We start from the raw sequence: 72,089 nt of genomic DNA, 5'->3' as shown, positions 1-72,089 counted from the left end.
CTGGCAGACCAGTTTTTCTCCCACGTCAATGCAAAGTATCCTGGGTCTGTGCATGATGCCTTTATCCAGAGGAATAGCAGCATCCCAAATGTGATGGCTCAACTCCAGAGGCACAGAGTGTGGCTAATAGGTGAGCCCTGGTTCCCACCCAGTATATGTTGGTGTATGGGTATGGTGTGGGCCCTAAGGGTTAGTGTGTGGCTAACAGTTGTCCCTTGATATTTGCAGGTGACTCTGGTTACCCCAACCTCTCATGGCTACTGACCCAAGTGAGGTATCCCAGGACAAGGGCAGAGGAACGTTACCATGAGGCACATGGGCGAATAGGAAGAATTATAGAGAGGACTTTTGGTCTCCCTGAAGGCCAGGTTTCGTCGCCTCCATCTAACAGGTGGATCCCTGTGCTACTCACCCAAGAAGGTCTGCCAGATCATCGTGGCATGCTGTATGTTGCTCAACCTTGCCTTGCGTCGCCAGGTGCCTTTTCTGCAAGAGGAGGAGGCTGGAGATGGCCTTGTGGCAGCAGTGGACCCTGTGGACAGTGAAGATGAGGAGGCAGAGGATGAGGATGAGGACAACAGAAGTGCAATTATTCGTCAATACTTCCAATGACACACCGGTAAGACAGTGTAACTTCACATTTAATTGACAGTTTTGTGTTTGACATTGTCACTGGCAGGCTGTGATTTCTCACTTCTATGGCCACTCACTGTACCCTTTGACAACTCTTTTTGCAGATGTTGGTGCCCCACTATCGCGCCTGGTGTGTTCACTGCAGCCAACAACAGGTCTTTCCTATGTATACATTACTATACAGTTGAATTGCAATGCTTATACCTGGTTAAACGAATACATACTTAAATCATTTGACATACTCCATACTTACGGGAGTGCTAAGAAGTAGAGGGGGAAGTGCAATGTGCTGGGATGATGATGGAGGAAAGTCCAGGATAGAGTCCAGTCTATTTGTATCACATGTGCATTGTCCAAGGGGGCATAGGAAGGGGAACAATGGCAGTTCATGGTGGACAGGGTGACAGAGTGGGACACAAGGGTGACAATCAGAAGAGTCTTATTTCTTGGCGGGGGTCTTGGCAATAGTCTCTGGCTAATGCCTGGATCACAGGGAACATTTGTGGGGTGGTTCTCCTCCTACAGGGGGAGGGGTGCTTGTGGCCTGTTGTTCCTGTGGTGGGGCCTTTTGTCCAGTAGCGGCAGCGGAGGTGGAGGGCTGTGCAGCGGTTTGGCCAGTGTCAGGGGCCCAGTGGTGTGCCACTGCCTCCCTGATAGTGTTGGCCATGTCTGCCAGCACCCCTGCAATGGAGACCAGGGTGGTGTTGATGTCCTTCAAGTCCTCCCTGATCCCCAAGTATTGTCCCTCCTGCAGCCACATGTTCTCCTGCAACTTGTCCAGTATCTGGCCCAGCGTATCTTGGGAATGTTGGTATGCTCCCAGGATCGTGGTGAGCGCCCCCTGGAGAGTCAGTTCCTTGGGCCTGTCCTCCCCCTGTCGCACAGCAGTCTTCCCAGCTTCCCTGTTGTCCTGTGCCTCTGTCCCCTGCACCGTGTGCCCACTGCCACTGACCCCAGGTCCCTGATCGTCCTGTGTTTGTGGGGTGGCCTGGGGTCCCTGTAGTGGTGGACACACTGCTGATTGATGTGTCCTGGGGACAGAGGTATGGGCCCGCTGGGTGGGTACAGTGGTGGTGTTTCCTGAGGGGGGAGGCTCTGTGGTGGTGTGAGACTGTGCCTGGGTAACCGACTGTTCGGAGATCCCTGATGGGCCAGGTTGGTCATCCAGATCCAGGCGAGCAGAGCTGCTGTCATCACTGTGAACCTCTTCTGTGTGGGGACTGGATGTTGCTGGCACCTCTGCTCTGGTGACATTGGCTGGGATACCTGTGGGGATGTCATTGCAGTGTTATTGTTTCTGCGTGTGACATATTGTGCATGGGTGTGTTGCCCTCTATGGTTGTTATTGCCTTGGCAGAAATGCCTTGTGTGAGTTGTTATTTGGTGGGCTAGGTAATTCTCTCCAGTGTGCATGTAGTGGTGAGAGGTGTCCATGCAGGTCTGTGAGGGGTGTCCATGCATTGGTGTTACATGGAGGGCTTGGTATTGGGATGAGTGGGTTGTGATGGTGGGATATGTGGGAGGTGGTGGTGTAATGGGAGTGAGGGTGAGGGTGGCGGTATGTGATGGCATTCAGGTAGAGGGGGGGGGTTAGTAATAGAGAGTTGACTTACCAGAGTCCAGTCTTCCTCCTACTCCTGCCAGGTCCTCAGGATGCATGATTGCCAAGACTTGCTCCTCCCATGTTGTAAATTGTGCTAGAGGAGATGGGCGTCCACCGCTAGTCCTTCGTACTGCAAGCTAGTGTCTAGCTGCAATGGAACGTACCTTCCCCCATAGGTCGTTCCACCTCTTCCTGATGTCATCCCTTGTTCTGGGGTGCTGTCCCAAAGCGTTGACCCTGTCCACGATTCTCCGCCATAGCTCCATCTTCCTTGCAATGGATATCTGCTGCACCTGTGATCTAAATAGCTGTGGCTCTACCCGGATGATTTCCTCCACCATGACCCTTAGCTCCTCCTCTGAGAACCTGGGGTGTTGTTGTGGTGCCATGGGTATAGTATGAGTGGCGTGGGTGAGGGTGTATGGGGTGATGTGTTGGGGTGTGTGATGTAAGGTGCGTGGGTGGTGTATAGGTGATGGTGGTATGTGGCTCTGGTTGTGTGGATGCTCTTGCTGTATCTCTCTCTGTTAGCAATTGTTTGTAGTCGTAAAGGGTTGTGGGTAATGTGGGTGTGTGTTTTATAGTGGTGTGGGTGTGGTCTGTGTATGGGTGTCAGGTGTGTGTAGTTCAAATTGACCAATGTGGTGTTGTTTTGTATGTGTGTGTGTATTTTGAGCGTGGCGGTATGTACCAGCAATGGTTTACCGCCATTGAATGTCTGCCGCAGAGATTCGTGGGTCATAATGTGATGGGCGTTGTTCTGTTGGCGTAACGGTGTGGGTTTTGATACCGCCAGTTTATCACTGACCTTTGGGCTGGCGGACTTCTGTGTGTGGCTGTATAGTGACGGATTGGTTTGTGTGTGTCATAATATGGTTGGCAGGTATCCGCTGCAGTGGCGTTATGTTGGCAGCAGTCAGCATGGGGGTAAGTGGGATTGATTTACCGCCAATGTCATAATGAGGGCCTATAGCTCATGCTCTAAGGTAACTAATATTAATGTAACATTTGCAGTAAAGTTATTTAGCAGAAAACTGTGCCTGTGTGGGTTTGAGTTATAGTTACCTTGGGCATGAGTTGTAGCTACGTAAGCTAGCCATAAATACATTTAGATGTATATTTCCTAGTGGTGGCAGCCACTATGTAGTTATAGTTAGGACCTGGTTTCTGTAGAAAAAGTAGGGTTTCTTTTGCTAATAACTTTGGTGCCATTTGACGAATCTTCACAAATTTTCTGAAAACACAACAGTGGTCACCTCAGCTGCTGCCTGGAAAGTTTTGGGGTCACCCGTCAAGTGGAGGCCGGGAAAAAGGGGGGTCCCAAAGCGTGCTTTCCCTGTTCATTTTTCCATAGGGATTTTAAACAGCGGTAGTGCTGAAACTACTGGACAGAATTACACCAAATTTGTTATTAAATGAAAAACAAATTTGTACATATAGGGAAGCTGCTACTCCTTGTATCCTCCCTGGATACTCCTTGGAGCCTCCTCGGATCCTCTTCTGATTCAGAGGAAAAGCAAGGCCCTGATTGGCTGGTCACAACCTGACAGAAAAATTGCGTCCGCCATTTTGTTCTCGCATTGCTTGTGGGGTGGTAAAAACACAGTGCAAAAACTTACAAGGGATCAGGACACAGGTATCCTGGCCCCATTGGACACATGGATGAGTCCCTTTGGGACCCCTCATGGGCATAAAATGGGCATAAAATTGCCCTTTTTCTTTCTGGCTGGTCCGAAGATTTTAGGTTCCTCCTTGGATCTTCCTTGGATCCTCCTCTGATCTTCCTCAGATCCTGAGGAAAAGCAAGGCCTTGATTGGCTTGCTGCAACCTGACACAAATATTAACATTTGCTTAAAAAAAACATAGAAATTCACTGAAAATAACAAAAGTTACAGGGACGTTATAGTTAGGTTGAAACTATAACTTGTGCCGGAAAGTAACTTTAGGCCACAAGTTTTAGTTTCTTAACATAAGTATAACTATAAGTATAACTATAACTCATGAATTTCTATGGTTTTGTATGGGTAAAACCTCAACCTAACTATAACGTCCCTGTAACTTTTGTTTTTTTCAGTGAAAATATATATATGTATCTATTTCTATATGTGTGTATATATATATATATATTTTACAAATGTGCAACCGTCATCATAATTGCATGATGTAGGTTAACCCATCACTTTTATGCTCCATTGAAGACAATGGAGTAGCTCCCGGCTTCTAGTGGCTGATAACATTCAAATGCTTGTCGTTCATAACAACAATTAACTAATTATAACATCTTACCCTGAAGGGGTAGATTGTTCTAATAGATTATTAACCCACCGTATCTGTCCTATACTGGCCTTAAAGGCCCGCTCACTTGGTTACTCGCTACGGCGGGCTTTAAAGCTATAGTCAGAGAAGGGTACAATAATGTGTTGTTTGGCTTGAAAATACACAGCTTCAGTCAGAATTGGGTTCCAAAAACCAAGAACCACTAAAGGCAGTGATACAAAAAAATAGAAGAATCACTAAGAACTGATAATATTCCACTCTTGATAACATGTAGATACGCTATGTATGTTACCCAGTACTCATACAATGCTCTGATCTTGATAACACGTAGATTCATTTGCACATATCTCTGTTCTTGATAATACCCAGAAAAAAACAGAGAAGCCTGCCCTTGATACTGCCCCCACTTAGGCAACTTTTTCATGATAGCCCTTTTAACAAGCTCTATTTTCTATAACAGCAAGACTCCCTTCTAGAAGGAATTAAATTACTATTTTTGTGATTTTTTGAGAGCTCTCTTAGTTTATAGTTTGGTTTAATGTGGGATTAGTTGGGCTCATGTGTCAGAAATTCCCAATCATGCTGCCTTTACTTATTTTTGTGTAAAACTCAAAAAATATGGAAGACACCAGCACCGGGTTACTTTATGCTGGTGAAGGGCATTATGAATAAGCCAATCAAGCAGTTGCACAATTGAGATAAACATGATGAAATGTAGTGATACTCCGATACTCCCATGTGGTTGATAAGATGTATGTTGAACATCGATAGGCGACAGTCTTCTAAAAATGGTGTGAGTGGCTTGTTGGTGCTGGGCCCTGGACTGGCCAGACAGAGTGGTGGTATAATGAGCTGAAAATGACTGAGGTTCCAATTGGCATATCTCACGTAGAAGTAGAGATCGTAATAGTTGTACACTGCTTGGAAAATGTGATGCTTCCATCATTCATAGGTCCATTAAGGGACCTTGCAAGGTCACCATTTTTCCCCGCAAATGCAGGAATGACAGTCCAGAGTTTTGGGCAGTGGCTATGATGATATCATCCACCAATTACTTAATATCTTTCGTGGGCCGGGACAGATGCACATCTACATTGTGGCCCTCCCCTAACACTGCTGTTGGCATTCATGACTATTACACAAAGCCCTTAAGTGGCTTATAAGAAATGCTTCTATATGGCTCCTAATAACTGTTTTTTGACATGTCTCTATGCACTGTGAAACACTGTGAAGAACAGTAGTCATTTCACACAATTTAAAAATACTGAACACATTGACCCCTGAATGGTAAAAGGCTGAGTTGGGCCTGCTGGCATTCAAAATCACGATCTAAATATCACACAAATTATAGTGCTGAATGTTTGCAGAACCACATTATTAGCTAGCTGTGAAATTGTATGAAAAATGTTCCATATTTCCCTTGTGTTATCAACTAATAATTTGTAATTTGGGGAACAAGTAAACATTGAAAACTTACGTGGGCTAGCTTTTCTTTCAAGAATAAAGCACTATTTCTGCAATTTCCCAAGCATGAAATAGAAGACAATATTTTGTTTTCATTTGACAGACACTTTGATGGTCATTTTGAACTTGGTGGGCCACACTGCCACATTATGAACCCCTTGAGGGCCGCCATCAGCAGCCCTAACTCACCGCCAGGCTGCCTCCGTCAGGCAGCCCGGCGGCGGTCGGAATCATTATCCGACAGTTCGGATAATGATCCCCAAGCCTCCAGCCTTTCCCTGGCCAGCGGGGATCCGGGGGCGCTGGCGGTCAGTAGTTTGACTGCCAGCATGAACACAGCGGTTTCGACCGCCATGTTCATAATGAGGCCCTTTGTTTCCAACACCTTGTGCCTAACAGAGTACTCTGGTTGTCTGAATTTCAATGGTGGGACTGGAAGGGTTCTCCTAACCAGCAGATCAGAGGCAATTCATTTGTTAAGTATTCGTTTATATCAGCAGTTCATGCACTTCAACCCAGACCACAATGCTTTAAACAGAGCAAAAATACCAATAACGATGAAACATTATAGTAGGCAAAATTCACAAAGTGCTACTAGCAGTGTTATGGTTTAAATTGGCATTGGGTAGCAGGCAGCCTTACTCTTTGTGGTGTAAAGGACCTACTAATACTTTGCTGTTTGCAAAGCGAGATACACACCGCTCATCTCATTAAAATTAACGGGACAGGCATTGACTTTGCGTCTACTTGTGCACAGGAATGAGTGCTAGGGTGGAGGTTTGAAGGGCACATGAGAGTTCCATCTCATAATTCCAATTTGCAATGTGCGATGCAATGCAATGTGTCTTAAAGGAACAGAGGTTACCATATCACAAAAAGTGACCCATTAGGAAATTGATTTCAGGGATAGAGGCAGGAGCATTCATTTGATCTTTAGCCTCCAACCTGCTCTTGGCAATACCTATAGCCAGAAAATGTAAGCTGTACACTCTTTGTATGGTTCCTGCTTGCCACTGCTACTGCTACTGTAACCATTCCGTGCTTTACAACTACCAGACAGATAACAAAGCACTTGTTCATTATCCTGTGAGTCACAATGACTAGTGAGGACTTGCAAAGTGTGCATTGTGACTGGAAAATCCATAAAAAAGAAAGGTGTCTTTAGCTGCATACATGGCAAAGTGTCCGTTGTGGTACACAGAGAGAGTGTCCTTACTGACACAAAAAAAGATTAATTCAATGATTTGGATAACATTTCATTGTCTGATGTAAACAATGATTTGAAGGAATATGTCTTTGGCACATGATGATTTTGATATGGGATACCTGGAAATCAAGGGTTCACCTTCAAGAGGGGTTTAAGGAATCCTCTACGGTAAGAGATGTTTTCTCCTTTTAATATTAGACATACTCATAGTAGTGATTGATGGCCTATGGAACATGTTGGAAAATGTATGATAAAATGGTTAAAGAAGTCCTTAGAAAAGTAAGTGAGAAGGATATTGAAAGCAGAATGTTCAATGCCTGTTATAGATGATGAAGTGTGTATAACACCTAATTTAAATCATTTTTTTTCAGGATGGATAGAGATCCATGTTAAGGGCTGGAGCATTCTCTAAAATAATGCCAAGATAAAATTGGAGAAGTTTTAGGTCCATTAGCTAGAATTTATGACATGGCAGAAGAGGATCAACCAAACTGAGATGGATTTAGAATTACGACAAGGATGGTGCCAAAAAACAGTAATCCTATTGGGCAATGCAAATGCTGGAATAATGAAGGAAGGCTGTTCTAATGAACATAAGTCCTAGGCTGGGTGATATGGCAGACAGGATACCTAGCAAAGAAACCAAAAGTATAGTTCTTGGTGAAGGTTTAGTAAAAGATTTAGGGAAATATGTGTCAACCTTAATGACATTAGACAAAGTTCAAGCGAATATGAGAAAAGACTTCAGCAGAGGTGTTTTTGGAATGGCCAGTATAGGGGGACTTTCTACTGGCCGGGGAATGCAAAGGTCCCAATATAACAGTCATTACAAAGGATACGCTAGAGGTTATCAGGCCTCAGGAGTATTCTATCCAAATAGAGGCAGAGATGGTCACACTGGACGAGCAAGAGATTCCGGACAAGGTCAGAATTACCAAGGAAACAAAGCTGAGTATGAGAACTATAATTGGTTATTTCCAAGAAAGGGTTGGAGGACGGTTAAAAAATTTGTGAAGGAGTGGAAAAAGATAACAATAGATCCTAGAAACAGTTCAAGGTTTCAAAATAAAGTTTTGTGACTCAACAATGGCAGGTGAGAGAACAAAGAGAGATGTGTATGGCAGAGAAGCAAATATTAGTAGTGGATGCAGAAGTAGAGACTATGGTGGTCATTACAACCCTGGCGGACGGTGTTAAAGCGGCGGTAAGCCTGCCAACAGGCCGGCGGTAAAAAATTTGGAATTATGACCGTGGCGGAAACCGCCAACAAAGACAGCCACTTTAAGACTCAGACCACCACGGTGGTACAGACAAACAGCGCGGCGGTCACCGCCAACAGACAGGCAGAGGAAAATGTACCGCCCACAGTATCACAACCTACCAATCCGCCACCTTTTCCGGGGCGGATTCACCACAGAGAAAAACACGGCGGAAACAGGAATTTCGAAGGGAAAACGCTCACCTCTACACAATCCACGAGGAAGGAGGGCACCATGGAGCCGGAACTCCATATTCACCCTGCGATAGTCTTCCTGCTCCTATACGAGGATCATCAACGCCGGCGGCGAACACCACGGTGAGTACTGCACCTATGACATAAGGGAGGCAAAAACACAGGGACACACACAACCAACATCCCAACCCCCACCCCGACCCTCACCCACTACAACACACACACCAATGCATATCTATACATTACCGTAACACCACCCAGCCCCCCCCCGGAAGAATGCAAAGACAATAGAAAATTAGTGGAACCATTGTAATATATTAAAATCAAGTATGCAAAAATATATATATACACCATAAACAAAACATACACCACGATTAGTAGTGCAGGTATTGCACCATTCATAGTCCGTGGACCACTGGGCCCAAACTGCATGGGCGAGACCCACACAAGATACCCGATCAAAATGGAGAGAACACTGCAGGGGCATCAGATCGAAATACAACCGGCACCTCAGGGGGAAAGGAAGGGGGGCACCTCAGCCGGATGAGTGCACCACGCCAGATCCACGAGGGGGCTCCATGCCCATTGATGTATCCTGGGGAGTGCAGAGCCACAGTCTCTCAAGTCTCTGCAGTGGGTGGTTTGCCCACTGTACCATCCGGGGGAGTGCAAAGCCACAGTCTCTCAAGTCTCTGCAGTGGGTGGTTTGCCCACTGTACCATCCTGGGGAGTGCAAAGCCACAGTCTCTCAAGTCTCTGCAGTGGGTGGGTTGCCCACTGTACCATCCTGGGGAGTGCAAAGCCACAGTCTCTCAAGTCTCTGCAGTGGGTGGGTTGCCCACTGTACCATCCTGGGGAGTGCAAAGCCACAGTCTCCCAAGTCTCTGCAGTGGGTGGTTTGGCCACTGTACCATCCTGGGGAGTGCAAAGCCACAGTCTCTCAAGTCTCTGCAGTGGGTGGTATGCCCACTGTACCATCCTGGGGAGTGCAAAGCCACAGTCACTCAAGTCTCTGCAGTGGGTGGTTTGCCCACTGTACCATCCTGGGGAGTACAAAGCCACAGTCTCTCAAGTCTCTGCAGTGGGTGGTTTGCCCACTGTACCATCCTGGGGAGTGCAAAGCCACAGTCTCTTAAGTGGATAACAGTCTCCACTGGTTCTGGAGGGGGCTTTGTGCCCAGAGTGCTTCATCCTGCCAAGGACTGAGGTAGTGAATGTATTTCTCCACTGGTTCTGGAGGGGGCTTTTTGCCCAGAGTGCTTCATCCTGTGCAGGACAGACGGAGTGGATGCCTTTCTCCACTGGTTCTGGAGGGGGCTTTGTGCCCAGAGTGCTTCGTCCTGCCAAGGACTGAGGTTGTGGATGTATCTCTCCACTGGTTATGGAGGGGGCTTTGTGCCCAGAGTGCTTCATCCTGCCAAGGACTGAGGTAGTGGATGCCCTTCTCGACTGGTTCTGGAGGGGGACTGGTGCCCAGAGTGCAGCACACACCCCGTGATGGTCCCAGTAGCATCACTGCCCCTGCCGCAAATGGGCTAGGGGTGCATTCCATGGCGGTCTTTGCCCTCTTCAGCTGTCCCTGGCCTGTTCAGCGGTGCTTGAGTTGCCAGTGTCAGACCTGTTCAGCTGTACATTCCATGGCGGTCTTTGCCTTGTTCAGCGGTCCCTGGCCTGTTCAGCGGTGCTTGAGTTGCCAGTGTCAGACCTGTTCAGCGGTGCATTCAATGGCGGTCTTTGCCCTGTTCAGCGGTCCCTGGCCTGTTCAGCGGTGCTTGAGTTGCCAGTGTCAGACCTGTTCAGCGGTGCATTCAATGGCGGTCTTTGCCCTGTTCAACAGTCCCTGGCCTGTTCAGCGGTGCTTGAGTTGCCAGTGTCAGACCTGTTCAGCGTGCATTCCATGGTGGTCTTTGCCCTGTTCAGCGGTCCCTGGCCTGTTCAGCGGTCCTTGCCAAGGCGGTCCTTCATTGCCCAGCAGGGCTGTGGCTGACGGTGGCCTCCTGGCCAGTGACGATGGGGCTGGCCTCCTGGGCAGTGACTCTGGCGGTGGACTCCTGGCCAGTGATGATGGTCCTGGCGGTGGCCTCCTGGGCAGCGGGGATGATGTCGGTCTTCTCCGCCGTGCTGATCCTCCCAGACTTTGGAGATTTCTTCTGCCCCTTCCCCACCTTGGGAGGAGTCACAGCTGAGTCGACACTGCCTCCGGGACCCTTGTGAGCGGCTTTGCTGGCTGGAGTCTGCCCCCTCTCCCGCCGGGCACTGTCCAACTTCTGGTGCTTCACTGGGGGGGACTGGCTGTGCTGTGGCTCCGTGTCACACTGGCTGTCCTGGTGGCCGGTGCACTCCACATACCTGTAACAACAGGCACCACTGGTCCCGGAGAGTTTTTGGCTGAGGTGCTAGTACGGGACCTATGAGTTGAAATGGGGGGGTGGTGGGAAATAGGTTAAGGGAGGACAGGAAAAGTTGTTTGGAAACACTGGGACAGGTAGCTGGGGGGGGTTTGGGAGTGGAGGAAGAGGTGGTGGTTGTAGGAGGTGTAACTTTTGTGAATTTGGGTGCAGGTGCATGGGCTGGAGGCTGTCGTGAGGTGGATGGCTGTTGGGTGGGTGTGTGCCTGCGTTTGTGTATCTTGGGAGGGGGCGTCACAGACACACTGGGAGAGGACACAGGGGATGTGGAAATGGTAGTGGGGGTGGTGACTGCACATGAGCGGGGTGTGGTGGTGGGTGTGCTGGTGCGGGACGTAGTGGCTGTAGTGGTAGTGCATGCAGGTGTGAGTGTAGACGAGACTGGGAGGGAGGAGGGAGACGAGGAGGAGAGGGACACAGTGGAGCCAGTGGATTTTGGTGTGTCTGTATGTGTGTGATGCTTGCGTGAGTGCCAGTAGGATGTGTGGTGCTTATGTTTGCCTGAGCTTCTCTTGTCTGTTGAGGTGTGTGCAGGCTGGTCTGATGGTGTGCTTGGGATAGGCTGGGGTACAGGGGATTGGGTCTGGGTGGAGGAAGTTGGAAGGGGGAGGCTAGATACAGGGACAATGGCTGCCATCAGTGCTGAGGCCAGAGTTTGCAGGGTTCGATGAAGGGCAGCCTGACCAGAATGAATGCCCTCCAGGAATGCATTTGTGTGTTGCAATTCCCTTTCTACACCCTGGATGGCATTCAAAATGGTAGACTGCCCGACAGTGAGTGACCTGAGGAGGTCAATGGCCTCCTCACTGAGGGCAGCAGAGGTGACAGGGGCAGGGGCTGAGGTGCCTGGGGCGAAAGTGATGCCCACCCTCCTGGGTGAGCGGGCACGGGGTGAAGGCTGAGGGGTTGCTGGGAGGGTGGTGCTGGTAGGGGGGTGGCGGCTGTATCTGTAGAAGTGGGGGGCACAGATTTTGCCACCACCACAAGGGAGCTCCCATCGGAGGACGAGTCCGTGTCGCTGGTTGCAGATCCTGTGACCGCCGTGGTGCTCCCCTCGCCCTCCGTCCCACTGGTGTATTCTGAGTCCGTGGTGTGGCCCTCCATGGCCATGTGGGATGCAGCTCCCTCATGCTCCGGTGCCACTGTACCTCCGCCTGATGATGCTGATGCACACAAGAACAGGGAGACCACAAAAAGGGGGGGCGACAGAAGAAAGACAGGTTGAGTGCATGGCTTACCGCTACCGTTGGCGGACAATACAGACACAGCAGCCCCCTCCACTACGTCGCGCTGTTGGGCTCTACAGATGCAATTCCTGGGATATGGCCTACATGGCTATGGACGACATCTGCACACATAGATGACACAGGGGCATGAATACCTGTACTTGGCACTCTACAGAGTTGGAGTGGGGTGCCACATGGCCTGCATTACGGAGGGGCCTAGCCTACGGAACTCGCCCTGGCCTAGGGAAACCCACAGCCCTCCTCCCCCACCCAGACACCTTCACTGCGCGCAAAGTCCGCTGAATGATGTTGTACTCACCCCCTTGTGTCTGCTGTGATGCCCTCAAGCGCCCATCCAACTCAGGGTAGGCCACCGCCAGGATCCGGAACATCAGGGGGGTCATGGTTCGACGGGCACCCCTCCCACGTTGAGAGGCCATCCCCAGCTGAGCCTCCGCCGTCTTCTTGCTCCAGTGGCAAATGTCCTTCCATCTTTTCCGGCAGTGGGTGCTCCGTCTGTGGTGGACCCCCAGGATCCGGACGTCCTTGGCGATGGCACGCCAAATATCCTTCTTCTGGTGGACGCTGACCTACATGACATGTACAGGGGAAGAAGAGAAGTCATTACCAACTGCACCGTCAAAGTGAGCGGCCCACATCCCTACCCTTGCCATGTGGCACATGCATTCACAGTCCTTCATGCACGCAGAACTGTGCCCCCTTCATTCTTACAACCAGCCCTCTCCACACAGGCATAGCCCATACAACGTGCTCCCTGTGTACTTACCTGTTGGTCTGGAGAACCGTAGAGTAGCGTGTACTGGGGGAGGACCCCATTGAGGTGATTCTCCAACTCCTCTGCAGTGAAGGCAGGGGCCCTTTCCCCAGACGCACGAGCCATAGTCTCTTCCAGACCGAGGTCACAGCAGCACTTGCAGTGTAGGTCCTCTCCTGTCGAAGATCAGGTATCGAGTGATTGAACAGATAGAAAATGGCGGTCACTTCCGCGGCGGTCACGTCCGTGATGGTGCGTACCATTACCGCCGGCGTACATCGTCATTGGCTCCTGGGACCCATAGGGTCCAATGTTAACCAATACAGCATTGCGCTGCGGTCTTCGACCGCCTACCGCGACAGTGTACAACGCCAGCGCAGTTACCTCACATCCCATTGTCACACTTTAGAGGTCAGGCAGCCGCCATTTCAGGGGCCCACATGGCCTAATTACCAACTGCGTCACACATACCTAGGCCCTGTCTCGCAACACAAATACAGGCCACATTTTGTGTATGAATGGTGTTCTGTGTAGACTGTGGGTACATACCTCTGAGTTGTTTCACTCTGTGGTCGCTGTTGTCCTTCCTAGGCATCGTCCGCTGGGACATGTGAGGAGATGGCAGAATCCTCCGGTGTACCGACCACTGGTGGACCTGTCGACAATGGAGGAAAGAAGTTTGATCATCACCTACAGGTTTGACCGTGCCACAATCCAGGAACTGTGTGCCCAGTTGGAGCCAGACCTGATGTCAGCAATCCGCCATCCCACAGGAATCCCCCCTCAAGTGCAGGTGCTATCAGTGCTCTATTTCCTGGCAAGTGGGTCATTTCAAACAACAGTGGCCATTGCATCAGGGATGTCCCAGCCTATGTTTTCTAATGTGTTGTCCAGAGTGTTGTCTGCCCTGCTGAAACACATGCGGAGCTACATCGTTTTCCCTCAGGTGGAGGATCTGCCTACAGTGAAAGGTGACTTCTATGCCCTTGGTCATATCCCCAGCATCATAGGTGCCATTGATGGGACCCATGTAGCTCTGGTCCCCCCCCACAGGAGTGAACAGGTGTACAGAAACCGGAAGAGTTATCATTCGATGAATGTACAGATGGTATGTTTGGCAGACCAGTACATCTCCCAGGTAAATGCTATGTTCCCTGGCTCTGTGCATGACGCCTACATCCTGCGGAATAGCAGCATCCCTTATGTGATGGGTCAATTCCAGAGGCACTGGGTGTGGCTATTAGGGGACTCTGGGTACTCCAACCTGTCATGGCTACTGACCCCAGTGAGGAATCCCAGGACCAGGGCAGAGGAACGCTACAATGAGGCCCATGGGCGGACTAGGAGGGTGATCGAACGCACCTTCGGCCGCCTGAAGGCCAGGTTCAGGTGCCTCCATATGACAGGTGGATCCCTATTCTACTCACCAAAGAAGGCTTCACAACTTGGCTTTGCGACGACAGGTGCCTTTTCTGCAGGAGGATGGTCCAGATGATGGTGTTGTGGCAGCTGTGGAGCCTTTGGCCAGTGATGAGGAGGAAGCAGAGGAAGAAGACATTGACAACAGGGACTCAGTTATCCAGCAATATTTCCAGTGACACACAGGTGAGAATACATTCCTGCCTACTACAAGTACTGTAACACTTCTACCTCTATCCTGTCTGTCGATTTCAACCAGTATATGGTCACTGAGTTGTACATTTCCCTTACGGTTTCACAGGTGTGGTTTCCAACATGTGTCATCTGCTTAGATTCCTCATGGACTTGAGATGTGTGACATAGGTATGTTGACATTACATTTGAAAACGCATTTTGTCACTGTCATTGCTAATACACATTTTCGAAATCACAGACTGACTCCAGATTGTTTTGTGCTTCAAGGGTGTTTATTGAAGTGCTCAATATTGGAGGGGGGGTTGTAAAATGGTAAGGGGTGATGGTGGAGGAATGTCCATGGCAGAGTCCAGTCTATTAGTCTCACATGTGCATTGCCCATATGGGCATTGAAAGTGGAGCTGGGGCAGTTCCAATATGGACAGGGTTACAAAGTGGGACAGTGGTTTGACAATCAGGGTGGTCTCATTTCTTGGCGGGGGTCTTTGCATTGTGCTCTGTCTTGTTCCTGGATCTCAGGGACCACTTGCGGGGTGGTTCTCCGACTGCAGGGGGTGGGGTGCTGTTGTTGTGGTCCTGTGGCGGTGCCTCCTGTCCACTAGCGCCGGCGGAGGTGGTGGGCAGTTCATCGTCCATGCTAGTGTCAGGGGCCCCTTGGAGTGCCACAGTGTCCCTCCTGGTGTTAAGTATTTCCTTCAGCACCCCTACGATGGTGCCCAGGGCGGAGCTGATGGTTCTGAGTTCCTCCCTGAACCCCAAATACTGTTCCTCCTGCATGCGCTGGGTCTCCTGAAACTTGGCCGGGACCGTTGCCATAGTCTCCTGGGAGTGGTGGTATGCTCCCATGATGGAGGAGAGGGCCTCTTGGAGAGTGGGTTCCCTTGGCCTGTCCGCCCCCTGTCGCACGGCAGCCCTCCCAGTTCCCCTGTGTTCCTGTGCCTCCGTCCCCTGGACCGTGTGCCCACTGCCACTGCCCCCAGGTCCCTTTTGTTGTTGGGGTGGTGGGTTATCCTGGGTTCCCTGTAGTGGTGGACACACAGCTGATTGACGTGTCCTGGGGACGGAGGTATGGGCCCGCTGGGTGGGTGCTGTGCTGTTGTTACCAGAGGGTGGAAGGTCTGTGGTGGGCTGTGCCTGTGTGAGGGGAACTGACTGTCCCCGGGCCCACGATGGTCCGGGCTGGTTATCTGGATCCAGTTGGACAGAGCTGCTGTCATCACTGTGGGCCTCTTCTGTGGGTGGGGTGGAGATGTCTGGACCCTCCTGTCTGGTGACGTTGGCTAGTGGTCCTGCAGGGGTGTAAAAGCATGATTATTGCATCTGTGTGTGTCATGGTGTGCAATGAGTGGGTGACCGTGTACCCCAGTGCTAGCATTCCTGTGTGGGGGCTTGTGTGATGATGGTTGAGGGGGGTGTTATGGGTATGTGCAGTGGGCATGCTTTAGTGATGGGTGTCCATGCTTTGTTGTGTCATGCAGGGCTCGGTGTTGGGATGTGTGGTTTGTGATGTTGGGACATTTGTGAGGAGATGGGGTGCTGGGGGTGAGGGTGGGGGTATGTGATAGCATGCAGGTAGGGTGGGGGATATGATAGTTAAGATTTGACTTACCAGAGTCCATTCCTCCACCGACTCCTGCGAGGCCCTCAGGATGCAGAATCGCCAAGACCTGCTCCTCCAATGTTGTTAGTTGTGGGTGAGGAGGTGGGGGTCCGCCGCCAGTCCGCTGTACCGCCAGGTGGTGTCTGGAGACCACGGAAGGCACCTTCCCCCGTAGGTCATTCCACCTCTTCCTGATGTCGTCCCGATTTCTTGGGTGCTGTCCCACTGCGTTGACCCTGTCGACTATTGTTTGCCATAGCTCCATCTTCCTAGCTATGGAGGTTTGCTGCACCTGTGCTCCAAATAGCTGTGGTTCTACCCGTACGATTTCCTCCACCATGACCCTAAGCTCCTCCTCCGAGAACCTGGGGTGTCTATGCCATGGGGTGGTGTGGGTGATGTGTGGGTTGGTGTGTGTTGTGCTGTGTGGGGTGATATTTAGTGGTGTGTTGTGTGAGGTGCGTGGATGTTATGTGGGTGATGGTGTTGTGTGCCTGTGGATGCTAGTTTGTGGATGGTGGTGCCTCTCTCTGGCCTTCTCTCTGTAATATTGGTAGTAGGGGTTTGTGGGTGATGTAGGTGTGTGTTTTATATTGTATTGGGTGTGTGGGAGTGGTGTGTGTATGTGTATCAGGTGTGTGTATTTCAAATTGTCCAATGTGGTGGTGTTTTGGAGATGTGTGTGTATTTTGAGCGTGGCAGTGTGTACCGCCAATGGAATACCGCGGTTGAAAGACCGCTGCGTGGATTCGTGGGTCGTGATAGCATGGGCGTATTTCTGTTGGCGTGAAGGTGGAGGTTTTGTTTTCGCCAGTTTATCACTGACCTTTGGTGTGGCGGACTTGTGTGGGTGTCTGGATTTTGTCGGATTTCGAGATGTGGGTCATAATAGCTGTGGCGGATTTCCACGGCCGCGGCGGTGTGTTGGCGGTCTTCTGCACTGCAGTAAGCGGCTTTTACCGCCAATGTTGTAATGACCCCCTATGTTACTGAAAGGTGCAATAAAACAAGTAGGTTTCATAAGCTCGCTATTTTTGGTACAAAAAAGTAAAAAGGATGCAGACCAATTATAAATCTAAGGGAGTTTAGCAAGTTTTTGACATAGAGACATTTCAAAATGGAGGGAGTCCATTGTTTGAGAGATATGTTATTGAAGGACAATTGGCTAGTGAAGTTGGATTTTAAGGATGTTTACTTCACTATTCCAATGGAGGTTTCTGAAGTTCTGTAGGAGGAAAAGGTTATATCAGTTATTCTGTTTTATTTTTGGGATTGTTGTCGGCCCCATGGTCCTTCACCAAGGTAATGAGAGTAGTGGTGGCCTATTTGAAGGAAAGAGTAAGGTTAATAGTATATCTAGAGGACATTTTGATTATGTCTCAAGACAAAAATCAGTTGAGGAAAGAGTTGAATCTAGTTAAAGATTTATTGTAAAGTCTGGGTTTCTTTATAAATTCAGAAAAGTTGAATTTAGTTCCAGCACAGAGGATGGAATTTTTAGTATTCGAAGTAGACACTGTGAAAGTTATACCTTAACTTCAAGAGAGGGAAATCAAAAATTAGGAAAAGGAAATATTACAATTGATTAAAAAGGATGTGTTTTCTTTGAGAGATTCAGCACGGATGATTGTTTTGTTGTCTCCGTCTATTCCGGTGATTATTCCAGGACTTTTACATTACCATGCATATCAGAGAATAAAAAGAGAGGCATTAAGGAAATGTTTGTGGTATGGAGACAGGGTGTCTTTGAATCAAGAGGCACAAGAGGAATTGAATTGGTGGTTGCCAAGCATGTATGCATGAAATAATCAGGCGATTTTTGGTTGTGCACCAGATTTTGTGTTGGAAACAGGTGCCAGTTTGAAAGGCTGGGGAGCACGTTTGGGAGACAGACTTAGAGGGACCTGGGGTCAGGAGAGGAAAAGAAGAAACATATAAACTCTTTGGAACTGACAGCAGGTTGGCATGCATTGAGGAGTTTCAGAGAGATTCTAGAAGGGCAATCAGTGTTGATGGAAATGGACAATGTCTCAGCTGTAGCATACATCATTCATTTGGGGGGGCAGATTCCATGGCCTATCGGATTTAGCAAAGAAACTTTGGTATTTCTGCATGGAACACAAAATTATGGTAAGGGCGGAGTATTTACCATGTCAAATGAATATGATAGCGGATTGGAATTTGAGGAACATAAACGATTCAGTGACTGGAAACTGAAACCTTAGTATTTCAGCAAGATAAATAACAATTGGGGTCCGCTGGAACTGGATCTTTTTGCAAGCAGACTAACTTCTCAATTATAATAGCATTTCAGTTGGATTCCAGATCCACAAACTTGGGCAGTGGATGTTTTTCAGCAGAAATGGAAGGAAATTAAAGCTTATGCTTTCCTGCTTTGTGCATTGATGTGGTTGCCATCAGTAATGGAATTGCCACGTGAAATTCCTGTCTTGATTCTGTCAGAGGAAGGTTTACTAGAGAGTTTTGCAGGGGAGGAACATCCATTAGTTCTAGACAGGGTATTGAACCTTCTTGTTTGAAAGTGTCAGGAGATTTGAGTGGTTTAAGAGACTTTTGGACAGGGCTGTTAAATTACTCAAAGAGCCTTGGGCACCTGGAACAAGCAGAAGGTATAAGGGAGTTATGGAGAATATGGTCTAGTTGGTGCATGGAGAGGCATATGGATCCCGTGGAGGTACCTATAGTGAATGTGGTGAATTTCTTGGTTAAATAGTTTGAGAAAGGTCTAAGTTACAAGACTCTGAACTGTTATAGATCTGCTATTTCAGCAGGTCTTGTTCATGTGGATGGAAGAACAGTGGGGAGAAATACTATAGTATGTAGAGTTTTGAAAAGCATGAGGTTAAAGAGACCTTTGAGAGAAAGGTATGATGTTTTGTGGGATGTGAATTTGCTCTTAGCATTGTTTCAGTCCTGGCCCAGGAATAGGAATCTGGATTTGAAAAGACTTTCAGTTGAGATGGCTTCTTCACTCTGTTCAATATCCTTCAGAAGCGTATCCGATGTGAAGGCGTTAGAGATAGGTAATAAAATTAATGGGCCAGAGTATATTTTGAAATATGGAAAAGATCGAAGACAATGTGTAATTCTATAGCTTACCCAAAATTTGAGGTATTTAAAAAGTTAGGTGTAATTTTATGCTTGAATGAATACTAAAACAGAATGATGGAATATAGGAAAGGTGGAGAGAATCAACAGTTTATCTTGTATTCAAAACCATATATAGCTGAGAGCAATACTAATATAGAAAGATGGATTAAATAAGCTATTTAGGTATAAGCGGGTATAGATATTCAACAATTTAAGCCACATTCTCTAAGAGGAGCGTTGGCTAGTAAAAACTATTTTCTGGTGGTAGACTGGAGAACATTTTGAAAGCTGCTGACTGATCAAACACAAGTACATTTGCAAAACATTACTTTAGACCACTAAGGCACATGGCAAATGGGGTGTTAAACAGCTTTTAGAATGCATAATGGTAGCCTCTGATCTTGTAATGAAATAGTGATTGTCCAAGTGTAATGAACAGTGAATCTAGATTTCATTAAAGACACAGAGGCTAACATTATCCCTTCCGTCACTTCCCTTGTTTGAAAAAAAAAAAAATATATATATATATATATATATATATATATATATCAATATATAAATAGAAGGGAAGAAGTTAGTTAATACAATTATCCACAGTACATAACATTTGTAGGAGTTAAATGAATATTTTGGATGGTATTAACTTTTAAATTTAAAAAGGTATTGCAGTTACATTATTGTTTATTATGTTCAGAGGTATAATGGAAAAAGATGGATAGAAATATTATTTGGGGAGGAATACTGGAAGAAGAATCGGAAGATTCAAAGTTTTATGAAGTTTGTTGCATTTAAAGAGGGGGAGAGATCTGTGAAGGGACTATTTATGTACTACGGTGTTCTGATTCTCGTTTGGAATTGTTTTGTTTGAAGATTCTTTAAAGGTGCTACAGGAGTGCCAATTAAAAGATAATGCATAATGTTAGCCTCTGTGTCTTTAAACAAAATCTAGATTCTCCGTACATCACACTTGGAGAATCACTATTCCAGACAACACCAGCTAAAAATTATGTGAGATATAAAGGCCCGATTTCAAGTTTTACCACATTGGGCAGGGGAACACAGCATATTATTTCTCATCCCTATCAGCAGAATTCAGAATTGTGGGGCAAATTGTCCAGGGATAAAGCCACAAGGTTTGGTTTTCTAGGGCTGTTTTCTATTCTGATATTTTTAAGCAACTCGAAATGAGGACCAAAATGTATTCCAATTCAGTGGCAAAATACTTTTTCACTTTTCTAGTTTGGCATTGATATTACTGTGTTAATTCTATGCTTAAAAATTCTGTTAGAAAAAATGACATTTGAGGTTGGCAGATTTCAAGTATTGCTGGGGTTGTAGGTGAACTCCAAAAAGAGAAGCTCTTCTCCTAAACTTAGGAACTACCCATAGATCCTAGTCTTGTTTTGCACAATTTATGAAGCACTCTAACTTTGTCAGTGTTTGGTTTTGACCTATACTGGGTGCCCCCTTTTGTCAAGACAAGGCTATACTTCTCTGACGAGCTCTAATGACAATGAAAGATGTGTCGGGAATTGTTTGTATTCATTTTAGGTGGACATGGATAGTATTTTACAACTCCAGAGCTGTATTATTATGCTTACAGTAGTAAAATACGTCTGTCATTTTTCAGCTCAGCATGTATAACACTGGTTGATCCTATGCATAAACACTTTGCAGCAAAAATGGCAAAAAGCTTTTTTGGGTTTTTAGCTCAGCATGGATATCACTATGTTAATCCTATGCTTAAAACCTTTGCTAGAAAAACAGACTTTTGAGGTGGGCACATTAGAGTGACACTGGGGTGAGTGTTGCGAGTCTTGTCAGTGTTTGGCTATATATTATAAAACTATATCTACTGGATAGTTATAGTTAGGACCACGTTTCCATAGGAATAAACATTTTTTGGTTTCTTATAACTTTTGCATAGTTTGATAAATCTTCACAAAACTTTTTTTTTAAACTTTCAACCATTTCAGCACCTTCTTGGAAAGTTTTGGGCTGATCCCTCAAGAGAGGGCAGAGAAAAAGGGGGTCCCAAAATTATATCGCCATTCATTTTTCATGGGAACAATTAGACACATGTACAGACAAGTTGAATGGGATTACACCAAATTTGGCAGAATGCTATTTTTGCCTTTTTTCACTGTACGCCTTGGGCCACATCTTTAAAGCTTAAACTTTATCAGACACGGTTGATATTGCTCCTCACGCATGTTCTCCTGGTCCAATCTCAACTGGTTCAATTTTTTCACTTCTTGGCTGTTCAATCCTTTCTAGAAGCTTCTCATTAAAGCTTTTTGGCACTTAACTGATGCAACCCTCACATTATTGGATACTTTTTAGTGGGTTTCCTGTCTTTATAAGCACTTAGATGCCTTGTCTCATGGGTATTTTGCATCAATACTTTCTTTTGAGGGTATCCTCATCTCCCTTTTTGTCATCAAGCCCTTTAAAGATGCATGTGTTTAATATACATCATTTGCAGCCTTGAAAAAGTCTAAGTGAGGAAACATGTTGGCTGCCTTTTCTAGCTCCTACACATCCTATTCATTTGTATTTCAAGAAGTGATGAACAATGGACACATTTTAAAATAAAAGAGGTTTCAACTACAGTCTGGAACTTATCTTTGGACCTACATCTTACTTGGTTGTCACCTCTATGTGTGCTTCAGTATTAGTATTTATGCATATTATATCCAACCCACCCAACTCCTTTCTAAAATGTAGATAATGTTTGGTCCGCTAGCGAAAGAATAATGCATTTCACCACTATCTAGGGGTTTAAGTGAGATGAAAAAACTGGGGGGGTCTCTCAAAGGGGCATGGATTATGTAATTAAGGGCTTGGCTTAAAAAGCCCAAGCTAAAAATCTTTCCTTAGCATAGTGTGCCACCGACTGATATTTTGCTGCTTCTTTCCGTATTTGCATCCAGATATAAAATACAAGTAACATTAGTCCTACAACAAGCTAGGACTGTTGGCTTTGTCAATGGTTGTTAGATGCATAAGATAAATAAGCAACATCAATGGCTAATTTGTATCAAATATTTAAAATGCTTCAGTTCTGAAATTATGAGACTGTGAAAAAACCATAACAAGTCTCTTTGAAGTTAGATCAAAGGCAGCAAAGCGTGGTATTGGTGCTGAGTTAAACAAAAATCACACTGAGGGTGAGGGCAAATGGACAGCCCGTTAGGGAATATTCTCAACACCTACTTTTTAGGTACCAGCCCACTTAAAGCCCTGCCCCTATCCAAATGTGTATAGTTTCCTCAGTTCTGATTGGACTGGTGTTCCAGTAGTAAATCCCTCCTACTTCATTTACCCACCTTCCTGACTTTTACCAGGACTGGAGTTACAATAGTAAGTCTTTCCCCTGCCCTTATCTATGCACTGTACCCAATGTTTTGGGGCTGGAGTTTCAATAGTGCACTACATCTCCTTTATTTATGCACTGCAACCACTTTTGTTGAACTGTACTTAGAGTATAAAATCTCACTCATCTGATTAATGCACTTTCTCCAAGGTTTGTGAGACAGCAGTTACAGTAGTAAATTTCATCCCCTTTTTAAAAAAAATGTTTGTTGGATTTATGTTATAATAGTAAATCTAAACCTTTATGGGATTTTCAAATTTTAGTCGGATTGGAGTTAGAATAATAAAGCTCACCCCTTTTAATTTGTGAACTTTTGGAAATTACTGTTGAACTGAAGTTACCCATTTTTGTACATTCCCCAATTTTAGTTTTTTTCGTACTTATAATACTAAATCTCACCACATTTTTATGCACTTTCCCCATTGTTTGTCAGATTGTAATTATAATAGAAAATCTTACCCCACATGCTACCCCTCCTATTTATTCTCTTACCCTGGTGTTTGTGTGATGGGAGTTAATATCTAACATCACCCTTCAAAATCTATAATTTAAATTGCTTGTAGGATTGTAATTAATCAAGTATTTTTGTATAATACTTTCTTTGTTTTGGTGATTTTTTGTTGCAGTTTGATTTGTTTTAAAATATATATAGCTGTTCATTTCATCTGGCAGCACCAAACATATAGGCAAATTAAAAAACGCTTTTTATATAGAAACTAGGTCCTAACTGTAGGAAGCTGGCCTGGTGTGTAGTGAGTACCTAAGGTGCTTACACCTTATACAAGGTATACCTATTAGTGTAGTGTAGACAGTGTCTAGAAGCCAGGCTCTCTAGAGGTAGCTGTGGATGAGCTGCCAAGACTTATCTAGGAGACATGCAAAGCTCATGCAATACCACAGTAGTCGCACAGCACTTACACACATGAAAGAAAACACTCAGTGTTACGATAATAAAGGTTCTTTATTACAGTAACACAGTACCAAAACACTAAATAGGCAACCCTCCAATAGGAGGTAAGTAAACACACTGTATATGTACACTTGTTATCAGAAATAGGCATAGAAAGTGATAGAAAACTGTGCAAATGCAAATAGACAATAGTGACCGTACGGGAAGCCCAAACCATTTACTAAAAAAATGGGATGCAAACACAGGCCCCCCGCTTAGGTAAATGGAATGTGTGGAGGGGAGCTAGGGGCACTAGCAAATCCCAAAGGTAATACCACAGTGCCCGCAGTGATCAGGAAGAAAGGAGTAAGTTACTGGATGTACCCTAAACCACCCAAAAGGAAGAAAATGAAGTAAATACAACACCCAGACAAGACTGCATGAAACCAGCAGTGGATTCCTGAAGAGGAAGACCTGTGGAAGAAGGGAACCAAGACCAGAAGTTCCCAGAAGAGTCCAGTTGGAGTAGGAGCTACTACCCACCCAGATGTGGATGCAGGAGTTGGTGAGACGTGAGATGAAGACAGTCAGGAATGCATCTTCGGTGCAGGTGAAGAGTTCCTGGAGGATGCAGTCGACGTCCCATCCTGATGGAAGATTGCAGTCAGTTAGTGGTGTGGAAAAGCCACCAACAAGCCTTTGCAAAGGCAGAAGTCATGGTGAAGCAAAAATGGAGCCTGGGCGTAGTCCAAGGGGGACCCTCATCAGGGCAGGGAGTCCACAGAAGAAGAGGCATTCCTCACAGGACAGGAACCAGGAGTAACATAGGAGTCCACGCATCTCTACTGATGAAGGGTCCCATGCCACAGGAGAACTACACATAGGACTGCCCTTCACAGGAAGGAGTGCTGGGAGCTGGTGCTACACGGAGCATGAAGATCCCTTGGAGGAGATGCAAACAAGCCTTGGCTGCTGCAAGGGATGAAGTGCATGTGTGTACTGTCCTGCGTGGGTAAGCAAGGGCTTATCTTCACCAAAGTTGGACAGCTGGCAGAGAAACCTAGAGGACTACTCTGGACCATCACCTGTGATGCAGGGTTCCATGCAGCTCAGGATGAGAGGAGATCCACGCAGCCGGTCATCGCTTGTTGTAGGTGCCTGCGGATGCAGGGGAGTGACTCCTTCACTCCAAGGGAGGTTCCTTATTCCTTCTCGTGCAGGCTGAAGACTTGCTGCCCTCGGAGGATGCACAGCCAGGAATATGTTGCAGACCCTGGAAGGAGCTGTGGAAACAATGTTGCAAGCAGAGTCCTTGTCATGGATGCAGATTGTTGGTTCCTGGAGGGTCCAGTCACGGTTCCAGTGGCTAGAAGTTGAATTATAGGTAGCAGAGAAGTCCTGCTGGAATCTTGCAAGCCGGATCTGAGGACCCACCCAAGAGAGAGGCCCTAAATAGCCCTGAAAGCAGCAGGAGGGCAGAAACCTGGCTGAGGGTTGGCAGCAGCTTGGGCTGCCCAGAAAACCCCAGAATGCTGGTAGGAGCAATGCTAGGGGTCCTCTGAGGAGCCCCCAGTTTGCATGGAATCATACTTCCAACATTGGCAACAGTATTGGGGTATGATTCCAACATGTTTGATACCAAACATGCCTAGGTTCGGAGTTATCATTACGTAGCTGGATATAGGTAGTGACCTATGTCCGGCACACGCTTAAAATGGCATCCCCTCACTCATGAAGTCCAGGAAATGGAACTGGAGTTCATGGGTGCTCCTCTGCTAGTGCAGGGGTACCCTCACACACAGGTACTTGCACCCTGCCCTCTGGGCTAGGAGGGCCTGCCATTCGAGTGACTTACGGAGACCTGGTGCAGTGATCTGTAGTAAAAAGGATGCATGCACCCTTTCACACAGGCTGCAATGGCAGGCCTGCAGAACACTATGCATGAGCTCCCCCTGGGAGGCATAATACATGCTGCAGCCATGGGGATCACCTGGTACCCCAATGCCCTGGGTTCCTGGGTACCATATACTAGGGACTTACATGGGGGCACCAATATATCACATGTGGGGTCAAAATGGAACAAGTTACCAACTTAGAAAGGAGAGATCATAATCACTGGGGTCCTGGTTAGCAGGATCCCAGTGAACACAGTCAAACACATTGACAAACAGGCACATAAAAAAACTAAAGATTACAGGGACATTATAGTTAGGCTCACAGTTTAAACGTACAAAACCATAGAAATTCACCTGTTATAGTTAGAGTTATATCAAGTAGCTATAACCTGTGCCCTAAGGTAACTATAACTCACACCCTCACCTTGCACTGCTAATTACCTGACAAATTACAGCATTCATGACATCTTTGATAACATCAGTGATAATATCAATGTGATATTTGCAGTAACAATTTTTGCGAAAAAACTGCATGGCAGGGGAGCGATTTATAGTTACCTTAGGGCACGAGTTATAGTTACTTGAAACTACTTTCACGTAACTATAGCTCGTGCCCTGAGGTATCTATAACTCGGCCCTTCGCCATGCACAGCTAATTACTCTACATATTATGTCATTGATGAGATCTTGTATGGCATCTTTAATATCACTGCAACATTTGCAATAACATTATTGATAAGAAAACTGTGCAACGCGAGGGTGTGAGTTATAGTTACTTTAAGGCGCGAGTTATAGTTATTTGAAACCACTATAACTGCTGAATTTCTATGGTTTTGTATGAGTAAATTCAGAACCTAAGTCCCTGTACCCTTTGTTTTTTTCAGTGAATATACAGATATATTGGCAGTACAATTTGTATGCTTAAAAAGAGAATTTTAGAACATATCAGAGCCATCAAACATAATGATTTATCTTATGCTGTCACCAAACATCTAAAAATTAATGGAAACAATGATTGGAAAACCTTAAGGTATTTTGGCTTGGACCATATTCAAGAGCATGAAAGAGTGGGTGACAGGATTAGCAAACTGAGACAATTAGAATTGAGGTACATTATTAAATTAAGAACTAAGATACCGTTTGGGATGAACAATGATGAGGAACTTTTTGTACATCTCTGATAGGTTAAGAGTGATGTCACTTCAGTGATGATTAAAATATTAAAATTGAACAATAAAAATATTAAAATTGAATAATAATAATATACAAAAAATAATTTGTTTATCAAAATTGGTCACAATCTAATTAAATATTGATACTCATCATTAACATTATTTTGTAGAAACTGATTTACCTTCTTCAAGTAAATTGACTGCTCACTTTTACGAATAGATTCATTGTTTTAGTGAGTTGCTTGTTTTTTGTAAAAAATGTGGACATTTTATTAGGTTAATGCATTGAAGTACAATAAGAAATTTGTCACAGTATAGATCTTGTAATTACTATAAAAAGGTATATGAAAAAAGAATAGTGTTGTATTTTGAAAGAAACAATGAACTGCAATATCCAGAATGCATTGCAAAAGCTGACTAACTTTGATAGTATAAATAACAACAGAAAGAAAGGACTTTTAAACTGTGACGAAGACTGTTTAGTCGAAACGTGTTGTTTTGTTTGTTTACTGTACCAGTAAAGTAGGAAGATTCTCTTTAACGGAGTGCGCTACAAACAGTCTTTGTTCTGCATAATTACTGAAAGCACGGCCGGCTTTCCCCGCATCGCACCAACTGTTGAGGGCGTCGCGGCGTGTGGCCGCATTGTGATGAAAAAAAAAAAAATATATATATATATATATATATATATATATATATATATATATATAAAAATGTGCCCACAGTTGCCACCAAGGTGGATCTTTTTCAGGAGGTAGGAAGGCTTGAGGACCGTATTATTAAAAAAGAAGGAAGTATTGTGCTTATCATGGGACACATTTGACACAGGATGATTGTCAAGCACTGAAAGAACTGCTTAATGATAGAGAGATTATCATCAAAGCCTCAGTTAAAGTAGACAATATAGTGATTTTAGATAAGGGCAAATATTAACATGAGGTTAAGAGGCAGCTGCAAAATCCAAAACATTATGGAAGGCTAAAGGAGGATCCAATGAAAAAGATCATGACAGCTTTTCATGCAAATATAAGAGTCTGTCATGAACAAGGACTATGAAGAACCTTTGTACTTGAGAAAGGATCAGCCAATTACACCTACAATCTATGTGCTGCCAAAAATGCAGAAAAGTCTCCAGGTCACCTGATAGTAAGCTCCTGTGATTCAGTAATGGAAAATGCTCCAACGGTTTGTTGATATCTTCCTGTTCCCTTATATGGGCAACCTTCCGTCCTACATAAGGTACTCCATGGATTTTTTAAATCAAATTAACAGCATGCCACGGAAAAAGGAATATACAATGGGAACCATATATGTAGTGTCCCTGTAAACTTCCATAGCAAATGAGGATGGCCACAAAGCCTGAAGGTATCTTCTGCGATTTAGATCATAAAGCATATTGGAACACAGCAAAATGTTGTTGGAAATCATGGAATTCTGTTTGACAAATACTGTGTTCCTATTTGATAGGAATTTCTACATCTAAATACAGGGCACAGCATTGGGTACTTTCTTTGCATCAATGTATGTCAACTTAACCATGGGACATTGGGAAGCAGTGACCATTTGGAAGGAGGCAAACAGCGAAAAGCTGAAGAAGGTGGTCCTGTGGGTCTGCTTTATAGATGATTAGTTTTTAATCCGGGAAGGGGACAAGGAAGAGCTGACCTTATTCTTACAATCTCTGAATAATAATTCCCAGAATTTGCAATTGACTTTTGTGATAAATTACACCAGAATGACCTATTTGGATACTGAAGTGTATATAGAGGAGAGCAAAATGTGCACAAAAATATGTGGGAAACTAACCAGCTGCAATAGTATCCTGTTGGCAAATAGTGCATATCCAAAGGCACTAAAATGGATTTTAAGAATAAAGCGCTTGGGTGGTATCCCAAACTGGTGCTTCAGCCTGTTGTGTTTAAAAGAAGATGGAATGCTTTGCCCTAATGCTGAGGCTGCACAGCAAGGGTCTGGGGCCCCCACACTGAGTGTGTTGTGCAGAAAACATTTTAAATAAATATATGTATACAGTATATGTATGTATATGTGTGTAGACATATATATATAAATATATGTATTTATGTATGTATATGTGTGTAGACATATATATATATATATATATATATATATATATATATATATATATATATATATATATATATCTTTATATACAAACAAAATGGTCCTCCTTATGGCGCGCTATTTCATACTGGTGCAGTCTTGAGGTATGGACCTTTCCTCCAAAGAATTCCAAAACGAACAGTTGATAACAACTGCAACACTGCACTCCAGGAGAACAATTTGATCGTTTCTTTACATTGCAGTCAAAAAAAGTCACCAACCATCAGTTATATATATATATATAAAACCTACTTGTGATCGCCATGAGGTAGTTATAGTTAGGAACAGCATTTTTTGACTTGCCTATATATTGGCGACTTTGACGAAACCTCACAAAATTTTCCCCAAATTTTTTGCCCAGGGCTGAGAAAAAGGAGGGGGGCAAAAAACGTGCATTTCCCATGTGAATTCCCATAGGAGCTTTGAACACGACTAACGTCGGAACCACTGGACAGAATTACACCACAATTTGGCAGAAAGGTAGTCTTCAGTACGCAGATTATGCTTCTGGTTATTTGATGTAAATCAGTTTAGTAGTTTTTGAGATATTAAAGGGAAAATAAATTTGCATATCTAAGGTCGCAAACTCTTTGAAACGACTACGCAAAGAATAAGAGTTCATGCAGGGAAATGCACAGCTGCAAACACTTCAACCAGGAAGTATTGGCAGCCATTTTGGGACTTAGGCTTCAGCCGAGTCCTGACAAAAAAAGAAACAAAAAAAAGAAAAAGTGGCCATGGTAGGGACACCCTGATCCGTTAGCTCTGGTACTGGGGTCCTAGAGAGACCCTTCCAGAGCAAAAAAGCACTTTAAATAAAAAATATTGTCACAAATTTGCGGTAAATCCACAGATTCACTACAAACATTTTTTTAAAACAAGCATTGGCTCCCCTGCTTGTTTTTATGAAGCCCACAGTGGGTGTAGGTCCTGGGGGGATGTTGAAACAAAGAAAGGGGGTGCACAGAGCTCCCCTCCTAGGGCATTTTTTATGCCCTGGGGACCGCCACCTCCCAGGGGCTTTACATATAATGAATGCAGGTGGCTGCTGGGCTACCCGCAACCCCAGGGCCGCCACCTCCCTGGGGCTTTGATCAAAATTAATGCAGGAGGGACGCACCCCCCCAGCCCACCACCAACCTGGAGCACTAATCAAATAGAGCGCGGGGGCTTCATGCCTCACCCAGCTCAGAACACCACCACTTCCCCGGGGCACAAATCAAATAGAGTGTGGGGGAGCCAAGTGGTCCCCCTGAAGCCGTGGGGGCCACCACCTGCCCAGGGCTGAACTAAAAGAATGAAGGGGTCCATTGTGGACCCATAGCATAGCCCCAGGGCCACCACCTCCCCAGGGCTATTTTACATTGAAGGGTGGCCACGCAGCCTCCCTCATGGAGCCAAAAATGGCTCTGGGGACCACCACTCAGAGCCAGCTCCTGCTATGTCCCCGGCGGGCTCCTGCTATGTCCCGGGGTGCCCACTCCCGGGACATAGCGGTTTGCTCTCACTTGGCTGGAGATTTGACAGCTGCTGCCAAATCAGAGCAAACTATTCACTTTCTGCAAGTGGGAGCTGTCAAACAGCTCTCACTTGCAGAAAGTGAAGTTTTGAACGGTTCTTCCCTGCACGCAAATATGAGTGCAGGGGAACAGATGAAAACATTGCTATTTAAACAGCTCCCTGCTTGTGGGAGCAATACTGGCTCCCGCAGGACGTGGGGAGATGTCTAGGACTGCGGGGACCTTGAGGCTCCCCCATGGTCCTGCAGCCAAGCCACAGCAAACACTTTGGGTTTTGACAGTGGGACCTGGAACGCGTACAGGGGACAGAGATGAACTGCTTCAGCAAGCAGAGAGCTGCTGTCAAAGCATGTTAAAGGATGCAGCTGATACAGCTGACTTGCATTAGGAGACTACTGTGTAGATGCTTCATCTCCTCAGTTGTCAGACATCGACTGTTTGTGGTGATTGTATAAGTGCATATTATGCAATATTAGAAGAGTTGCTGTAATTTTCATACAAATGTGACAGTTTACTAAATAGAAATGTGGATAATGTTAAAAAATAAACGGACTAAAGAGAAAGCAAAGTTGGATTCTTTACAAACAGCAGGAATAAAAGAGATCTAATGCATAGGTAAGAAATGAAGGGCCAGATGTATCAAACATTTTTGCGTTGGGCGTTTGCGATCACAAAAATGCGTTTTGGCATGTAACAAGTCCAATTTGCGATTCGGTATTACCGATTCGGTATTAGGAAGGGGTGTGTCAAGGGCATCCCTTCCTAATACCGAATCACAGAGATATGTATGATTGTTTTGTGACCGTGAATGCGGTTGCAAAGCAATCGCAGTTACCACCTACTTCAAGTAGGTGGTAAACCATTTGCAAAGGGGAAGGCCCTTCCCCTTTGTGAATGCATGCAAAAACGTTTTTTAAGAGCAGGCTGTGGTCCCACGGACCTCTGCCTACTCTTAAAAAATGAAAAGAAAACTTTATTTTTCATTTTTAAACACATCTCGTTTTCCTTTAAGGAAAACAGGCTGCATTTAAAAAAAAAAGATTGCTTTATTGAAAAGCAGTCACAGACATAGTGGTCTGCTGAGCCCAGCAGGCCACCATCCCTGTGTTTGAAGCCATTCGCAATGGCTCACAAATTGCGACCTACCTCATGAATATTGATGAGCTAGGTGCATTTGTGAGCCCTTGCGAAAAAACGCTATTGTAAAGATTGATACATCTGGCCCAAAGACCAGTGACTAACTCAATTTCCACTTGGTAATAAGCCTGATGACTTTTAGCGATATTGTAAATTTATTATTTAATTTCACTAACACATCTGACTTTGAGCCACACCATACTGCTAATAAGTTAATATGAAAATTCCAGTTGCCAGCATTCATGCCAAAGTTTGGGACCAAAATTGAGGGAGAGTTATAAAACAATCAAATGACATTAATTTTCTTGTTCACTTGTATTGAAATGGGCAGTTTCTGTGTAAGAAATTGCTATAAATTCATTTTGGCCTACGAAATCTGGCACTTAAATGTTTGCAGTGTAATAAATGACTCACTCAGAAGAACTGGATCATGAAACTTTACTACTTCAAAGACACCCATATCACTAGGTTACCCATGGGTGGGCCATTTTCTGCTTGATAGCTGGGACATGAGACACACTATAGCCCTCCATATTCATTTCTGTAGATGCCCAGGTCTTCTGAAAGCAGCAAATATCATTCTTCTTAGTAAATGTTTGCCACTTTAAGGCCCAGATTTGCAACGTTTTAGCTCTGCCGTAGTGCCACAATTTTTGGCGCAACCGTGGCCAAAAATTAGCGCCATGTTTACGAAGTGGAGCTAGATCTGTCTAGCGCCACTTTCCTGGACCTTGTGGCATTTTTCAGTAGTGCCGCCTAACCCTGAGCCGTTTAACGAACATCATATGCAGGGTAGGCATTCCGTACTAAAAAAGGGAGCTAGCCACCTAACGCCATATTTACAAGCCTGTTGTAAAATCGCAAACAGATCGGAAAAATGGCGCTAATACTCATTAGCGCCAAAATATAACACCTGCTCAGACCAGGCGCCAAAATGGTGCAAAGACACATGTATAAAAGGAAATCACACATTAAGCACCCTGGCAACCACCAGAGAAACATGGACCTGTTACTGCTCCACCTAGGCACGAGGAGAAGAAGCCAGCGATAACGCTAAGCACTGCCAGCCTCTCCACAGGACCCTTCATCACCACTCCACCAACCACAAAGGTAGCACAGGAGGAGAGAGTGAATTTATCAACAACGGATATCCATCCTTGTCCAAAGAGAGGAAACTGTAATCAGATCCTACTGGCTGAAGTGACAGTCCATTGTGCAGCTGCTTCATGACATCGCACCAGCAATCACACTAAGGATACCTAGGTCAACCAACATACCACCCATGACCAAGCCCTGGCTGTGCTGCACATGCTGGCCTCTGGCACTTTCCAGTCAGCTGTGGCGGAAATGGGTGGATTATCCCAGCCCTGCCTCTCAGCCCTACTGCCAAGTGTGTTGGATGTCATCATCCGCCTCACTCCTCACCATATCCTGTTCCCCAACACCCAGCAACTGCAGCAGAAGACCAAACAGGGATTTTATGCAGTTGCCGGATTCCCACATGTGCTGGGTGCCATGGACTGCACACATGTGCTACTTGCCCTATCTGCTGAAACCGAATACCTGTACAAGAACAGGAAGCACATGCATTCAATCAATGTGCATGCCATTGTGGACCACAGGGGACTATTCACCAATGTGCTGGCCAAGTATCCTGAAAGTGTGCATGATGCCTACATCTTCCGGCATTCCACCATCAACCAACACTTGCAGGATGGACAATTTGGAAATTACCTAATAGTAGGTAAGCAAACAGCTATCACTTAACACCTACACATGGTGTAAACTATACACACACACAACACCCCCCACACATGGATAGGGACACATGGATCAACAATCAGCAACACACTGGCAACATGCATCACAGCAAACTTCCAATACACATCTCCAACACGTAAGGACCACTGTACAAGCCCCTAGTGCCACCTGAGTGGCATTTACAATGATGCTCCGGTATAGCAGTGCCTGCTCTGCATTCACATGTTTGTGGTCAGCAACTCATTTAGCTCTTTAAGCAGCTGTGTCAACATAGCCTCTCACATGCACCCCTGAGTGTGGAAGGGCCTTACATTGGGTCATGATCTGGGAGTGCCACCACATGATATATAGCATCTTGGCATTGGCACACATATACAGCAATATTTACACTTGAGGCTACACCACAAATTAAGCCCTCCAACGGGGTGCAAATAGTAGTGTGCAAAAGGGAGAGACACTCTACACTTCAATTGTTTATTATCTCCCAATGTGCACAGAAGTCTACAGCACACTTATAAATAGCACATTTGTATGTCATGTACAGAAAATGAAGAAGTCATACACATAAGCAATCACCCCTACAGTGTAGGCATCATGGTATCAAGGTGCCAGGGTGCCCATGTTGCAACTTGGCAGCTGAACAAGTGTCAGCACATTGGCTGAGGACAGCAATGCTCCACATCTAGTAGTCATGGTATACTGCTGTTATGCCCTAGTGGTGTAGGGTGGGGCCTCAAGACAAGTTCTGCCTGATCCTCTGCCACAGGGGCTACCCCAAAATCCACAAACATGCCAATACATCCCAAGCTAAAATGCCACACTTTGCATGATGCCCCACACACACATGCATGTTAGTCAGGAAATATGGAAAATGGCATTTGGGCAGGGGGAAAGTACCATGCCCAAAGTGGATGTGATCTGCATGCTACACACAGGGCATAACACCTGTCTCATGGCACAGAACACAAAGGGATCAAACTCACACAACATGGATCTTTGGGAGGTCACTTGTTACAACTAAATTAATTTACATGCATCTATATCACACACATCCATAAAGGGTGAACTGTAATGCCATTCAAATAACACAATCCCAATGCCTCTGAGGCTGCACACGCAATTAGAAGGAGTGCCACTGGACACCAAAATAATAATGTATGCAAACAGGTACTGACACAACGTGTGAAGTAAGTCTGATCCTCTAAATCATGCTCCAAACCCGTGCCAGACAGGCGAAATTATACACAAGGGCAATTCTAACACTGTCTCTCCTCTCCCATTGCAGCAGACCAGGGATATATCATTCAACCATGGGTGATGACTCCATTTGCCAGCCTACAAACGGACTCTGCAAAGGCATATCCTGAGGCACACAAAAAGACCAGGAACGTGGGGGGAGAGGACATTTGGCATACTTAATGGGCGGCTTCAAATGCTGTGATTAATCTGGAGGCAAACTGTTATACTCACCACCACTTGGGTGCAATTTCATAGTTGTGTATGCCATATTGCACAATATATGTGTGAGGGCAAATGTCCCCTTGGAGGAACAGGTGGAGGTCCCCATGGAGGTGGATGAGGACAATGATGCCCCACCACATTAAAGAGGACTACTTAATACTGCTGCTGGGGCATGCAGAAGGTAGTATTCCCGCAAATACATTTTCTTGAATGCTGACAATTATAACCACTATGCACCATTGCTGTAAATAAATCACTTTTTTCTCACAAATGTCTTGGAGTAATTTTAGACATAGGTATGCAACACTAAAGCATTCACAAATCTTTAACCATGAGTAGCTCACAAAAGTTGGTAGACAAGGACTCACACACTCTAGAAGTCCCAACTGCACTAAGGAATGGGTAATTGAAAGGTATGCACTGCCATTTGAACATAGTTATCACATTGCAACACTCATACCACACAAGTCTATCAGAATAAAATATGATAGCAGAAAAAATGAAGATCCAAGTGATGAATGCCATCCATAGGTTAGACAAAGATAGGACAGCAGCAGGCATTGTCAGCATCACGGGGGTCACTGTGAGCTATGTGAAAAATCAATGTCACAGGTTACAACTACCAACACACCCCTCAATGGCAACAAGATGTGTGACAAATAGTGACTGAAATACAGAGGACAGTGCACCTCAATGTCTAGCCTTTTCACACTCAAGCCAGCTGTAATCTTGCATGTATTTAAAAGTATGAGATTTCTTGTTCCTAATCCAAGTACAAATGCATGTGTAACACATGCCACAGTCATGTTGCATTCATATCTGTCAGAACTGATCATACCTGCAATCCACACTCATTGTGCATCTGACAAAGGATGTTGGATGCAGATTTGTGGGAGTACACATGTGAAACACACACATTTCGAAAGACATATCAAACACTCCTCTACTCAAGTGGCACAGCCACTTTGTGGCTCACTGACTGCACAAGTGTCGTGGCTGGACTCTGTAAATGTGTGGGGGTCAGCCACCAATCATGTGTACAATGAAAATGCCACAGCAAATAGTGATAGACCTGGATGTGAACCAAATTGTATGAGCAAGTTTTGCGTCAAGCAAAGACTGTAACATGCATGGATGACTGGATAGTGTGGATGGGGAAGATGCGGCACAAGGTAGCTGCAACATCTGGAAAGCATCACAAAATGTCATATTGAGTCTACAAATCACCACTCTAGCCATGTGAGTCCACACACAAGCTTACACAATGTGTATGCAACTTTACATCACACTCCCACTGTTAGGATGTCCCCCAGTGTGATAGTCCAGCACTAACAAGTATGATGAGGCATGTTGGCACTGACACTCTTTTTACCCAAGGGTGCAACACATGTCCCTTCCCCAATGTCTACTAATTAAGTATTACAGCACAGATAGTAGACAAGAAAACCACATATCAAAGTGTCCTATAAGTCCCTAGTAGATAATAGGGTATGGCTAGTAACAATTGACCACTGAGTCCCTGGAGAAAACGGGTACGGCTCACACCTATCGACCTGTAAGTCCCTAGTAGATAATAGGGCATGGCTAACACCAATTGACCACTGAGTCCCCAAAGATGATGGGCATGGCTGACAACCATCGACCAGTAAGTCCCTAGTAGATGATAGGGCATGGCTAACACCAATTGACCACTGAGTCCGAGGAGATAATGAGTCCAGCCGACACCAATTGACCTGTAAGTCCTTAATAGATAATAGGGCAGGGGAGAGTAGACCATGATTTTGTGTCACTGCATATAATTGTGCACCAATGTCTACCCTGCACTTCTTTGCTGACAACAGCCCTGCCATACAGAGTGTGTGCCAAAACTAAGTCAGTGAATTGACACATGAGGAAAACGGCAACTGCCAAAGTTTATGTGTAAGGAACCTTTACACAAATTACTACCTAATTGGACTCCCTTGTTGTCCCTTGCATTGTGTGTATCACTAATTTGTACCTGTACATATGGAAAGATACAGCAACAGACCTGGTGTATGGTCAAACCACCGCTGCACACCTAGGTACAGGAGAGGTATCTCAACATTGGAGAACATGGAATATACCATTAAGAACAAAGATATTGCACAGAAGGACTGCATTGATGCATCATTCAGTTAACCCCTTCGGTGTCATGGACGTAATGGTTACAGCCGGTGGCATGGCGCTCGTGTACCAAGGATATAACCATTACGTCCTGCACCTGGCCAACAGGGGGAGCACTAGAATTCCCCCCTATGGATCACCCACCCATACCCCCCGGCAGGGATGGCAGTGGAATCGCTTCCGCTGCCACCCCGAACACCCCAGTGACATCTGATGACATCAGCGCACGATCGTGCGCTGACCTCATCAGAGGTCACCCCCTCACGCTGGATGCCCGAGGAGAAACTGATTAGTTTCTCCTTGGACGGGGGAAGGAGGAGGTCAGAGAGGCACAAAAAGAAAAGGAATGGCTTTTCCTTTCCTTTCCTTTTCATGTCTCTCTGAGCATTCCTGCAGCACGATCGATACGCATTGTGCTGCAGGAATGCCCAATAGACTCCAGGGAGTTTGTTTATTTTTAGTAAACAAATAAGAGGAGCAGCCCATTGGGCAAGGTTGCTCTCCAAGGGGGGGCATTTTTTTAGGCCATTTCTGCCCTCCTTGGTGGCAGATCGGCCTATTTTAATGTGGGCCATCTGCCCCAAAGGTGGGCAGGAACCACTAGACACCAGTGATTTAAAAAAAAATTTTTTAAATAAGGGGAGCGACCCCTTAGGCAAGGGTCGCTTCCCAGGGGATGCATATCATAAGAGGCAAATTTGTGCCCCCTTGGGCAGGCAGATCGGCCTACTTTTATTAGGCCAATCTGCCCCCAAGTGGGGTAGAAACCACAAGACACCAGGGCTTTTTGAAAAATTATTTTACATAAGGGGAGCGGCACCTTGGGCAAGGGCCGTTCCCTATGTGGTTGTATTATTTTAGGCCATTTCCACCCCCCTGGGGGGTAGGTCAGCCTATTTCTATTAGGCCCGTCTGCCCCCAAGGGGGGGCAGAAACCACTTAGGCACTACGAAGTGTTGTGTGTGTGTGTTTTGTTTGGGGGGCGGCCTCTGGGGCAAGGGTCGCTCCCCATGGGGGCACATTACTGTTGGTCATTTCTGCCTCTCTTGGGGGCAGATTGCCTATTATTATTAGGCCCTTCTGTCCCCAAGCAGGGCAGAAACCACTTAGGCACAGGGGTCATGTGTGTGTTTTGTTTGGGTTGGCAGCCCCGTGGACAAGGGTCACTCCTCAAGGGGGCACAATACTGTCATCATTTCTGCCCCCCTTGGGCAGATCAGCCTATTTTTATTAGGCTCATCTGCCCTGAGGGGGCAGAAACCACTTTGGCACCAGGGATCAGTGTGTGTGTGTGTGTTTTGCGTGTGTTTTGTTTGGGGAAATGGCCCCTTGGGGGCACAATATTGATGGCCATTTCTGCCCCTCCGGAGGCATATCAGCCTATTTTGTAAGGTCCATCAGACCCCTAGTGGGGCAGAAAGCCCACTCGACAACAGGGAAGTTTTTTTAAAAAACAGAGGATGAGGGTATCACCATTACCCCACCCCAAATAAATGGGGACAAAGTTGTTATGCCCACCAGTAGGCAGATTGGGTAATTGGGGGGGGGGGGGGGGCGGGGCAGAAATCCTACTAGATGACAATGAAGCTACTCCCTGAAGCGGGTAACAGTCTTTCAGCCCCCCTCCAAACTAAATGATCTTATCCCAGTGGCAAGCAAGAGGACATCTGAATATTTTGGGTTTTGATTTTACATTTGGGCCAAGAGAGCTTGGCTAACTCCCAATTTCGTCCCACTTAGAATGGTGAGCGGCTGCACTTTTTGGACTTTGGGACACTGCCACCTAGAAAGATCTACCAGACCTAGACACACCTGAAAACTAAACATCTGGGAAAGTCCAGGTGGGGTGTTTCACATGCACCCCACACCATTTTGTTTACCCACAATGCTCTGCAAACCTCCAAATTTGCTTGAAATCACACATTTTCCTTACATTTTTGTGATGGAACCTTCCAGAATTCACAGGAATCTACAACATTCCTACCACCCAGCATTGTTGCATTCATATCGATAAAAATTCTGCCCCACATGTCAGCCTAAAAACATTTTTTTCCCAAACTGCCTTTTTGGACCCGCTTTGGTTCCCTCTCAATTTTGACATGTTTTTGGCCCTTCCCTGTCACAGGCACTTGGCCCAACCACACAATTAAGGTATCAATTTTATCAGGAGACCGAAAGGAGAGTTAGGTGGTAGGAAGTTTTTCCTGGTCGGTGATCCCACACCGAAATGACAGGAAAATTTGATTTTTTTTTAGCTAAATTTGAGGTTTGTTGAGGTGTCTGGGTAAGAAAACCCTGGGGGATCCACGTCACGCCTCCCTGGACTCCCCCGGTGTCTCGTTTTCAGAAATATCTGGGTTTGATAGGTTTCCCTAGGTGGCTGCTGAGCCCAGGACCAAAAACGCAGGTGCCCCCTTGCAAAAACCGGTAATTTTGCAACAGATAATTTTGATGTGTACATGTTGTGTTTCAGACCCTACCCTGTCACGAGCACTGGGCCTACCCACACAAGTGAGGTACCATTTTTATCGGGAGATATAGGAGAATGCTGTGAGGAAGAAACTTTGTGGCTTCCCTTAGATTCTAGAACTTTGCAGCACAGAAATGTGAGGAAAACTTGCTTATTAGCCACATTTTGAGGTTTGCAAAGGATTCTGGGTAATAGAACCCAGTGAGAGCCCCAATAGTCACCCAATCATGGATTCCCCTAGGTGACTAGTTTTAAAAAATGGGCAGGTTTGCTAGGTTTCCCTAGGTGCCGGCTGAGCTAGAGGCTAAAATCCAAAGCTAGGCACTTTTCAAATAACGTGTCAGTTTTCATTAGAAAAATTTGATGTGTTCTCATTGTTTTTTGGGGCATTTACTGTCGCTGGCACTATGCCTACCCACACAAGTGAGGTACCATTTTTATCGAAAGTCTTGGGGGAATGCTGGGTGGAAGGAATATTGTGACTCCTCTCAGATTCCACGACTTTCCATCACCGAAATATGAGGAAAAGGTGTTTTTTTGTCAAATTCTGAGGTTTGTAAAGGATACTGGGTAACAGAACTTGGTAAGTGCACCACAAGTTACCCCAACCTAGGTTCCCCTAGTTGTCTAGTTTTAAAAAATGCACAAGTTTGGTCGGTTTTCCTAGGTGCCGGCTGAGCTAGAGGCCAAAATCCACAACTAGGCCCTTTACAAAAAACACGTCAGTTTTCAATGTAGAAATTTGATGTGTCCATGTTGCGTTTTGGAGTGTTTCCTGTCTCGGACACTAGGCCTACCCACACAAGTGAGGTACCATTTTTATTGAGAGACTTGGGGGAATGCTGGGTGGAAGGAAGTTTGTGACTCTTCTCAGATTCCACAACTTTCCATCACCGAAATATGAGGAAAAGGTGTTTTTTGTCAAATTCTGAGGTTTGTAAAGGATCCTGGGTAACAGAACTTGGTAAGTGCACCACAAGTTACCCCATCCTGGGTTCCCCTAGTTGTCTAGTTTTCAAAAATGTAGAAATTTGATGTGTCCATGTTGCGTTTTGGAGTGTTTCCTGTCTCGGACACTAGGCCTACCCACACAAGTGAGGTACCATTTTTATCGGGCAGCTTTTCCACTTATCGCCAGAAACAAAGTTGCCAACTTTCGGTAATCCGCCACACTCCCACTTTCTTATTGCGTCCAGATCTAACCGAGTGCCTGGTTCAGTTTCCATTTCTGACAAGGGGGTGAAAGTGTTAATATGAGATATTGAGGGCCGTATTTATACTCTGGTTGCGCCGAATTTGCGTCGTTTTTTTCGACGCAAATTCGACGCTAAACTAACGCCAACTAACGCCATATTTATACTATGGCGTTAGACGCTTCGGGCGCCAAAGTGCCCGGAGTGAGCGTCATTTTTTAGCGTGAACCCCTTCCTTGCGTTAATGAGATGCAAGGGAGGCGTTCCCGTCTAAAAAAATGACTCCCAGGCCTTTACGTGGTATTTATACTCCCGGGCAAAAATGACGCCCGGGAGTGGGCGTGGCCAAAAACGGCGCATTTGCGCCGCTTTTTAACGCCTGGGTCAGGGATGGCGTTAAGGGACAAGTGGGCTCAAAATGAGCCCACAGTGCCCTCCCCTGACCCCAGGGACCCCCCCTGCCACCCCTGCCCACCCCAGGAGGACACCCAAGGATGGAGGGACCCATCCCAGTGAAGTACAGGTAAGTTCAGGTAAGTATAATTTTTGTTATTTTTCAAAAAATTTTTGTGGCATAGGGGGGCCTTATTTGTGCCCCCCTACATGCCACTATGCCCAATGACCATGCCCAGGGGACATAAGTCCCCTGGGCATGGCCATTGGGCAAGGGGGCATGACTCCTATCTTTACAATGATAGGAGTCATGTTGATGGGGGATGGGCGTCGAAAAAAAATGGCGCAAGTCGAGTTACGACGATTTTTTCGACGTAACCTGACTTGCCCCATTTTAAGACGCCCATGCGCCATTTTCCCCCTACGCCGGCGCTGCCTGGTGTACGTGGTTTTTCTCGCGCACACCAGGCAGCGCCAGTCTGCTTGCGCCGGCTAACGCCATTCAATAAATACGGCGCCCGCATGGCGCTTCAGAATGGCGTTAGCCGGCGCAAAACTTTTTGACGCTAAACTGCGTTAGCGCAGTTTAGCGTCAAAAAGTATAAATATGGGCCTGAATACCTACAATAGAGATCAGCCCATTTCCTGAACAGCCACCTAAGGATCATATAGTAAACTTTGTTTGGGAATTTTGCTAATTTTACCACGTCCCATACACCATGCTCCTTGCAGATTAATTCCCACAAAGACCTGTGGGAAAAAAGCTCCATGTTGCTGCTTTCCATTGAATCTAGCCATGCAGTGTGCAAAGTATGCAAATTTGTAATTTTTGATATTAGGAAGTGCCAGGTCCCCTTTCTCCGGTTCCATGTACTATTTTTCTAAAAAATTGAACTAGTTAAAACATGGGATAGCTGAGAATAAAAATTTGAATAATGGCGGTATTGACTTTTTACCCAGAGCAACCCTGACTAAAATTGTCAGAGGGCGTGAGCCCCACTGTGATAGCATAGACTGAACTTTTGTGAGGAGACGTGCAAAATTGAGATCATATAAGTTTTCAATTTTTGATGAAAATCTAACCCCCAGGTGTCTATTAGGTCCTGAACTCAAGCACAGAGCCAAATCAGCTAGTAATGTGTCTGACCCACATCTTCATAGAATAATTCCTGTTTTTTACTTATTAATCTTGTACCCTCCCACTTGCTCACACTGTGAAAAGATCTCAAAGGCTTTTTCCTTCGAGCTCCAATTTTTATCCAATTTATTTAGCTCAACTTCAAGAAGGAGAATGGCATGGTCTGAGAAACGATTGGGAAATGTTTTTACTAGGAAAAAGTTGATGCGAGATGAGCTATGAAAACGATTGGAGTAGCATGTAGATTGCACCTTAGATGGGAAAGCCTTCCTCCCTCCAGGGATCGCTAGGTGTCAGTATGTTTAAATAAGTCTGAAAAACTCATGCAACTCTAGTTTTCAGCTGCTTTTTCTCTTTTACTGTGGAGTCTAAACCAGGGTCTTGGAGAATATTAAAATCCCCCCAACAATGATCTCCCCAGGGACTTGTATTAACAATTGAAAATAATCCTCATAAGGTCCTCGACTACCTTCCACCGGGACATAAAAGCTTACAAACGTGAGTCTCTTGGAGTGCACAGAGCAGTGCACCCAACACCATCACCCATTTTTGTTGCAAATAAAATGTAGCACGTGAGACCCAATTCTTTTGGCATAAAATACTGCAGTGCCTCTGTGTGCGACTTTGGCAGTAGAGAAACCTCGATAATCTGCCCAGTTTTTTTAACCTAGAGAATTCCTGGAGCCTCTTGGCTGAAACATGGGTCTCTTGCAACAATACTCCAGAAGGGTTCTCAGCTTTAGCCTGCACTTCTATTGGCCCCCACTTCTTCCTATTATTCAGACCGTTAGCATTCAGAGAGGTAACCTTAACAATACAGTTTAAATCCAACCATTCAGCCATTCCAAAAAATAAGCCCTGAAGTGTCATTATGATATATGGCTATTGCAATGCCCACAAAAGACGAAGTTAGGTGGAAGAGTCAGAAAGCGAATATAACTATGGTGCAAAATATGCTTAAAGTGACTGCTGTAGTGCATACTTCAGAAAGAAAATGCTATTGCCTCTAAAATGGCTAAAGTGCAAATGTGCTGATCTAATCTCAGGGGAACGCAGCTATAAAAGTGCTCAACAGATCTCCTGCACCTCCCCATCATCACCCTCCCAAGCCTGCGACCAATACTATCCATATCCATGTGCACCACACAGCTTTATAGGACCGCTGCCCTGCGTTGAAAAAGATACACTAAGATGTATAAATAGATAGATAAACGCTTTACTCAGTCGTGGAAGACCATCAAAGTGCAAATAACTTACATTACATTCAACGCATGTTTAAAAAGTAGGGTTTCTTTAAAAGTGAGGGTTCCTCTGCTATAGTCTCTTTGATTGTCTTAGTCCTAATAATGTTCAGTGCCTGAACCGGGGCATGGATTTCTCGGTTACCAAAGGTCCCGCAGTAAATGCCCTCAATTATGTTATAAAATCGTCTGGTATCAAAAGTGAAATTTCCCAGGCAAATGTTCGCCTTCCTAGGCTAAAAACGTTTGGCGCCTGCACCAAAATGACAGCAAAAATAAGATGTATGTGTGCCTTGGTTTTTACCACAAGTAACCCATGTGTCCATGGCACATGCAATGAATCAATTTTAGGATCTTGTTTCTTTTTTCTTCCCCTACGAATATCTCCCCTTGTCTATACCCACACACCCCTCTACTCTGTGCAACCGCCTTACCCTTTCCCTCCCTGAACAGCCTGTACCTGAGGCTCCCCATCTAGGGTCTCTAAGATTATTCCCGCCCTCAATCCCACCAAGTGCCAAGGCCTTTCCCAAACTACCCAGCAGCATACCCCAACTCCACAAACCCAACAGCGGTGACTTGACATGGCACCCTTATCGCCTAGGGCAGAGAGGGATCTTCATATCTCATGGGAGTGCAGACATGTCTGAGAATATTTTACACGTATAGTCCCAGGGGACTTTATAAGCTTTTGCCTTGATTGCCAACGTCAGAATACACTCTTTGATACGATAGTCCCCAAAGTTCACAATATTGTCTGAGGATATCTTGCTTTGGGAGGCTGGGCTGCTGGAACTTGATAGAGCGGTCCGTACTAATAATTTTACCTGTTCCGGACGCTCTTTAGGCCGATGAATCTTTTGACTTAGTGGGACTCTCCGTACTCTTAATCGATCAATTTCATCAAATCAATAATCAATAACGAACATAGGCAATACCTTGATCAACATAACACTTAACAATAAATTCAGAATACATTCCGGCGAACCCTGACCTTTCAGTCAGGAATAACCACACCAGTTTATTCAAAGTTAGTGAATTTTATTTCCCTATATTAACAAAGCTAGCACAATGTAGATGTGTCTCAACACTAAATGATAAACATATATGAACATTAATAGCTGTCCATAACGGCGGAACAAGTGCAATCTATGTAGCATTTGAATCACAAGGCATTCGATAATAGCAATGCAAATCACTAATACGATAATCTGTAATGAACTAATTGCATACATTTAGTCAGCATAACAAGATCTCAAATTGCATCGTGCGACAAAAGGAATCCTCATCTAACCTCAAATTAGCATCGGCATGTGGGACTTCATGCAAAAACAATTTAGCAACATTAATTTAGAAAACTCCTAGCTAGGGCTCTTATCAAAATCAGCAGTTGGTTACCTAAAGGAAACACAATGCAATTTTTACAATTTCCTTTCATATTTACCAATTACGATCAGCATACAAGGAAGTCTTCGTCTCACAGGTACCGTTTCTCGATCAGCATGGGTACCGTTTCGATCGGCATAGGACGGGGCAAAGGGGCAAGGGGTGGACGGGGCAATTGCCTCACGGCGGCAAGGTAAAGTTACTACTTCATGCAAGGGATCAAAGTTAAAGTCTCTAGGGCCAGAATCATTAAAGTCTCTTTCTCTCGATTAGAGAAAGCATCAAAGTCTCTTTCAAAATGGCGTCGCAGCAAAGTGGGCCATAATAGCTACGAAGTCTACAAAATGGCGGGTATCGAGCTGGTAATGGCAATAATGGCAATAATGGCAATAATGGCTACCTTCTTCTCGTGCACCTGGTTTAAATAGACAACAGTTCAAATCCAGTAGGGTCTCCCATTGGAGGGTTCATAGGTTAGCTTCAAATTGTCCAATCAAAAACGACAGTTCTCAAGTTTTTACTTAAGCATACATTATCCTTGGAGATGGGTACGCAAGTTGCAACATTTTATACCAATTAACTCACTTTCAGAGCCTCCATTGTCCGCACCTGCAAATCGACCTTGGAGTAAAGAGAAAATATGCCAGGCTGGCACGAAACCTTAAGATAAGCATGTGAACGATCTCAGTGGAAAAGTACAGCTTCAAGCAAAAATACACGTTTATTAGCACATCGGAAAAATACGAGCATCTAAACCGTGAGACCAGGCCACTAGGCCGAAGCCTGCACTAAAGTAATGCTAAGCTAAAACATTTCAAGCAAGCAAATCGTAGCACACGTTTATAATTATGTCGGATTAGTGCAATTCTAATACACCACGTTATATAAAGCACGCTTATAAATGTTGGCAAACTACTCTGAGGGCACATTTTGTCCCCGTACAATCTTTATTAGTTTGGTTAAAGTCACACATGATTATTTCACACTACGTTTACGCGTTAATAAATGTAAAACCTTCATTTTCTGCTTCATCAATCCCTCCTCTGATGACTACTAGTCATCACACCAAACCATGCCCACAAATTTTATTCCATTAAAATTCTGTCAGTTCCCTTTTCCTTTTAATTCCCCTAGTTTGCGCTTTGTATTCTTCTGCCATTCTTTTCATAATTTTCTCTTCTTTTCTTCTCTTAATTCTTTCCATAATCATTATTATTCCCCTTTTTATTCCCCAAATTCCAAATATGCAAATTATAACTATTAAAATTCCTTCTATTATTTTTAACAATATTCCATTCCAAATTCCCCCAATCCAATGTCCCACTGAAGCAAGTCCTTTTCCAACCTTCTCCCACACTCCTGGTTCTTTCAGTTCCTTCAAATCTGCACTCTCTTTTGTTAGATTAGCAAGCATAGTTTTAATTTTCACACTATTGTCTGGAATATAAGTACAACAGTGTCGTGCACCAAGCATTTTGCAAACGCCACCATCCTTTGCTAAAAGAATGTCTAAAGCAAGCCTATTTTGAAGAGTCATAGCTCTTTCCGCTGCAAGTTCAGCATCTATCAGGATTATAGCACCTGAAAACTTTGTCAACATGTTATCCACTATAGTAGACAACTTTCTTATCTTGATGGAATTCAACACAACTCCCAATGAAGGAATCATGGCTCCAAATATATCTCCTACCACAGCAGCTGCGGTCTCTCTTTTCTGGATACGATGGGATCCAGATGTCTTTTGAATCATCGATAGGTCATCCAGTTGATAAACCTTTGGGAACACTATACCTAAATAACATCTCCCCCACCATCCCTTCGGAAGACGATAATAGGCATTATACCCACAAATGTAATATACACCTGGTATGACAGGGTCAAGTCCGTTCATCATGAATGTCCATTTGGCCTTAAAAATAAACGTATGTTTACACTCACTCGCTCCTACAAAAATGTTATCATAATAAGATTCACCTCGATATATACAAAATTTCCCTACATGCCAAGCATCTAAAGCTATTTTCCCTTGTGTCTTTATTGCAGCAAAATCATAATTATCTACTGAAGTCCTCTTATGTAGCTCCTTTTCTAATTTCGCATTCATTTGTGCCCTTCTATCATCTGTGCGATCTAAAAAGCTTATTTCTACTGCAGAGAGCGAGCAGGTAAGGTTTTCCCTATGAGCGTGAGCCGTTTCAAAAGGTTGCATTGGCTCGAAAAATTCCCTCATTATTTTAGCATCCCAATCTTTAGCAATCTGGCTTAACTGCGCTATTATAGGAACATATGCAAAGGTAACATCATAATTTGAGTAAAAATACTGTATGTTAGTTTGACCATAAAACCTAGACATTACTATACTACATGTAATCCCGTATGTAAGAGGCATGTGGTGATAAGTCACCCCTTCCTTCACTGATGTCGGTATCTGTGTACACACATAACAATCCTTCGCATCCATAGTCTCAACATATTCTGTTAGCAAGCGATAGAAAACATTATACGAAAGCTCTTTCTTATCATGCAAGAGCCTCTCATCTAATTCTAATCTTTTTAATGCGGTTAGTTCAGTGACAGTAACAGGAGCAAAAGTAGAAGCGTCAATTTTCTCATTCTCACCCTTTCCATGCATTCCAAGCACTATTGCCATTATTATTAGTACGCATGCAATTATCAAGCCTATACACACATATTTACAATATTTCTTTCTATTGTTTTGCGTCATGATCTGTATAGAATCAGAGAGCTAGAAGCACCTGTAAAAGAAACTATTTAGCAATTCAGTTACAAAGCTGAGCGAGCACAATGTTCACACCGTCTTCTTCAAGAGGCCAGTCACTTATCGGTTAGCAGCATTTGTCTCAATTCGGCAATAACTCAGTCTTTATCAGTTCAGCAAGTCTCATCCGGTTTAGCAATGTCTCAGCTGGTTGTTTGTTTCACGTTATATTGTGGCAAGCAATATCATTTATTGCTCTTTCAATCGACAGAGTCCATAAAACTTTTCTTTTCTATTGGTATCTCTTCTTCTTCTTCGTTCTCGATGCTTAGAGATACAAACTCGTCAGTCCAATCGTCATTGGCTACATATGCCCATTCAGGACCGGAATACCTCCTGTTTGGTATCCTTTTCCTTTTCAATTTTGCTTCTCTTTTTGATTCTGCTTCGCTGGTACTTTCCTCTTTTGTCAAGTCTTTTTCTTCACCTGAGGATTGTTCCACAACAGTCACTTCCTTTCTTTTCTCTTTCACTTTTGGCTTTCTCCGTCGTTCAAACTTTCTTTAGTCCTTTCTTTTATTGGTGATATACTTAGTCTCCTCTTTGCACCGTGTCCATTTGATGGACCTGCGATCTTTCCTGTGGAAGCTTGAACTTTTTCGTTCTGTTCTGCCTTGTCCCCTCCTTCTGGGGAATCAATCACGTTCTCTTTTTCCTTTTCTGTACCGTCTGCTTCTGGGAAAGCCCTCCTCTGATCAGGCTCTCCTGCTTTTTCACCTTTTTCGAGCCCTTCGTCACCGTTACTTTCGTCAGGCTCTTTATCACTTTCAGCTGCTTCAGGTTCTTTGTCACCTTCAGCTGCTTCAGGCTCTTTGCTACCCTCAGCTGCTTCAGGCTCTTTGTCACCTTCAGCTGCTTCGTCACTGTCTGAACTTTCTCCTTGGTCTTCCCCAAGCGAGTTGGTCTCTTCGTCGTCAGAGAATATCTCTCTCTCTCCTGTTTCTGCCTGTTCGCTTTCAGTTCGGTTTTGCTCTGTCTCAGCACTCAGCACTGCTTTGTCAGGCACTGGCAGTTTCAGCGCTTCAACTTCCTCATCTGTGGGACACAACACCTTCTTTGTGTGACTGGCGTGAATCCAGTTGGGAACCCCTGCACACTTCACAGCGGTAGTTGTCGTCAGGATCACTTGGAAAGGGCCTTTCCAACGGGGTTCCAGACACGACTTTCTCACGTGCTTCTTTACCACGACCCAGTCACCTGCTTTCAGTGCGTGTCCTGGACCTTGGATCGGTGGCAAGGTGGTCGCTTCCACCTGGTGAGAGAAAGAGCGAACCACGTCAGCCAGACCCTTGCAGTAGTCTAACACCATATCATCTGTAATATTCAAAAGCGCGTTTGCGGGAACTGCAGGAAGTCTCATAGCCCTGCCCATGAGAATCTCGTGCGGAGACAATCCAGTCTTTCTATCAGGGGTGTTTCTCATTGACATTAGCACCAAGGGCAATGCGTCAGGCCATTTCAAATTTGTCGATGCACATATTTTCGCCATTCTTGATTTCAGTGTACCATTCATTTGCTCCACCAGTCCTGAGGCTTCAGGGCGATAGCTACAATGCAGCTTTTGCTCAATGTTCAGCGCTTCGCAAAGCAACTTTATTACCTCGTTATTGAAGTGACTTCCCCTATCTGATTCTAAAGAGATCGGGAATCCGAAACGTGGTATTAACTCTCTCAACAATAGCTTGGCAACTGTAAGGCTGTCATTTCTACGTGTGGAGTATGCCTCAATCCAGTGACTAAAAATGCACACAATCACCAACACATATTTCAGACCTCCATGCACAGGCATCTCAATGAAGTCCATCTGCATACGACTAAAAGGCCCGCTTGCCCTACCAATGTGGCTCGCGTTCACAACTGTTCCCTTTCCTGGGTTCATCTGCTGGCAAGTGACACATCGATGGCAAACTGCTTCTGCAGCTTGACGAAATCTGGGGTTAAACCAATCAGTTTTGAACAATCTTATCATGGCATCTCTCCCTAGGTGAGCCTGCCCATGATAGAACCGCGCAAGCTGTGATAAGAGACTGTTTGGCAAAACAAATTTTCCCTCGTTTGAAACCCATAACTCATCTGGTCTCTTTATACATTGTGATTTAATCCAGGAATCTCTTTCATCCTCCCTGACATTATTTTGTAATGCTTTTAATTCATCTATTGTGTCTACGACCTTCAAGGCAAATGCTTCAGCTGGTTCGAGTTCTGGCTCACTTATCGAATTCCAATCATCCCTGAGTAATATACAGTTCAAGGCACAAAATCTTGCAACTTGATCCGCATATGCATTTCCCAGAGAAACATAGTCCTGACCTTTCGTGTGAGCACTGCACTTTACCACTGCAACTTCGGCTGGCACTTGAATGGCGTGTAATAATTCCCTTATCCTCTCCCCGTTCTTCACTGGGGATCCTGAAGAAGTCAGGAAACCTCTCTGTGACCATAGTTGTCCAAAGTCATGCACAATCCCAAACCCGTATTGACTATCAGTGTAAATGGTGACTTTCATCAATGCAGACAGTTGACATGCTCTGGTAAGGGCTACAAGTTCTGCTACTTGTGCAGAATAGACTCCGTGAAGCCATCCCGCTTCCAAGACCCCTGTTACAGTACATACAGCATATCCTGCTTTCAAAATCCCCATCCCGTCTCTTAGACATGAACCATCAACAAAAAGAATTTGATCATTTTCATCAAGCTTAGTATCCTTAATGTCCGGTCGAGGTTTTGTGCAAAATTCAGTCACCTGAAGGCAGTCATGCTCGACGTCTTCAGCGTTCTCAATTTCAGCATTCTCTCCAGGGAGCAAGGTTGCTGGATTCAACGTAGTGCACCTTTTCAGCTGCACATTCGGTGAGCCCAGAATTATCGTTTCGTACCTTGTAAGTCTCGCTCCGGTCATGTGTTGCGTTCGGGAGCGGGTCAAAAGTATCTCAACTGAGTGAGGGACCATGACTGTTACTGGGTGTCCCATCACTATTCCTTCACTCTGAGTGAGGCTGATACCAACTGCTGCTACGGCGCGCAAACACCCTGGAAGTGCTGCTGCGACCGGATCCAAAGTAGCTGAAAAATACGCTACTGGTCTGTTTACGCCACCATGGGCTTGAGTCAAGACAGACAAAGAACATGCATCACGTTCATGACAAAACAATGTGAAAGGCTTTGTGTAATCAGGCATACCTAAAGCTGGAGCCCTGCACATGCACTCTTTCAATTCAACAAAAGCATCCATCTCATCTCCTTTCAGCTCAATTTGATCCAAAGCATCCTTCTGGGTCAGTTTCAGTAGAGGCTTCGCTAGAGTCGAGAAGTTGGGAATCCACTGGCGACAATAACCCACCATTCCCAAAAACTTCCTCACCTCCCTCCTTGTCTTTGGTGGACTCATTTGAAGTATACTCGTTATTCTTTCCTTCATTATTCTCCTTGACCCTTTCTCTATCTGGTGACCCAAGTATTTCACTTTCTTCTGACAGAACTGTAATTTGGAAGGAGACACTTTATGTCCATTCCTTCCCAAATGATTCAACAGAGCAATGGTATCGGCTGTGCAGCCACTTTCTGTCTTTGATGCAACCAGTAAGTCATCAATGTACTGTACTAGGGTTGACTCGAATGGCAATTCTAATGCTTCCAAATCTTTCTTTAGAATCTGATTGAAGATTGACGGTGACTCAGAAAACCCTTGAGGAATTCGACACCAACTGTACACTCTGTCTAGGAATTTGAAACAGAAGAGAAATTGGCTGTCCTCATGAAGAGGCACCGAGAAGAACGCTTGTGACAAATCGATGACTGAGAACCACTCAGCATCGCAAGGGACCTGGAACATTATCACAGCTGGATTCGGTACTACTGGGCAGCATTTGACTATGATGTCATTTATTTTCCTCAAGTCTTGCACGAGTCGGACCTTTCCACTCAGCTTTATTAGTCCCATTATTGGTGAATTACATGGACTGCTTAACACTTCTTTCAGTACCCCCTGTTTTACAAATTCGTCAATTAGTTGGGCAACTTTCATGAGGGTGCCTTGTGCCATGTGGTATTGTGGGGTCTGGGGAAAGATTGCATTGGGCTTTACAGTCACTTTCACTGGTTCCACTCCTTTCATCAATCCCACCTCTTTCCCTGTCATGTCCCACACTTCCTTTCCGACTGTTTCCCGTAACTCGGCTGGAATATCTTCTTCAGTTCTCATCGGGAAAAGACAAATCAGAGGATACTCTTCATCTACCGTTTCCATCTCATCCCCCTCTACACTGCCCTCTTCTTCCCCATCACTGCTCGTCTGTATTGTTATTCCTTCGTTCGAACACATGATCGAACAACCCAATTTGCACATTAGGTCTCTCCCTAATAGTGCTATCGGGCTTGAGTCACATACCACAAACTGATGTACCCCTTGATAGTTACCGATGCTGACTGGTACCGGATCTGTAATTGGGTTTGTCAGATGTCTATTTGCTACTCCCACCACTTGAACTGTCCTCCCTGAGAGTGGCAAATTTGGTACTTCACTGCTCTTAACAGTTGAACGTGTGGCTCCCGTGTCAACCAAGAACGAGACACGATGACCCATTACTCTTCCCTCTACGTACGGACCCTTTTGATCAACTTCCAAGGATGCTGCAAGCACACAATCTCCTTCTTCTTCTGAACTTTCACTCTCCCATACATTGTTTATTCCACTCTCACTGTGTAATGGGAACTGTTGCACGGTGCCATTTGTACTCATTACCTGATCCGAGACCTGTGGAGGAACCATCACTTGCTGCTGACTCATTGGTGCCAAGGGTATTTGCATTTGCTGATTAGGTACCATGGGTAACTGCTGTTGCATTGGCTGCATTTGCGTCATCTGCATCCGGGGCATCTGCATCTGCTGCGGCTGCATAGGTTGTAATCCCTGCAATTGATTTATGGTCTGAAAATTTGGGTTTGGACCTCTCATTTTCGGTCCCCTCATTGTCTGAAATGCATTGACATCATTGTTTTGCTGACCAACACCTACACCTGCACCTGCACCTTCCTGCACCACCATCGGGCACTCGCGTTTCCAATGACCGACAATTCCGCACACGTGATACGGCATCACCTTCTTCATTGCCTGCACACCCGTCACAACAGTGTTCAAATCCGGACCATTATTCACAAAACCTCCTCTGCCTCTGCCTCTGGCTTGTGGCTGAAACGCCACGTTTCCCTGCAACTGCGGCTGCGGTTGCGGTACCTGCTGTTGGAACCCTTGCATCCCTTGCAAACCTTGCAAACCTGTCTGAGCTGCTTAAAGCTGCATCATCATCACCTTCTCTTTCAACTTTTTCTGTTTCACTTCAATTTCGTCGCTACAGTATTTCGCATAATTCAAGACTTCGTCAATGGGTTTAGACTGCCAGCAAATCAAATGCGACTTTATCATCTGACTTATCTCTGGCCTCAGCCCTTCCACAAATCTGAACACAAAATGAAGCATGTCCTTCGCCTCTATTGTTTCCGTGCCACTGTAATTCTTGAACGCCTTCAACAACCTCTCATAGTAACTGTGAATCGATTCTTTAGCCTCTTGGGCAGTTCGATCAATCTTCTGCCAATCTACATTTTTCGCGGGTACCTTCGTCTTCAAATGCTCAATCACCTTATAGTACAAGCTCATCACCATAGGCGATGGTGCACCCGTCTCCCTGTCTCTCTCTGGTTCACTTGTCGGCCAACCTACAGCTCTTTTGCAATCCTCCCACAAATCTGCCGGAACCACAATCTCAAAGAGAGTGTTCAGGTCTTCCCAGAGACATTTTGCAAGCTTCACAAACCTGTCAGTCTGCTGATACCATTCAATCGGCTTCTCTCTCAGTTTGGGAAAATCGTCTGTAAAAGACTGAATGTCACTTCTGTGCCATGGTACATGTATTAATTTCCCCCCTGCTGTCTCCCTCATTGGTAACATGGTTACTGTCTCGCTGCTTTGTGGTCTTTTCTCATTATGCTCTGTAGCACTGTCCCTCCTCTTTTCCTTTCTTTTTACCCACCTGCTTTCCCACTTGTCTAAACACCTCCACACTTGTGCACTCTGCAGCAATTCTCTAAGGTGCGCCTTCATGCCTGCTGACCTCATGTGTTCAAAATCTGTGGCCCCAAAATCCAACCTGTAGCTTCTGCTCAAGTGTTTTGTCTTGTCTATGTCAACCCCGTTTTTGTCAGCTATTTCCTGCAAGCTTTTATGTACCTTGTTCACTTCCTTCGTAATCCTGGGACATAGATACCTCAGCTCCTCTTCCGAGTAGGACTCTAATCTATTCACACCCATAGTCCCTTCCACCAATTCTTGTGCTTCCATGTTCAGCCTCATCCTGTTCATATAATCTTCTCCCTTCCCACTGGCTGAGCTTTGTGTGGAATTCAGACTGTTGAACCACTGCGTCAGCTGTTGCGCATTCAACCCCATAAGTGTAGCGTTCACATCGACTGCCATTGATGGTTGCGGCAACTTTTCAGTGTTCGATGTTAGAGGTATTATCAGTGGGGGGCTCGACCTCACCAGTGTTGACTGGGCACATATGGGACTAAACTCCATCAAGGACCCAGATCCATTTGGCTGAGCCGCTATCGGAGTTATCCCTGGAGTGTTTTCTATGCACCTTCTTTCTGTCCCGTTCTGCAGCATTGATCCCTGACCGCTCATACCTAAGTTAGGCTGACTATACAACGGTACCGGTGGACCTACAGTAATGGGTAGTGATATCGCATCTGGGTTTTGTCCATTTCCCATGTTCTGAGGCATGTTCATTCCCACACCATTGGTCATCATTGCCGGCATACCCATCTGGCTCCCTGTCATTTGAGCATGTGCTGTTCCCCCCTGCATCTGCTTTTGGGGCATCAAAAACTGAGTCGATTCAGCTTGTGTCCATGTTGGGTTGTGACCATTCTGTCCTCCCCTTACGGTTGGATCTAGAATCATTCCTGCACTGTTGTCACTGCTGTAGTACCCTGGCATCTGCGGCTGATAATTTTCTGCTGGTTTCAACATGGGCACGTCTGGATATATTCTCCTAACCTGCGGTATCTGCGGGGTGAACAATAAACTCGGATCCTTCGATCCCGATGACGCTCCTGAACTCTGGGTTTCACTGTTCTGTACCGGTGCCGGAGGGGCAGAACTGGTACTTGGACCTTGTCCATTCTCCGCATAAGGTGGTGGACGGTCGTTCAGCAATTGCATTATTAACTCCTCATCCTCTAACTCCTCTTCTCTTCTCAACTTTTCCTCGTCCTCTCTATCCTTGGAACACTTCCTGTCTGTCTTACAGGTAGCTTTCTTACCTGTCTCCTCTTCTTCCTTAGTAATTGCGGGAAACAATTTTATCCCCTGCAATACATCTGACCTCCACACCTTCTGTGCATTATCCCACCTAGCATCCGCTAGTGTCTTCTCTACCTTTCTCATCCTGGTCTCAAACTTCTTCTGCTGTTGCTGTCTGGCCATTAGTTCCCAAATTGCTAGAGCCTCAAACTGGGCTGGCCTTGGAGGCACCTTCATGTCGTACATCGTGAATCTCAAATTCTCTAGGATCCTTATATTGAATGTCCCATGTATCGGGAACGCTACGCTCCCATGCTTCTCTGTCAGTTTGTGCCATTGCTTCAGCCAAAGACACGGAGCTACCCCCTTCTCTTCCATTACAATGTAAGCTGGTGTACCCTCGGGCGGCGTCTCCTCTCCTACGCTCGCTTTAATGTAAGACTCCCCCTTCATCGCGCTCCTGAATGCTTTAAAGAATTTCATTTTCTCGTCTTTTATTTCACAAAGTTTGTAATCAATAGGTGACTTTAATTCCCGGAATACTCTTCGCTTGCCTTTCCCCTTCCAATCGAGTCCCACGGACTGCGTCCAATCCGTGCGCGACCCTTCTCTGCAACCAACCTATCCCAGCGCGGCTCCTAGTGACGTCACACTCACACACACTGCGGCTGACAAAGCCTCGCGGCTAGTCTTCCTTCACTCACCTCCTCTCGTAACAACTTCTTGCATGTATCGCGAGCTACCAAAAAAATAAAACAGATCTGTCGGTTTACTACAGGAAGGGTAACACAATCGCTTCAGGACCTTAGGGACTTTTCTCTAGCCTCGGCAGTTATTCTGTCTTTCTCGGTCCCCACGTTCGCAAGCAAATCTGACCCGCAGACCTACTCTCAACTTGTCAATGATCTGTTCTAGTGCACTTAGAATCTTGTCAGAGCCCGAAGTCGAAGTTTCTTTCACTCCCTAACACACGTACCGACTCGTTGACCACGCCCGATCAACCTACTAAACCGCCCAGACCACAACATAGATCAACATACTCCGGAGTCTCTTGACCTCGCAGGGCCCGTCTCAACAACAACAACCACGTGGACCTTTTTATGCACAAAGCGCCACACGCACATGAAGTTCGACGACTTCCCTACTCTCACACTCGGAGTCGCACCTCCGCTATCTCTATGAAGTTCGACGACTTCTCTACCTCTACACTCGGAGTCGCACCTCCGCTATCCTCTAAAAAGAAAAAAATCCTCGCAACCTTTTCACACACCCTGCGGCAATAAGCTGTGCAAGCGCAAAACCCTAACTTCACCCATACCATCACTAGTACCGCCAACGCCAATTCCACACCTCCATTCTCTCCATTCGCAAGCTCCGAGATCCCGGGAAAGTCGCGGTGGACCTAGCCTATCATCATTCTGTCAATCTGTTTTGCCCAAGCAAAATCTAATTCAACTTCTCGAGTGGGGTCTCAAAATGCGTGCTCGTTAATTCAACACCATGTACTCTAAGAGTACAGGGTCCCAGAAGACGAAACCATCCTCTGCTACCATCTACTGATAGAGCGGTCCGTACTAATAATTTTACCTGTTCCGGACGCTCTTTAGGCCGATGAATCTTTTGACTCAGTGGGACTCTCCGTACTCTTAATCGATCAATTTCATCAAATCAATAATCAATAACGAACATAGGCAATACCTTGATCAACATAACACTTAACAATTAATCCAGAATACATTCCGGCGAACCCTGACCTTTCAGTCAGGAATAACCACACCAGTTTATTCAAAGTTAGTGAATTTTATTTCCCTATATTAACAAAGCTAGCACAATGTAGATGTGTCTCAACACTAAATGATAAACATATATGAACATTAATAGCTGTCCATAACGGCGGAACAAGTGCAATCTATGTAGCATTTGAATCACAAGGCATTCGATAATAGCAATGCAAATCACTAATACGATAATCTGTAATGAACTAATTGCATACATTTAGTCAGCATAACAAGATCTCAAATTGCATCGTGCGACAAAAGGAATCCTCATCTAACCTCAAATTAGCATCGGCATGTGGGACTTCATGCAAAAACAATTTAGCAACATTAATTTAGAAAACTCCTAGCTAGGGCTCTTATCAAAATCAGCAGTTGGTTACCTAAAGGAAACACAATGCAATTTTTACAATTTCCTTTCATATTTACCAATTACGATCAGCATACAAGGAAGTCTTCGTCTCACAGGTACCGTTTCTCGATCAGCATGGGTACCGTTTCGATCGGCATAGGACGGGGCAAAGGGTCAAGGGGTGGACGGGGCAATTGCCTCACGGCGGCAAGGTAAAGTTACTACTTCATGCAAGGGATCAAAGTTAAAGTCTCTAGGGCCAGAATCATTAAAGTCTCTTTCTCTCGATTAGAGAAAGCATCAAAGTCTCTTTCAAAATGGCGTCGCAGCAAAGTGGGCCATAATAGCTACGAAGTCTACAAAATGGCGGGTATCGAGCTGGTAATGGCAATAATGGCAATAATGGCAATAATGGCTACCTTCTTCTCGTGCACCTGGTTTAAATAGACAACAGTTCAAATCCAGTAGGGTCTCCCATTGGAGGGTTCATAGGTTAGCTTCAAATTGTCCAATCAAAAACGACAGTTCTCAAGCTTTTACTTAAGCATACATTATCCTTGGAGATGGGTACGAAAGTTGCAACATTTTATACCAATTAACTCACTTTCAGAGCCTCCATTGTCCGCACCTGCAAATCGACCTTGGAGTAAAGAGAAAATATGCCAGGCTGGCACGAAACCTTAAGATAAGCATGTGAACGATCTCAGTGGAAAAGTACAGCTTCAAGCAAAAATACACGTTTATTAGCACATCGGAAAAATACGAGCATCTAAACCGTGAGACCAGGCCACTAGGCCGAAGCCTGCACTAAAGTAATGCTAAGCTAAAACATTTCAAGCAAGCAAATCGTAGCACACGTTTATAATTATGTCGGATTAGTGCAATTCTAATACACCACGTTATATAAAGCACGCTTATAAATGTTGGCAAACTACTCTGAGGGCACATTTTGTCCCCGTACAATCTTTATTAGTTCGGTTAAAGTCACACATGATTATTTCACACTACGTTTACGCGTTAATAAATGTAAAACCTTCATTTTCTGCTTCATCAAACTCGATGAGCACGCGTAACAGAGCCGTGTTGGGAGCTCCCGTCATACTCCGTGGCTGAACGTAGAAGGCAGCAGAGAGGAAGCGGGTTGCCAGCGAGGGCTCGCTGTGTAGTGAAAAGGCTTCCCGGGAGCCCCGAACTCCGAGCACCGATCACTTTTCCAGACCCGCTGCAGCAGCATAACGCTGTGCGGGCAAGCGCTACGAGTTTCTGGCAACTCGCGTTTTTTGTTTTGTTTTTTGTTCTGCCCGTTACCTCGCTCCCCCTCTTATTCAGTATCGACACCAGCGCAGTGCCTGTTTTGGTTTCCTGACAGTTTTTTTCATAATGTAAGGAATCTCTGAACCTGGCTTCGAATTGGGCATGCTGTACTTGCAAGGAACGGCGGACAAGACTGTTAATCGCCCGAGACCGGGATAAGGAACGGTGGGCAACACTGCTAGTGGGATGGCGCAGCCTGCATGGGCTGAGTGAACATTGTGCCAAATTGGACAAGCGCTTCCCTGGGGAGCTTCCTCTCCTGGCAAAATGATTGACGTTGGGAGGTTAAAAAGAAAGAGGGGTGAGGCATCATTCCTCGCAACATTAAGTTTTCAACCAAGGTACCTTCCCCCCCCACCCCCGAAGGTGCCATTAGGCTCGCTCAGTGGGTTGGTGGAAGCCTGGACTGCTACGGAAGTGGCCCACGCAGGCGCAGGTGCAGTTTGTGGCCTCCAAGCAGCACCGGAATAATGGAAGGAGTTGCAGGGTGCTTGTTATAATTTTTTATTTTTCCGTTTTTTACAATGAAAAGGATTTCACAAGAACCACAGTGTAAAATACTCTCTGCCAGTAAAACTACGAAGCCTGCATGCAATATTAAGAGCAAATTTCCATCTGCACCTGACAAAACTCCAGGCTTAGGAGTAGTTTCTCAGATAGCTTTGCTCCATACCTCCTTCTCTACATCAGCCTCTACATCCACTTCTCATGCAATGGGCCTGGTTACGAAGCATGATTCTGAGCACAGAGGGATGGTGAAGCAAAGCCAAGGGGGTGCAAGTGCAGGGTCCCAGATGAAGTTACCAGCCTACTGCAGAGCATACGTCTCTTTGAGCATAGCCTACAGTTAATGCCTGGCTATGACTTCACGCAGCAGAACGGGAGTGAGCGTCCTCTGGAACCCCTAAAGTCAATTCAGTCAATTGACGACTCATCAGGGGGTTGGTTAGCCAGACGTTATTCAGTACCCATGGCACATTGCTCTCCACTTAATACCCAGCGCTGCTCAGACTCTTATATTTCCTCTGGCAGGCTACAGATGGTGCTTCCTTTTGGCTCAATGGGGACTGAGACAGAGCGGCAGGGAATTGAAAATATGGGTGGGAATATGAGCACCTTTCTTTCACGTCATTTTGAGTAAGCTATTCAAAGTCAGAAGGATGATGATAAGGATGGGAAATGTGCTATTCCAAAAGAGAGCATGCTTCTTCAAATTTCTGGGCAAACTCAACACTTTAAAATTATCACAAGAAGAGGAAAATCGAAACACTGAAGACCAACTAAATTTTATAAGTAACAATATGCAGCAATTGAACACTCGCATTAAGGAGCTGGAGCAGCCCCACTTTTCTTGTGACCAGTAGCGCCCCCGAACGCCACCATGTGTGCACCATATATAAAATACAGTACACCATGGTGGTAGTTCGGAGACTAGCGCTGTTAGACTTGACAGCCTTTGGGTGGTCACCCCTAACTTTTGCCTGCCTCCCTCCACTTTTTGACACTGTTTTTGTTGGTTTTATGTCTCTGCACACTTTACCACTGCTAACCATGGCTAAAGTGCAGATGCTATCTCCCTTTAAACATGGTGACATTGGCTCATAACAAATTGGCTTATTTAATTTACTTATAAGTCCCTAGTAAAGTGCACTACATGTGCCCAGGACCTGTAGAATAAATGCTACTAATGGGCCTGCAGCACTGATTGTGCCACCTACATAGGTAGCCCCTTAACCATGTCTCAGGCCTGCCATTGCAAGGCCTGTGTGTGTAGTTTCACTGCCAATTCGACTTGGCATTTAAAAGTACTTACCAAGCCTTAAAAATCCCCTTTTTCTACATATAAGTCACCCCTAAGGTAGGCCCTAGGTAGCCCATAGGGCAGGGTGCTATATAAGTAAAAGGCAGGTCATGAACATATATGTTCTGTATGTCCTGGTAGTGAAAAACACCTAAATTTGTTTTACACTGCTGTCAGACCTTCTCCTTTCATAGGCTAACACTAAGGCTATCCTCATAAACTGTTTGAGTGGTAGATTCTGATTAGAAAGGGGTAAATAGGTCATATTTAGTATGGCCAGAATGGTAATACAAAATCCTGCTGACTGATGAAGTTGGATTTTGTATTATTATTTTAGAAATGCCACTTTTAGAAAGTGAGCATTTCTCTGCACTTAAAACCTTCTGTGCCTTACAATCCACATCTGGGCTGGGCTGGTTGACAGCTCCCTTGTGCATTTCACCCAGACAACCACAAACACAGGATGCTCAGTCACACTTGCCCACATCTGCATACTGAATGGGTCTTCCTGGGCTGGAAGGGTGGAGGACCTGACACTTACATTTCAAAGAACATTGGCCTGCCCTCACACAATGGACTGCCAAACCTCCTACTGGAACCCTAGCAGACAGCATTGTACTGAAAGGGGACCTTGTGCACTTCTAAGCCACTCGTTGAAGTCTGCCTCTCTTCAAAGGAACATTTGGGTAAAATAAACTGGGTCCCTGACCCCACCAACTCAGGCACTTCTTGACAAGATACCTCCTGGGAAAGAAACTCTGAACCAGAACCAGCAACCTGCCTAGAGAAGCTGCCTGGCTGCCCAGAGGACTCACCTGGACTGCTTTGCTGTAAAGGACTGCTGCCTTGCTGTTGCCCCGCTGCCTTGCTGGCCTCTGGCTCTGCTGAGATGTGCTCTCCAAGGGCTTGGATAGAGCTTGCCTCCTTTTGCTGAAGTCTAAGGGCCAAAAAGACTTTACCCTCTGCAAAGAAATCCTTGTGCGCCAAAAATTTGACGCACAGCCTGCTGGAAACGATGCACAGCCTGCACCGTGATGAGAAAATCGGCGCACAGCCGAACCGGAATGACGCAGCCCGACTTACCTAGTGAAGATCGACACATCGCCTGCATTGTGAGCAGAAATTGGCCACACAGCCCACTGGATCGATGCACAGCCGAGCCGGAACGACGCAGCATGACTCTCGAATGGAGAATCGATGCAGCGCCTGATGTGCGACAGGAAATCTGACATAATGCGCTACTGGAACAACGCAAGTCTGTGACTTCGCCCCGCATGCTCAGGATTTCCACGCATCGTCCCTGGGTGCAATGAAGATCCCCGCACCGCAGTGAGGAACCCAGACTGCACGTCAAAGAAACAACGCAAGTCCTGTGTTGTGGGAAAAGAAACTACGCATCGTCAATGGGAAAAATTCAACGCACACCCTCTCTTTTTCCAAGCAACTTCCTCCTCTGCGACCCCTGTGCATCTAATTTTGATGCACTCCAGGTACTTTGACAAACCAAGCATTCACTGTTTATTTCTATCTAAAGACTATTTTACAACTCTTGAAATTCATATTTCAACTTGTACTTATTGCATCTTGATCGTTTTGTCCTTATTTTAACCAGATCAATATTCTATATTTTTCTAAACCTGTGTGGTGTATTTTTGTAGTGTTTATACTGTGTTATTGCATGATTTATTGCACAAATACTTTACACATTGCCTTCTAAGTTAAGCCTAACTGCTCAGTGCCAAGCTACCAGAGGTTGGGCACAGGATAATTTGGATTGTGTGTGAGTTACCCTGACTAGAGAGAGGGTCCTTGCTTGGACAGGGGGTAACCTGACTGCCAACCAAAGACTCAATTTCTAACAAACATCACATTTTTTACGCTAGACCAGAGCCTTTTAAAACCTGCTTTGAGCAGGCGTTAAAAGTGCCGTAAAAAATGACACAAAGAAATCTCCTAGATTTCTTTGCGCCATTTTTTTAGCCTCCCTAATGGGGGAGTGGCATCTTTGCATACATTATGCCTGGCGCATATTAAGGCATATGCTGAGAACAATGGAATAAAATGTACTTACCTAATGGTACTAAATTTGAACAAGTGATAGTGACACACACTGCAATCCTCATTCTATGTCTCATGTAATAACCTCAACAACAAGCTATTCATTTGGGTAATTTTTTAGACAGTGGTAAAATGAGCATTTAATCGCTATTTTAGCACGGGCACCAATTAAAAGTGAGAAAAAATAATTGTAACTGGTAGCAATTACAAGGGCAAAACTGGAAACATTTGGAAATGTAGTATGCAATGTGGGTGGAAAATTAGTTGCACACTTTATTCCCCATTTTTGCACCAATGTACGAATTGGACACAAAACTTGGAAAACACTCCGTGTAAATACTAACACAAGCTACGTTTCAGACTACCAGTTCCCACGTGTTAATGCATCAAACATATACCCTGAAGATGTACAGAAGCAAAAGCTGGTCTATTGTAGATTAAAAAGAGCAACGACATTTTACAACTATTAAAACTAAAACGACTGCCGTAGCAGCTCAGTAAAGCATATGATATCCTTCCCCCTCGAGCATATTGGACTTTAAGCGTGGAATATGATCCTGAATATTTTTAGACATCTTCCAGTCAATTACTACATCTTGTCATGTGTAAGCCTGTTCTATCCTAAATCCCTGCTGCTTCAGTCATTCTCACATCTGTGCTGGTACTGCAATTTTTTTATCGCCTTGAGGAAACTGGCTTGCAAAAAATGTGAACAGGTGTGGAACGTGCATTAGCTAATAGAGATCTAATTGCTAGAGAATTGAAATTCTGAAGTCCTCTCTGTGAAGTTTGCAAACTACTGGCGATTTACTAAGGCAGGGAACGTCAGCGCGACTTTTTGTTCAAAAAAGCTCCTTTTCTGAAGTCTGGTAAAATGTCGTGTCTCATCCACTCAGACGTTAATACAGATTTCATAACTGATGCATCCTGGGAAGGATTCATTAATGACCTTCTCCACAGTGCTAGCCTAAGTTTAAATGGTGCATTCCTGTAGAAAGCCGGTCCTTCGCACTGCATGCAATTTATTAATTTAGCCGTGATCTAAAGAGTAGTGCCCAGTGAGTAGCACACAGCCTCCCCCATTAATTTTAATGAGTCTGCAGAAAGCTGCGTGCCTGGTTGTGCAAAGCCCTGAATGCAGGAACAGTGACCTGCAGTGGAAAAGGCGTTTGCAATATATTGGTATTGCGATTCATATCTGTTAAAGAAATGCTGGCACGTTGTGCCGGGAAGATAGTCTCCCTGCCTCAGGTTCAGAAACCACAAACGCACTGGGGAGACCAAATCACTAGTCTCACGGTAGAGGTTGACTAGATCTTTGGACTTTGCGAAGAGTGTAGCAGTTAGAATTGTTCAATTACAAATCAATTACATTATACCATAAACATTTCTAGACACCCTGAACAATTCAACACTAAATCAGACTCCACACTGAATAAAGTTTCTAAAGCTTTATTAGTATCCCAAAATCAATGTCACATATATGGTGCACAAAACTAAGTTATAAACATACATGAAAACCATTGACTTACCAAAACGTCTTAATAGATTTAACCTACCAAACATTGATACTTTTAAACACCCCAAAAGAATAATATAGATTAGCAACAACACAACAAGCACATTATTATTAAATTTCGAAGCAGACGATAGTGACATCAGTAAATCATCAAAATACAGTTTTTAACATTCATATTTAAAGTTTCAGGGCTGGGCAATTCCCTATCTCTAACACGAATTCAGACTTGCATGTGTGTAAACGGTCTAACACATGCGGGCAAACATAAAAATAAATGAGAGACAAAAATAATTTGGAAAAATCATCTAACCAGGGAAATTCACTATAAAAATATGCTGGTGTAATCACCTAACTGCAAAGGAAATGAGAAACCACTTTCAGTTATACCTCTCCTCATGGGACAGCTGACAGTAATACTTCATCAGACAGAATGGTCACTTACTTCTGGCATCAGTTGACAGCAATATCAGGACAGTGCAGAACACTGGCTGCACATAGGACGGATCAGCAGTCCAGAATTAGTTGGTCTTATTAGTACTGAACCACATGAAAGAATAGGGCAACAAAAACTGACTGTATTCATCAGAAGGTAGCTATGTGTTAAAGGGATTCAGAAGAAGCAGAGAGAGAGCAGCTGGGCATCTTCAACACATCAGGATCGACTCAAGCTCCCACCCACACACTAACTCTCAGTTTTGAAAGTTCCTCACTAATTAGAAGTATCCATGGTTCATTCATTGACCCTTCAGGTGGGCTCACTTCGGGCGTCAGATTCTGTGTCCAATGATTGTCGATAGCACCATCAAATTTGCAACTATTCCGCATTTTCTTAGCAAAAGTGCATTGTCATCTCAATGATTTCTCACAGTTCTGACAAATATGACATAATCTAATTGTCTGCAACATCACGATCTCCTCTCACAGTACACTTAATGAATTAATACATTTTAATGGGAATCATACGTTTTATGTCTTGTTCGTCAGCTACAACAAATAATGCAACATTTTTTGTGACAAACATGTTCCTTGCCTTTAATGCAATAGGACATTCAACATCACATTAGCAACCTAAGGAAAAGCGTTCAGGTCAGAGGGGACAGACTAAACATGAGATTTTCCATTTCTGCTACAAAATGAATCTCTCAGGCCTAGTCAACCTAAAAAAGCCTTAATTACACTTAATGCATTAATAAACCTATTGTGCATTCTACTATTCAAATTAAGTATGCAAAACAAATTATTTAATTACAAACATTATTTGTAACATGTAATAGCTGATTTAAACATGCACATATGTTTCTGCATACATGTAACTTGTGAAAATAAAATTCTTTGCATCAACTCATTTGTGAAGAAGATTTTTTATAGTGCTTTAGTCATGACTTCCTTTACCCATTCTTTACTCCTCTACTCAAAGTTGTAGATGTTATTGGTGCAAATGTGTTCCTCTAAACTATCAATAACTGAGGTGCAGGAGTCCTCCCCTCCTATCTTGAACGTATTTGGGGGCATATTTATGACCCCCTTGCGCCACCCTGCGCCACATTAACGTCATTTTTGAGGACGTTAATATGGCATTAGGTTGGCAAAAACACGGCACCATGTTTAAAAGTAGCGCAATGAACACATTGCGTGACTTTGGAAACCCTTGCTCCACATTATGCCTGCGCCTGGCATAATGCATGCAAGGGGGGCGTTCTGGCATTAGGAGGCCCAGAAAAATAGCACAGTGGAATCTTAAAGATTCCACTGTGCCATTTTTAGCGTAATTTTTAATGCCTGCCTGAGGCAGGTGTTAAAATGAGGCTTCCATTGTTTTCAATGAGCCTCCTTTTACTTTGCAGGATTAGCGTCAACATTTTTGATACTAATCCTGCAAAGCGCCAAACTAGTGTCATATTTTTTACACTAGTTCCCTAACATGCGCCGTTGTGCACCGTATCATAAATACAGCGCACACATGGTGGCGCTCGGGGGCGCAATGTGGTGCAAGAAAACATGCGCATCATGACATGATGCACCACATTTCAAAACCACATTGGAAAACCTCACTATACAGAGTTTGGGATTTGCAGAAAAAGTCAGGAAAATTCAGGAACGCCACAAAAGAGGATGCATTCTAAGTTCTCCTTGTAATGTGTAAATGAACCCCTACTGGTGTGAATGCATAACAGTACTATATAATGACCTGACATCTGAAACCCTCCTGTAGGAAACTAAACATAGCCAGGTAACCAATTTAGAAGATAAAAGCTTCTTTGTCAAAAGTTCATTATCTTACCAAAATGCAAACAAATGCAATACTAGGTTGACGTCCCACATAGTTGTATACTTTGGCTTCAGTGATTGATGTATCCTAAATCTGTTAACAATCTGCATGTCAAGGGATGTTCCCAAATTGGTTTTCCCTCAAATTTTCAAAGTCCTGCTGATATTGCTTACCTGTATCTGTTAATGGTTCTGGAAAACATCTGCCTTGCCACCAAGGATGCTAAGAAACACGCCCACAACATCTACTGAAAGGGCATCCAAACATCAACTACTCCATAACTCCCAGCCTGATCTGTAGCCTTGGAGAATGTCTGTGACCCATGTAGGCTTTATGTAGTCCAAAGCCTCATCATAAAGCCCCAAGATTCCCAGGCCACCAGAAGCAGTTTGGTCTGCAATACCAATGCATGTGTTTGCCAGTAGAGGTTCTGCAACATTTGTGCAAACTCGGGCAACTGAATTGGACATATTACTAAGAGTTCCAACAGCATGTGATGCAAATGTTAGCTCCTCCATAAGTGTCACCATAATCACTCTTGCTAACTTCTGCATATTTGCACTAAACATCTGCAGATTGTCACAAAGGGGGAAACTGCATAATGTGTCCCTATGACCAATGTTTGAGAAATGCATCAGGCCTAAGGCCTCCGGATCTGGTCTCTAGCTAAAAACTGTCTCCAACTGAGATGTCAGCCTTGATGCAAATAGATCTGTACAAAATAATCCCCATACTTTCTCAGAGTTTTGAACACCTGAAAGTCTAAACTCCAATGGCTGCTGTCTAACATATTCCTTGAATACCAATCTGCAACCATTTTCATTATCCCTGGCAAGTATTCCTCCCCCAATGATATTTCCTGTTTGAGACAAATCTCCTGTAGTGCTTTTGCAAACTCTGCTAATAGGCTTGATCTCATTCCTCCTAATTTGTTGACATATCTGATGGCTGCCAGACTGCCCATATGAAGGAGAATCACACAAGTTACCCTGCCTAGGGGTCGGGGTATCCCTACCCTGCCACCTTTTATGTTATTTGTTTCAGGACATGGGGCATGAGTTCCTGAATCTTACAATGGCTGTCGCAACATCTTTATCAATGTTGATGGCAGCCAAACAGATCTTAGCTTTTGATCTGCTAGTCTTGCAGTACTAAAGGTGCCTGAACTATCTATACATTCGAACATTAATTTCTCAAAAACTACTGAATGGATTTACACCAAATCATAAAAAGCATATTTTTACACAACACTTAGGCCCTCATTACAACCCTGGCAGTCGGTGTTAAAGCGGGGGTAATACCGCCAACAGGCAGGCGAAAAAAAAAATGTAATCACGACCATGGCGGAAACCGCCAACACCGACGGCCACTTTAACACACCGACCGCCACGGCGGTAGAAACAAACACTGCGGCGGTAACCGCCAACAGACAGATGGGAGACAATGTACCGCCCACTGTATTACAAGGCACCAATCCGCCAGCTTTTCCGGGGCAGTACCAACGACATCAAAAGCACGGCGGAAACAGTCTTTGGAACGGAAACCACTCACCTCTCGACACCCAATGAGGAACCAGGATGCCAAGGAGCCCGAACTTCAGGTGTTACCAATGTTGGTTTACCACCTCTTCTACCAGGAACATCAAAGACGGCGACGACGACCACAGTGAGTACTGCACCTAGCACATGGGTGGGGGGAGGAAAAAGAGAGTGACACACACATGCAACACGCAACACCCCCATCCCCACCCTCACCCACATTACCATACACACAAATACATGCAACAACATTACATATACACCCGTAACCCCCTGGCAGAACGCATGGACCAAATTAAATGATTGTAACGAGTGAAATCAGTGAAAATCCACATTGGGCAATATGTCTGTAAGAGATCAATACATATAAATATGTAGAGCAACTACACAAGTCAGGAAAGTGTTCCATTCAATGTCTGTTGACCAGTGGTCCCAAAATGCATTGGTGAAGCCCACACATAACACCTGCCTGAAAACGGAGAAAACACTGTTTGGGCATCATTTCGAAAAAAAACAGGTGCCTCAGGAGGAAGGGGACGGGGGGCACCTCAGCCAGATGTTGGGATGATGCCACTGCTCCACGAGGGGGCTCCATGCCCACTGCTTGCTCCTGGGGAGTGCAATGCCACAGTCTCTCAAGTCTCTCAAGTGGGTGGTTTGCCCACTGCTTGGTCCTGGGGAGTGCACAGCCACAGTCTCTCAAGTAGGTGGTTTGCCCACTGCTTGGTCCTGGGGAGTACAAAGCCACAGTCTCTCAAGTGGGTGGTTGCCCACTGCTTGGTCCTGGGGAGTGCAAAGCCACAGTCTCTCAAGTGGGTCGTTTGCCCACTGCTTGCTCTGGGGAGTACAAAGCCACAGTCTCTCAAGTCTCTCAAGTGGGTGGTTTGCCCACTGCTTGGTCCTAGGGAGTGCAAAGCCACAGTCTCTCAAGTGGGTCATTTGCCCACTGCTTGCTCTTGGGGAGTACAAAGCCACAGTATCTCAAGTCTCTCAAGTGGGTGGTTTGCCCACTGCTTGGTCCTGGGGGTTGCAAAGCCACAGTCTCTCAAGTGGGTGACATGTTCCACTGGTTCTGGAGGGGCCATGGTGGCCAGAGTGCTTCATCCTGCCAAGGACTGGGGAAGTAGATGCTTTTCTGCACTGGTTCTGGAGGGGGCTTAGTGCCCAGAGTGCTTCATCCTGCCAAGGACAGGGGTAGTGGATGTCTTTCTCCACTGTTTCTGGAGGGGGCTTACTGCCCAGAGTGCTTCATCCTGCCAAGGACTAGGGTAGTGGATGCTTTTCTACACTGGTTCTGGAGGGGGCTTAGTGCCCAGAGTGCTTCATCCTGCCAAGGACTGGGGTAGATGATGTCTTTCTCCACTAGTTCTGGAGGGGGCTTAGTGCCCAGAGTGCTTCATCCTGCCAAGGACTGGGGTAGTGGATGCTTTTCTCCACGGGTTCTGGAGGGGGCTTAGTGCCCAGAGTGTTTCATCCGGCCAAGGACTGGGGCAGTGGATGTCTTTCTCCACTGGTTCTGGAGGGGGCTTAGTGCCCAGAGTGCTTCATCCTGCCAAGGATTGGGGTAGTGGATGCTTTTCTCCACTGGTTCTGGAGGGGGCTTAGTGCCCAGAGTGCTTCATCCTGCCAAGGACTGGGGTAGTGGATGTCTTTCTCCACTGGTTCTGGGGGGCCCATGGTGGCCAGAGTGCTGCACATGGTGTGTGACAGTTCCCATTCCCTCACCTGGGTGTCAGAGCCACAAGATATTCTGGGAACAGGTATCATGATACTCCATGGGGGCAGAGACACACTCCACCCTGCAGCGACTTTGCCTGCCAACTGCTGGTACTGCCAGTGCTGGTTGTGGTGCCTCATGTAGTGTGTGCAGGGTCCAGGATGTCTCCTGCAGCCTCGGACGACTGCACACTGGGGATGATGTTGATCTCGGCTGTAGTGGCACTGTCTGAGGACGTCGAGGGGCAGGTAGGGGTGGGTGCGGCGGTGTCTGCGGCAGAGATGCTGCCGGTGGTGCATGTGTCAGCACCTGTGGAGGGAGACAGCAGGACGTCTCCTTCAGCCTCGGGCGGCTGCACACCATTGATTATGCTGGGGACTGTAGCAGAGGCAGCAGACATGCAGGTGGTGGTGCAGGTGGTGGTGGTTGCGGCGGTGGCCACCGCCGTAAAGGTTGCTGTTCTGTCTTGCAGAAGGGGTGACACCAGTCCCTCACCCGGAGGCTCAGTGCCCTGAGGTGACTTCCCTTTAGCCTTGTGTCCCTTCCCCACCTTGGAAGTTGCTGCTGGGACCTTGGCACTGTCCTCTTTTGTCTTGGAGGAGGCCTTGCTGGGTGGTTGGTGCGGCTTTTCCCTACGGCATGTGGGCCCCTGCTTCACCTTGGCAAGTGGTGGAATAGGGTGATCCTTGGCCTCACTAGGTGGCACACTGGAAGCTCTGATGTGTGCCACCCGCAAGTTGACTGTACTTGCAGGGACCACAGTGCTCGATGATTTTGTGGCTGAGGTGCTGGGCTGGGATCTGGACATCCTGTCCCTAGGGGAAGGACGCGGGGATGTAGGGAAGAGGACAATGTTAGCCAGGAAACATTTTTTAGACACACTGGGACGGGAAATGGAGGGGGTTTGGGAGTGGAGGAAGAGGTAGTGGTTGTAGGAGGTGTACTTCTGCTGACTTTGAGTGAAGGTGCTTGGGCTGGAGGCTGTTGTGAGGTGGATGGCTGTTGAGTGGGTGTGTGCCTGTGTTTGTGTAGTTTGGGAGGAGGGCTCACAGACACACTGGGAGAGGACACAGGGGACCTGTGCATGGTAGTGGGGGTGGTGATTGCACGTGAGCGGTGTTTAGCGATGGGCGTGCTGGTGATGGAGGTAGTGGCTGAGTATGTAGTGCATGCAGGTGTGTGTGGAGATGAGACTGGGAGGGAGGCGGATGAAGTGTAGGAGGGGGACACAGTGGAGGCAGTGGATGTTGGTGTGTCTGCATGGGTATGGTGCTTGTGTGAGTGCCTGAGGGATGTGTGGTGCTTATGTTTGCCATGTCCACTCTTGTGTGTTGATGAGTGTGCATGCTGGTCTGATGGCGTGCTTGGGATAGGCTGAGATAGAGGGGATTGGGTCTGGGTAGTGGAAGTTGGAGGGGGGAGGCTGGAGACAGGGACAATGGCTGCCATCAGTGCTGAGGCCAGAGCCGGAAATGCTCTCTGTTGGGATGCCACGCCAGAATGAATGCCCTCCAGGTACGCATTTGTTTGCTGCAAATGCCTCTTGACACCCTGGATGGCATTCAGAATGGTTGATTGCCCAACAGTGAGGGATCTCAGGAGGTCAATAGTCACCTCACTGAGGGCAACAGGGCTGACTGGGGCAGGGCCTGAGGTGCCTGGGGTGAAGGAGATGCCCACCCTCCTGGGTGAGCGGGCACGGGAACCACGCTGAGGGGCTGCTGGGAGGGCGGTGCTGGTAGGGGGGGTGGCGGCTGTACCTGTTGATGCAGTGGGCACAGAGGTGACCGCCAGCACATGGGAGCTCCCTTCAGAGGAGGAGTCTCTGTCGCTGGTGTCTCCTCCTGTCCCCGTCGTGGAGCTCCCCTCGCCCTCCATCCCACTGGTGCCTTCAGACTCCGTTAATTCACCCTCCTGGGCCATGTGGGTTGCAGCTCCCTCCTGCTCCGGTGCCAATGCTCCTGCGCCAGATGATTCTAATGCACACAACGACAGGGTGACAAAACAAAAAGGGGAGGAAAGACAGAAGAGACAAATGTTCAATGCGTGCAACAACACCACCGTTGGCGGACACAACACACAGGGAGCATCCCTATGCACTAGGTAATGCACTAACAGTTCAGGGGAAAATCACATGCCCATTGGGAACTGTGCCTAGGCCCATTTGCTGCACACCTGGAACCCACAGGAGCCTGACTAGGTATAGATGGCCACTACCACTTTTGGGGTTGGAGTGCCACAGAGGCTGCCTAACTATGGACCTACCCTGGCACGTTTGCCCTGGCCTAGGGGAACCCACAGCCCACTTCCCCCACCCAGACACCTCATTAAGCGTGCAGAGTCAGCTGAATGAGACTGTACTCACCCCCTTGTGTCTGCTGTGATGCCCTCAAGCGCCCATCCAACTCAGGATATGCCACCACCAGGATCCGGTACATCAGGGGGGTCATGGTGCGACAGGCACCCCTTCCATTTTGGGAGGCCATCCCCAGCTGGGCCTCCGACGTCTTCTTGATCCAGCAGCGCAGGTCCTCCCATCTTTTGCGGCATGGGTGCTCCGTCTATGATAGACTCCCAGGGATGGCACGCCAAATACCCTTCTTCTGGTGGGCACTGTGCTGGAGGCAAAGTGAAGTAAGGATGGATTTTACTCCCCTGTCTGGTTCTTCTTAATCATTGGCCACAACTTCCTACACTGGCCCAGAAACACATACACTGACCATCCTCACATGCTGGCCTCTGCCCCCCCTTGTATCTTTCAACCACACCACTCCATACATTCATGTCCCATCCATCATGCTCACAGTGTACTCACCTGTTTGTCTGGAGGACCGTAGAGTAGCGTGTACTGGGGGAGGACCCCAGCCACCATGTTGTCCAACTCCTCCTCGGTGAAGGCAGGGGCCCTTTCCCCAGACACTGTAGCCATTGTCCCTTCCAGACTCAGGTCACAGCAGCACTTGCAGTGTAGGTCCTCTCCTGTTGAAGGTCAGG

The sequence above is a fragment of the Pleurodeles waltl genome, chromosome 8 (genome assembly GCF_031143425.1).
Source record: "Pleurodeles waltl isolate 20211129_DDA chromosome 8, aPleWal1.hap1.20221129, whole genome shotgun sequence".
Lineage (NCBI taxonomy): Eukaryota > Metazoa > Chordata > Amphibia > Caudata > Salamandridae > Pleurodeles > Pleurodeles waltl.
The sequence above is the reverse complement of the archived record's forward strand: the minus strand, read 5'-3'. Positions refer to the sequence as shown.